Raw genomic sequence first — 72089 nt, 5'->3', positions numbered from 1 at the left:
GCTATTAAGTCTTTTTTCCTCTTTTGCTTCTTGTGAGTGTTGGAGAGAAGTGGTATAACTGGGTCAAAGCGTACACACAATTTAGTAATTTTTCAGAATGGCTGGAGCATTTTGTAGCTCCACCAACAGTGCACTAATATGCCCATTTTCCCACAGCCCTTCTACTATTTGTCCTCTTTGGTCACCTTTGCCAGTTTGATGGATGTGAGTGAGGTAGAACCTCAAAAGTACTTCAATTTATATTTCTCTCATTATCAGTGAGTATTTTTTTCATATGATGGTTGATTACTTGTATTTCCTCCTTTGAAAACTGTTTAGTTATATCCTTTGACCGTTTGCCTATTGAGGAAATTACTTAGACTTATAAGGTTGGATCAGTTTCTTACCTATCTTGGATATAAGACCTTTATAAATAAAACTTTCTATTAAGATTTTTTTTTGTTACCTGTTTCTCTTCTCATTTTAACCACATCTGAATGTCAAATCCACCAGTTGATGCCTCTTTTAAAGGAATCTTGGAATCAGTTCATCCATAAAGCAAAGGAACTTTCATTTCCTTATTTCTCTTCCTTTCCTCCTTCTTCTTTTATATGGAAAGCTGACTCCATGATGAAATTACTTTGGTCCTCCTATTAGAGGTAGACCAAAGCTTTAAGAAAATTCATTTCTCCAAAATCTAGTTTGCAAAAACAGAGAACTGTCTGTGTAAAAACCTTGTTACTTTATATAATCTAAATTGTCCTTCTATCTTGTGTGATTCTCTCTATTTTTTGTTTAGTCATAAATTATCCTATCGATGATCTTTGTTCTTCTAATTTATTTATTCTATGAGGAAAGAAGAGGAAGGAAAGAGAATAAGCATCTATATAGCACCTACTATGTGTCAAGCATTGTGCTAACTACTTTTTTTACAAATATGTTCTCATTTAGGAAGCATTGCTAAAAATAAGGCTAGTGGAAGTGACGGAATTCTAGCTGCATTATTTAAAATTGGTGCTGTTAAAGTGCTGCACCCAATATTAATTGAGGCTGTTCTCTGGAAGGTCAAATACTGAAGTTGAAGCTTAAATACCTTGGCCACATAGTGAAAAAAAATAGGACTCATTGGAAAAGACCCGAATGTTGGGAAAGCTTAAAGGCAAAAGGGGTCAGCAGAAGATGAGAGGGACAGATAGTGTCATGGAAACACCTGGAGTGCTAGGGTTCATGGGGTCACAAAGTATAAGACACATCTGAACCACAACAATAAAATCTCATTTGATCCTCACAACAATCCTAGGAGGTAGAGGCTATTGCTATCCCCATTTTACAGTTGAAGAAACTGAGGCAATCAGATTACGTGACTTGCCCAGAGTCACATAGATTAGTGTCTGAGGTCACATTTGTACTCAAGTCGTTCTGCTTCTAGGCCTAGTGCTTTATCCACTGTGCCACTATCTGTCTCTGTCTCATGACATGACCTTTTATATTTAGGCCATGTGTCCTTTTGGAGTTTATCTTAGTGTATGGTAGGATATATTGGTCCAAACTTCATTTTTATCATACTGCTGACCCAGTTGCTACAAGTTTTTGCCAAAGAATGACTAAAATGTCAAAGAGTCCTTCTACACGTGCATTCTGGAATCCATTTTTCTCCTATATCCTCCAGGTTCTCTCCCAATTCATTTGTTCTCTTTCTCTTTTATCTTTATCTCTACCCTTCCTCTGATTCTTCCCTTCAAATACGTGCCTATGAAGCTTATCCTTTCTACACTATCACCATCTCACTTGTCTTCCCTTTTACTTGTGAAATGAGGCATCTGCATCTATTGCTCCCATTTAGATCATAGATCATCATCTTAGAGTGGAAAGGGATATTAAAGGGCATCTAGTACACTCCATGGAATGATAAATTTGGAAGTCCTGGGACTGGAGTTTGAATTCTAGCTCTGCAACTGAGTACCTCTGTGACCCCAGGCAAGTCACTAACCTCAATCAGTCTCTATGTGATAAACTTCATCATACAAAATGAGAGGATTGGATTAGCTGCCTTCTGAGGTCCCTTCTAGCTCTAGAGTAGAGGTTCATGCTCTTTGTTTTGTCAGTCTAGTGAAACCTGTGCACCTCTTCTCAGGAAAAAAATGTTTCTAAATGATTAAGATAAAATATAGAAGATTATCAGAAAAAAACAGTTATGTTGAAATACAGTTACAAGAATGTTTTTAGAAACAAGTTTATAAAATGCTATCCACACCCAGAGAAAGGGCTATGAAGTCTGCCTGCAGATGGAAGTGTACTATTTTCATGTTTTTGCTTGTTTTTTGTTTCTTCTTTCTCATGGTTTTTGCCTTTTGTTCTGATTCTTCTTTCACAACATGACTGGAAATATGTTTAACATGACTGCACATGTATAACCGATATCAGATAGCTTGGTGTCTTAGGGAAGTGGGAGCGGAAAACTTCGGAACTCAAAATCTTATAAAAAGGAATGTTGAAAACTATCTACATGTAATTGGAAAAAATAAAGCACTTTTAAATGGAAAAAAATTTAAAAATAAAAAAAAGTTCATAGATCCTGGTTAACGACCTCTGTGCTATGATCTCATGACCCTATGGCTCCTACCTATAATTCCACCCTTTGTAATCTGCCTTCAGTCTTCACTAATCCACTGAAATGTCTTTCTCGAAGGTCACCATTGTCCTCTTAGTTGTCAAATCAAAAATCCTTTGCTCCGTTCTCATTGTCCTTCCCTTCCTACTTGCATTTGATGTAAATAACCATTCTCTCTCCTGCAGATATTTTGTGCTTCCTTAGCTCCATGACACTGAAACTCTTGGTCCTCCTCCTCCTTGACTCTGCCCTTGAATTTCTTTTTCTTCTCTCTCGACACCTTTTCCCTCAATGATCTCATCCACTTCTGGGATTTCAGCCATCACCTCTACTGAAGACAATTCCCAAAGCCGACTGTCTAAATTCAATTCAACGAATATTTAAGTGCCTACTATAGCCTGAGCACTGGAGATACAAATACAAAAAATAATAAAGTCTCTGCCCTCCAAAAGGTTACGTCCTGTTGGGGGAATCAACATGTACACAGATAGGTACCTGCAAAACATGAACAAAATAAAGACTAAGTATTACTTAGGAATGGGGGGACACTAAAATTTGGGGGAATTGTAAAAGGTCTCTCCCAGGAGATGAACCTTGAGACCATCCTTGAACGAAGCTAGTTATTCTAAAGAGAAGATGCTAAGAAAATGCTCTTCTCATTTTCCATCATCTACTGGACATCTATAGTGGAGCTGGGTGCTCCACTAGTATCTCAAGTTCAACTTCTCCAAAGCCAGAGGCCCAAGCTCTCCCTAAAATCTAGTTGTTTCCCTGACTCCTTGGCTCTGTCAGCAATTCCATTCTCCTGGTCATCCATGCTTGGAACCTTGGAATTATTTTGGACTCCTCCCTGCTTCTAATTCTAGCTATCCAAGAGACAAATTCTGTTGATACAATCTCTAGATCATTTCTAAGAAGATAAGAAGGCAAATTCTTATCATTTCTACTGCCTCCCTCTCATTTTATCCCTCATTACCTCTCACATGTACTACTACCCTTTAACCAATATACAATACATAACCTATATACAGCCTTCTTGTAGTTATTTGGATCTTCATCACATAGAGACTCCAATTGTGAGGTCCTAAAGGGCAGGGACTATCTTTTACCTTTCTTTTTATCCCAAGTGTTTGACACAAATAATATTTGTAAAGTACTTAGCATTTTCTTGCATGTGCCTGGCACACAGTAGGCATTTCATAGATGTTTATTGACTGACTGACCAGCCTCTGCTCCTATTTCTCTCCTCTCCAATTAATCTACCCTCCACACAGATACTACATTCACCTTACTAATAAACAGTTTGGATCACATCATTTCAAGGTCCAAAAATCTTCAGTGGCATCCTACTGTCTGATGAAAATGATTTAAGCCTCAATTCTTGACATTAAAAGCCTTTCACAGTCTGATCCTAACCCATTTTTTTTTGGCTCAGATCACACTGCTTCTCATGTACTATACACTCTCCTAGTCTAATTTAATTCACCTACTGTCTCAAAATGTCCCTCAAATGTTTATTGCACTTGTCTAATCCATGACTTATTCAGTCTCTTTTCTATGCATGGAAGGAAGGAAAGAAACATAATTAAACATCATTAATTGCCAGGCACTATGCTAAGCACTTTACAAATATTATTTCATTTGATCCTGATAACAACCCTGGAAAGGAGGTGCTACTATTATCCCCATTTTATAGTTGAGGAAACCAAGGCAGGCAGAAGTTAAGTGACTTGCCCAGGGGCACACATCTGTAAGTGTCTAAGACCAGATCTGAACCCAAGTCTTCCTGACCCCAGACCCAGTGCTCTATCCACAGTGCTTTCCCCCACAACAAATTTTTTTTGAAGTATATTGACATCCAATGAGTCCTTAAAGTCCCAGGCCTTTCACAAAGCTTCCCATGGTCCTCTGAATAATTATCAATCAATCAATAAGCATTTATTTCTTAAGTGTTCATTTTATTCTAGGCACTGGGGATACAAAAACATCAAAGAACAGTTTCTGGCATCAAGGGCTCCAAATGGGGGAGGAAAGAAACAACTATGTATTTAGAAACTATATAAAGTATAAATGGAAGGAAATTTAGAATGGGGCTGGACTAACAGATCTGGAAATCATTTGTATAGAGATGATTGAATCCATGGAGCTGACAGATGACCAAGTGATGTAGTATTGAAGAGGAAAAGAGCCCAGTTAGGAGGGTATAAGGCAAGTTTGCTTAGAAAATTAGGAATTGGGTTGGTGGTTTGTTCCTGGAGGGGTTGATGCCTGAATTCTTGAAGAGAAAAATAGAGTTTGGTTGCCTGAATTGATGACTGTCTTAATTATGTACCATCAACTCTAATAAACCTACATAAAAGTAAATCAGTTTTATACATTCACCATACGTTAGTTAATAACAGTTAATTTACAATTAGTAGGCATGATCTGGAGGAAAGTCCAGCAAAGGAGACTGAGAAGGAACAGTCAGACAGAACAAGAAATATTCTCTCATCTGGTCTCAAAGTACTCCACGTTTCTTATATGTCATTCTAATCTATGCTGCTATTATCTGTGTATATATCTTATCATCACAACTCTTGTAAGCTCCTGAGTGGAGGGACCATGTCTTGTGGGCATAGTATGTACTTAATAAGTACTAGTTAAACCAATCACAGTGTTATTTTACCCCTTTTATACGTGAAAATGTTGTTGTTTAGTTGTGCCCAACTCTTCATGGCCCCATTTGGAGTTTCTTGGTAAAGATACTAGAGTAGTTTGCTATTTCCTTTTCCACCTCAATTTATAGATAAAGAAACTGAGGCAAACAGGGTTAAGTGACTTGCTTAGGGCACACAGTTAGTAGGTGTCTAGAGCCAAATTTGAACTCAGGAAGAAGATGAGCCTCCTGACTCCAGGCTTGGCACTCTATCCACTGTGGCATCCAGCTGTCCTTAATGTTTGTCTGCCTGTAAAATGGGGATAATACTAGAACTTACCTACCCAGGATTGTCATCATGATAACGAGATAATATTTGTAAAGCACTTGGCATAGTGTCTGGCAGATAGTAGGCTCTTAATAAATGCTTATTATAATATCACATATATGTATATGTGTGTGTATATGTATATATACATATACCTATACAGATGTACACATACACATACACATATACATACATATATACATGTATGTGTCTGTACATGTATGAAGGTTCCATAGTTCCACCCTGTGATAATAGGTCAGTTGAAAGATTCCCCAGTTTAGTTACCACCTCATCTGTCCAAATTCTTCTACCTGCACAGAATCCCAGATCTGCTATTTCTGTTGACAGTCAGATCGACTCAGCATTGTTGTAGGATTGCCACTTGACCCATCTCTCTTCCTAGCTCTCAGTTTTAAAAACAAATTTCCTTTGAAACATTTGCAGCTTCATATTTGACAAAGCATTCTTGTCTAGTACCATCGGAAAGACAAAATACTTGAACAGATCTAAGTCAGTCTGATAGGTACTTAGGTTGGCATTTAAGGTTCTTCACTTATCTTCTTTCCATTCTAACCAAGTTGGTTTACTCACCATACCCAGAAGACTTCTACTCATTTCAGACTCTAGATGTTTGTTTTTCCTCCTCCTCTCCTTCTGGGAATGCCCTTCATCATCCTCTTCTATCTAAATCTTATTTATCTATGAAGGTAGAGAGATCTTCTGTACCTAATGATCATGTTGGGGAAGAAAGAGACAATTTTTTTTGTTGTTTGTTTGGACTTGTGATTTCATTATAGCATGGAATATATTCAAGAAACTCTCTCTTCCAATATAGACCAGCACTTCTTTTGCAATTTATATTTTTTGACTTGCCTAAGGGTACTAAGAGTTGAGAGGTCAAAGGTCATGGGACTTGTGACAGATACTATGTGTCATAGGTAAGACAAAGTCATATCAATAAGTAACTCAGACTACTCTGGCCCCCATTGCCTGAAGGTCTAATATATTTACATTTTGTTCCTCACCCCTAGGGTTCTCTGCTCCCCCTGGGGTATAAGAGAATTGACTGGGGTATCTTGGCTCTCTGCTATTGGCTCAACCCTCATCAATGGTGTTCCCTTGATTATGGAGAGTGATCCCCCGAACCCCAGTTCCATTTAGCCAATAACAATCAGATTAGCTTTTCTGTAGGAAATAATTACTTTGAAAGGTACAATCATAAATATAGAAATTTAATCCCCCCAAATAAGTGGGAGGCAAAATCTGCCTCTTTTCCTGAACTACTTCAGTTTCTGAAAAGGAAGAGGGGATTCATAATTTAGTTCAGCTCCTCTAGATCATAATCCCAGTTCCAAGAGCCACAAGCTCAAGTCCCAAGCACCCTGGCTTTCTCAGGGCTTTCATGCTGGGCTGGGTTAGTTGTACCCCACTACTTGTAATCTTGATTCCAAGATCACCAAGGCTCTAGGAGTCTTGGGTAGACCACCTTGAGTACCTGAAACTTAAGAGGGCAAACAACACAGAACAGAAACAAACACTTCCAGGCCCATTTCTTGAGAACTAGGCAAAAGAGGTAGAGCAGGAGAAGGAAGTCCTCCCCTTTCCCCTTCAGCTCATGGCACCTGATGCTATGGGATCTTCACCTTCTGAACACAGCTGATAAGAAGAGTCAAAAAGGAGTAACAGAAAGAGAATGACAGTCTCAGTCTTGCCAGTTTTAAAGACATAGGCAGTCAAAGGACGCTACCCCCACCCACATGGTAGGGAATTCAGAGATCTGCATGTTAGACAAACTGGGCATGCTCAAAAAATCCCTCCAAACCACCTCCAGGTTAGCTCATCTGGGCATGCCTGTACAAGACCAAGCTACACATATATCTTTAGTAATATATTTATGTAAACACAATATTTGCTGTATGTTATGGATGTTACAGATGCATATATCGTATCTATGATATATATCATATATGTGTGTATATGTGGCAGTCCCACATAGTTCTTCTTCAGCAACTAGTCATTAAATTCTAAAACTATTTTTTAAGTGCTTTCTATATGTAAAAGTACCATGCTGGACATAGGTCAAAGACACAAAGAAAATTAAGACCAGTACTTGCCTTCATGGGCAGCTAGGTGATACAATGGTTAGAGTGCTGGGCCTGGAGTCAGGAAGACTCATTTTCCTGACTTCAATTCTGACCTATGATACTTACTAGCTAGTTTTCTCATCTATAAAATGAACTGGAGAAGGAAATGGCAAACCGCTCTAGTACCTTTGGCAAGAAAACCCCAAATGGGGTCACAAAAAATCACCATGACTGAAAGGACCTGGTACAAGGTACCTCTCCTTTCATATAAAGACATTTTGTTTGCTGAAAAGGGTTAAAAATAAAGATATAAGAAAAGCGGCTTGACAGCTCTAAGGATCAGAGAGAAAACAATCAGATAAATGTAATGAGCGACCCTTTTTAAAAGCAACTGAGAGGCAAGACTACTGAGTTTAAGGTGGCTATAGTGCATTGTGGTCCATCAACTCATTTACATATGTCTATTTTCAGAGTTTTGAAGCATATAATTGACAAACTATAAATCCAAAAATTACAGTCTGTGGAAAATTTGTATATTGTCTTTTAGTGCCATAACTGATACAGAACTATGGATTTGGGTTTTCAATCTGAGTTAGAGAAGGGTCACTACCCATCAACAGAGCCTGATTTAAAAGACTGAAGAAATTAGGAACAAAACACACAGAAGTCAGAAAGATGCTTACAGAAGTCATGACATCAAAGCTAAAAGTCAGCTGCTTTCAGTTAAGAGAGCTGCAGGGAGAGACAGACAAGCTTTTTGGCTGCTTTGCTGGGACCCTATGCTTATTTGAAGAGATCATTCTTTTACTGAAAGCTAAGCTTTCAACTGGAGAAAACAGTACTGGCCTGTCTGCTTAAGACAAGGGAAACCACTCAGATTACCTGTGTTGCCATTTACTATCTTTTACAGTTTAATGGAAGGGGCAAGAGAAGGAGTAAGAAAGGTCTTGTAGATGTTTTGCTATTAATTATGATGTTTAGGGGAGAATTATAACTGGAAGTTAATTGAACAAAACAGAATCCTGCTATGTTAAGAGCTGGCTAGACTAGTCCATATTGCTCTCAACTATATTAGCTTTCAGCTAAGGCAGCAGACCTGAAAAATTGAAGATTGTAGGCTTAGAACTGAGGTTCCCATGAAAGAGTCTAATGTTGATATGCAGGGTGTCCCAAATGTCAGTTTTAATTTTAAAACTACTTTAAGACTTTTGGAACACCTTGCATTTTCACCATAAGAGCACAACACTTCCTTAGCACCTTGCCAAGACTGTCTGTGTATTATAAAAGCTTGATGTTGCTTCAGAATTCGAGTAGAAGAGAACCTGCTTTTCCCAGGAGAGCTATGACAACCAGAAGAGCAGACAACAGAGAAGTACTTTTGCCCCTGACGTAACACGTGGCATAACTGTTGTTGAGTTATTTTTCAGTCATATCTGATTCTGTGACCCCTTGGGATTTTCTTGGCGAAGATACTGGAGTATTTGCCATTTTCTTCTCCAGCTCATTTTACAGAGGAAACTGAGGTGATCAAGGTGAAGTGACTTGTCCAGGGTGATACAGCTAGTAAGTGTCTGAGGCCAGATTTGAACTCAGGAAGAGGAGTCTCTTTGACTCCAGGCCTGGTGCTCTATTGACTGTATCACTTATCTGTCACTTGACAGACTACTCCCTAAAAAGGCCACCAAAGTCTGAAGTCCAGGGTCTTGAGTTGCCCTGAGCATTCTAGTTTCCCTACTCATATACCTCCCTGCTAAGTCTACCACATGAACACTGCTTTTATTAGTGGAAGGGTCTATGTAGCATAGGAGAGTTCAGGTGAAGAATGGTAGGGCCACAGAGAAACAGCAGGTAACAAAACTTTATCACTACTCACAAGGCGAGAAAGAGAATAGATTCCAATAGGGAAGAGTGTTGGTGTGTAGCCTCCCTTGTTCTTGGCTAAGGGCAGTGCACAGTAGGTAAGTTCCACTTCCAGAAGTGGAACCATCGGCTGGTTTTCCCATCCCAGTCAAAGGCCTAAAACCATTCAAGGCTCAAACTTCTATAGAGTTTTAGACAAAGAGCAGTCCTGGCACAAATAGGAAACTGCCCTATTATTCATAAGGGAATATAGTAGTACAGTCAAGATGGGTAAAATGAAGGCATTTTCTAAGTTACCTAACAAGGTGTGAGGAAAGAAGGACAGGGACATAAGGGACTTAACTTTGACTGTGCTATCCTGCAAAGGTAGAGTGGTGGTAATTTCCAGTCTCTGGGTTTTTTGGAATTAACATACATGCATCCTGAGGAGGTAGGGCCATACTAGTCAAACTAGGTTTTTAGTAATCTATAGTACAACCCAGGATCATGGGTAAACTGTGATATTTTAATTATTCCTGCTTTTTCCTTTTGCTGAATAAATGTTACATTACAAATATGCTTGCTCTCCCCAATCCCACAATTTAGGAAATGTTTTATGTTTAAGAGTTAGTGGTGCCCAGAGGGAAACCAAACTGTGCATACCCTTTGAACCAGCAACACCACTACTAGGTGTGTAACCCAAAGAGATCATAAAAAAGGGGAAAGGAGCCATATGTACAAAAATATTTATAGCAACTCGTTTTGTGCTGGTAAAGAATTGGAAATCAAAGGGATGCCCATCAATTGTGGAATGGCTGAACAAGTTGTGGTATATGGTTGTAATGGAATTCTATTGTGCTGTAAGAAACGATGAGCAGGAAGACTTCAGAGAGGCCTGGCAGGACTTACACGAACTGATGCTGAGTGAAATGAGCAGAACCAGGAGAACACTGTATGCAGTAACAGCCACAGTGTGCGAGGACTGTTTCTGATAGACTTAGCCCGTCACAGCAATGCAAGGACCTAAAAGATTCCCAAAGGACTCTTGAGGCAAAATGCCATCCACATGCAGAGAAAGAACTATGGAACTGGAACACAGAATGAAGCAGACTATTTTCACTGTTTTGGTTGTCTTTTGTTTTTTTCTTTCTCATGGTTTTGTTTTGATTCTTCTTTCACAACATCACTGTGGAAATATGTTTAACATGACTGTACATTATAATCTGTATCAGATTGCTTGCTGTCTTGGGAAGCGAAGGAAAAGGGGAGGGAGGGACAAAAATTTGGAACTCAAAGTTTTACAAAAATGAATGTTGAAAGCCATCTTTACATGTAAATTGGGGAGAAATAAAATCTATTAGGGGAGAAGAAGAGTTAATGATATCTTACTGATTTGTGTAATTGGGAAGCATCTCTGCGGGTAAGGATAAAAGGGGGAGCAAGCATTTATTGAGCATTATATTACTATGGGCCAGGCACTATGATGAGTGCTTTGTAAGTATTAGACCATTTGGTTCTTATAACAACCCTGGAAGGTTGGTACTATATAATTATAATTACTGTTGAAGATACTGAGGCAGACAACTTGCTCAGACTCACCCAGCTAGCAAGTGTCTGAGGCCAGATTTGGCCTTAGGTCTTCCTGACTCTAGGCCTAATGCTTTTTTCGTTATACCACCTAGCCATCTGAGATTTAGTTCAGGAGTTATATTGGTGAGTATTAAAAATGCATCCCACCCTACCAGAATGACTACCTAGGATCCTGTGAGTAAAGAGTAGCCAAGAAGTGTTGGCTGTGATTGTCTATCCTTCTGGGGACATCCCTCTGATCTATTGACGTGTGTATGGGGGGGGGGGGGGGGCAAGCCAGTTCCAATTTGGGAAAAGAGAACCAGTGGAGAGTTAAAGTTGGAACCAAGCTGATGGGCTGTCCTAGAAATCCTGACCTGACAAAGTGGCAGCAAAATGAGGCCACTCTGGCAATCTTGTTATAATGATGAATTAGGATAAGTGCTGAAATGTGATTAAGGGCTCTCTGGGTGTTCTAGGACATGTAAAATAAGGAGACTTAGTTTGTTTTTCTTGCTCATTCCTGGACTTAGGGAAAGGACAAAGAGAAAATCCATTCATGAGATTTATTCAAAGATGTTCTATATAGATGTTCCTGTCCAAGGACTTGAGAGACCTGGTTGCTAGAGAAGGATACTGTTTCTCCCTAAATCTGCATCCAGATGTACCAGCTCCCAAAATGGTTTTCCACGCTTTCTTCATTTGCATAAGTCCCATCTCTGACATGAGTTAGGGTTACTCTCTCACTCTGTGGGGATTCCAGGATGGTAACCATGGTGAACACAGGGTATTCTGTTATGTCCACTTCCAGTCCTATACTTTGGGATTTTTGAGCACTGGGATTAGTGATGCCTCTAAGAGGTATAGGTTTGGAATGTCCTCCTCTATATTCCAGGTCTGTTGACATGGGAATTTTAGAGGATCTTAGGTAAGATCACAACACACATACCTCTCATCTGAACTTCTCTATTACCTCCTTACCATTACCCACCCCACGTATCCAATCCATTGGCAAATCATGTCGTTTCTACATTCATGTCTTTTCTTTATCTCCTGTTCTCTCCACTCACACAACAACCACCCTCCTTCAAGTCCTCACACTTCTCACCTGGACTATTGCAATAGCCTTCTGGTTGGTCTCCCCAACTCAAGTCTCTCCCCACTCTAATCCATCCTTCACTCAGATGCCAACGTGATTCCTCTAAAACGTAAGTCTGATTTTCACACCCCTGTGTGCCAATGTCTCCCCATTACCCCTAGGATCAACTATAAACTCCTACATTTGGTATTTAAAACTCTTCATAATCTGATGCCTTCCTGCTTTTCCAGTCTTTTTATACATTATTCCCCTCCACAAGTTCAATGATCCAGCTACACTGTACTTCTTGTCATTTCTTGCAGTCCCAGGACCTGGTTGTCCCCTATACCTGGAATGTTTTGCTCCCCAGCCCACACCTCTTAGTTTCTCTGACTTCTAAGATTCAGCTTATATCCTACCTTCTTCAAGAGGTCTTCCTTAGTCCCCCTAGGTACTAGTGCTTTCCCCTCTGAGATTACTTTCCATCTATTCTGCATATATTTTATATGGAATTATTCTTTACTGGATATTCTGTACCTCAGATTCTATACTGGAGAGGGAATATGCTTTCAATACATAAGAATTTCAACATGAAGAAAATAGATACAACTATATGTGTATATAAATAAGGTAGTGTAGTGAATAGAGCACTGGGTTTGGAATCAGGAAGAATCATCTTCCTGAGTTCAAATCTGGCCTCAGACACTGTGTGACCTTGGGCAAGTCACTTAACCCTGTTTGCCTTGGTTCCTCATTTGTAAAATTAGCTAGAGAAGGAAATTGCAAACCACTGCAGTATCTCTGCCAAGAAAACCCCAAATGGGATTGTAAAGAGTCATTCATGACTAAAGCAGCTGAACAACAATAAATATATGTGCATGTGTAAATTTTCTTTCTAGCAAGGAATATAAATTCCTTCCCATTCCCCATAGAAAAGATGGGCCTTGCAGTTATAAAATGCTGGGTAGCAAACATATAGACATCGTAAGAAGGTCAAGAGCAATCATAAACAAGTCCCCCCTACACACATCCCGAGATGAGTTGAGGCATTCAATCCTACAACTGCCCCTCACTTGGGTCTTAAACCACACAGATATGACTTATGGATCCCTTGGCCTTCAGTTTGGAACGCAGACACTCTAGCTGTGCTGAGCATCACCACTCTGCGTCCTTCTCTGCTAAATACACATGGCCAAGTTTCAGCTCTGAGACACTGGGCATGGTTTGCTTTTGTAATATCTGTGCAACAGAGTCTGGCCTAGTTCCATTTCACCCATCTGGCACAGGGTATGGAAAGGGGAAGAATAAGCTGGTTTCAAAAGGTGAGGGAAGCAGCTACATTAACCAGGGTGTGGGTGTTAATGTTGGCTTTGTATCCAAAGACAACTTGGATGCTCTGAAAGTAGGAAAATCATCAGCCATGCCAAGGTTGACTGAAATGAGAGACAAGGGTGAAGGGAATTTTTGTTTATCCTACAAAAGCATGATAGAATTGTTAGCCTGGAAATAAACTGGGGCATGCAAATGTAATGAAATATTGTTGCCCTGTGAAAAATGAGGACCATGAAGAATTCAGAGAAGCATGAGAAAACTTACATGAATGGAAGTGGGACTAGGGAAACAATGTATGCTGTGATTGCAACAGTGTAAATGGGAAAAAAGAAAGACATGGCATTGGATGCTCTGCAATTATAATGCCCAAACTTGATCCTTGATGTGGAGAAAATGAACCTCCCTCTCTTCATTTTAGAAGTGAGTGTGTAATATAATGTTAAACATATATTATCAGACATATTTGATGTTGACTGGTTTTGCAAAATTTCTTTTGTAATCTCTGCTACAAGAGATGCCTTGCTAGGCAGGAAAAGGAAATATTTGGAAATAAAGGTGATGTTAAAAGAAAAGATAACAGTAACAATAAAAATAAAAGTATTCTTAGTCTGGGTTTACAGAGGGCCAAACTGAGACATTAAGAATCAAATATATTTTCTTAAAGAAACAGGATAATCTTTTGATGAAATGGAAACTCTGGAGAGAGGATATTGTCAAGTCTCATCTATCACTTCTACTGAGTACTGGTAAAGAATAAAGAGAAGGGATACTAGGTGGTGGAGTGGATACAGCACCAGTACTGGAATTAGGAGGATCTGAGTTCAAAATCCAGCCTTAGACACTATACTAGCTGTGTGACCCTGGACCCTGATTGCCTCATCCCCTTTCCTCCTCCCAAAAAATAAAGGGAAGCTGAAAATGTTTTTCAAGCTTTCCTCCTTGTCCTTTCTGGCTTTGTTCAGGTCCTGCCTATAATCTCTCTTTCTACAAGAAGCCTTTCCTGATTTCCCCATACTGCTTGTGTCTTCCCTTTGTTGATTACTTCTTATGTATCCTGTCTATATCTTGTTTGTATATGGTTGTTAGCAGGTTGTCTGTCCCACTAGACTGTTAACTCCTTGAGAGCAGGAACTAGGTTGGGGGGGGGGGGTTGGGGGGATGGTGTCTTTTTTTTATGGGGAGGTTGCCTTCTTTACATGATCAGCACTTAGCACATAGTAGGTACTTAATAGCTGCTTGTTGACTAACTGAATGAGGCTGAAAAATTCCAACATTCATTCATAAATGCAAAATTTTTCAGTAAATACTTTTGGCAAGTAGAATACAATAACACATTTTTTTAAAGTTGTTCATAATGACCAAGCAGGATGATCCAGACGTTCTGACATCCTGGACAACTCTGGACCATACCATCCTATCAGTCCTCACAGGGGTCCATCAAAAAGGTTAATGGGCTCTTCCTCTAAAGTTCTTAACATTGTACCATATTCTAACAAAGTGCGTCAGTGGTATATTGCATTTGTAGACTGTTGCTAGGTGGCAGCTAGGTGACACAGTGGATAAAAGTGCTGATCCTGAAGTCAAGGAGATGTGAGTTCAGATCCAATCTCAGACACTGACCAGTTCTGTGACCTTGAGCAAATCTAGATTTAGGAGAAAAGACTGTCTGCCTCAATCTCTTCAACCGTAGAATGGTGATAATAACAGCAGCTATCTCACAGGGTCACTGTGAGGATTAAATGAGATATTTATAAAGTGACTAGCACATAGTAGGTGCTCTATGAATTGTTATTCCCTTCCCCCTTGTTCCTTTACCTTGCTACATGACCAGTCCATGTTCTTTTCTGGTCATACATCTCTCTAATAATATCCTTTATGCTGCTTTTCCTATGGAATATTTCATTAGTAATATGCTACAATCTATTTACACCCACCATGGGCCTCTCCATTACCCTTCCAATCTTTGATAACTTGGGTATCCCATGACTCCCAGGCATTTTTACAGTAATGGATTTTTTTTCTTGGTGGATTAGACCTGTGATTTTACTGGTAGAGGAAATTCTCAGAAAAAATATTCCCCACAGTCACCAATCAAGGTGGCCTTATGGGCAGGACTTGAACTGAGGTCTTCCTAACTCTAAGACCAGCTCTCTATCTACTATACTAGATGGAGGTGTCAAGCTGGAACCAGATTAAAATGTAATTGGGAGATATTTAGCAAAATAAATAAAAATACAACAGACTATAATGTTTATGTTTCACTTTCTAAGTCAATCCTTGTAGTGTTAGATATGGTTTAGTGCCCCTTGCCCCTTTTATTTGAGATTGATATCACTGTACTACAACATGGTGCCACTGGAAGAATATTCATATTGAAAAAGATGGGCTTTTGTCTTAGGGTAAAGCTTGGAGTTATTAAAAACTTAGCATACTCTTCCTAAAGCAATTCATCTCATTTTCCTGATTCTGTTCAAGTCTGGACCCATCTTTTTCTTCTTCCACGGTGTTTACTGAAAATCTATGTATTGATGAACCAGATCCATGGGTTGACTTTCCAATTCAAAGTCGTCATCCACTTGGTTTACCTTTTATAGATGTTTGGATGAAATTCTTTGGAAATTTACAGGCTATGTGTCCCTGAACAAGCTGCTTAACCTCTCTTAACCTCAGCTTTCTAATCTTTAAAATGGGAATAATAATAGCATCCCCCCCCCCCAGCATTGCTATGAGGTTCACAGTGGACTATACTACATAGATGCTAGCTCCTATTATTTTTAACTACTTCTTATTACCCACTTGTAGAAAGAATTAGGCAGGTAGTCACACTTACTTGTAGGTCACCTGTTAGCTTTCCACTTCACTCATTCCCATATTTAATCTTAGCATCCTAAACTAGAATAACCCAAGGTTATGTTTGTATGTTTTATTATTAATAAAATTATTCTTATAATTCTTATTCATTAATCAATTGTCTCAAACCCCAGCCCCTAGCCTTATGCCTTCAGGTGTCTTTATGGATGGGGATTTCTGCTTAGTTCTCACACTCAGCCCCCTGAGACTGGGGAATGAGAGGAATGAGGGGCGGAGAGGAAAAGATTAGGCCCTCTAAAGCAGCCAGAGGAGAGACCACAGAAATGTTACCCAAGGATACTGCTGCTACTTACCAAGTCTTTTCCCTTCTGAAAATTACTGGCTCACTCTATTTAGGACTCATGGCTGAATTTTGTGTCAGAAGACCTAAGTTCATATCTCAGCTCTGCTCCCTACTACCATTGTAATTCTTTAGGCAAGTAACTTAACCACTCTGGCCTCAGTTTCCTCATCTGTCAAATGAAGTGGTTGGAGTACCAGGGGTGGGGAACTTGGGCCTCAAAGTCACATGGGGTCCTCTAGGTCCTCAAGTATGGCTCTTTGAATGAATCCAAACTTCACAGAACAAATCCCCTAAATTAAAGGATTTATTCTGTAAAACATGGACTCTATCAAAAGGCTGCACCCAAGGATCTAGAAGGCCACATGTAGCCTTACAAAAGGCTTGACTGCAAAACTGAAATAGTTTTTCAAAGTAAAAATGATATTCACTCTCTTTTTTGTCCACTTGTCTTTGTCTTTTAGAATTTGGAGAGAATTAATGTTTAATTAACAAATCAAGACAGCTGTATTTCTCTAACAAACATAAACATTACATATCTATATCTATATATGTATGTATGTGTATATAATAGCTTTTATAGTGTTAATATATATTTTAAACAAATCACTGAAGTCCTAAAGTGATTTCATTTAAGGCTATGATATAAAAGCCTTGATCAAAGTGTCTTAAAAGACAAAAAAACCAAACACACAAACCTATTTTTGCAGTTTTAAACACGTTTCCCTGTTTTCAGATATATTGGGGGGAGGGGTGCAAAGACAGTTCTCTAGATTTAATTTAAACATAATTAGCACAAACGACATTTATGTTACAAACAGAGAGACGCAGACAGAATGACAAGATAGGGGTGCACAAGGCTAATTTTCTCATTGACTTTTTAGGCTTAGTTTGGTTTTCAGGGAGACCAATTTAGAATTAGAATTTTAGACCAGTCGTAACGTGGGGACATCTTTAGTCAGATCCTTTGGAAAACTTAGAGGGGCTAGTTAGCAACATCCACTACCAAGAGGCTACAGCTGTCAGGGAGGACCTTGGTACCATCCCTTACTCTGCATAGCCTTGAGGCAAGTTCTACAGTCACATTTCCAATGCTCAGGCCTTTTGCAATAGTGACAAATGCCAGGTTTTTTAGACTATCACTCTGGGTGGTAAGACTGGAGGGTGACCCTGAACTGGTCAGTAAAGCTTATAAGGTCTGATGAAGGTCTGGAAAGTCCTTTTTGATAACCTCTAAGTCATCTCATTCCCATGGCCTAAAGTTATAAACAGTTTTAATTATAGACTTAACACAGCCCTCCTTATCCTCAACTAAAGTCGTCTGAGGGCCCTGCTTGTTGTCCACCTTAAAGGGGTAGGTTCCTATGGCATTGGTGGGGTTGAGTTTAGGGATCTGGTCCAAAAGCAGGGTGGAATTATCCCCAGGACCAGAGCCCTCAAGTGGAGGGTAGGGGGTGAGGGGAGCAACTAGTAGAAGCGGGGGACAGACAGAAGCTTCTAGACCAAAGGGGAGGGGAGGGTAAAAGGAGGTAGATGGTACCAAAAGGGATAGGGTTGGGTGCTGGTGGTGTTGAATTAGCTTTGTAAGCCTTAAGCGAAGAAGCCTCTGCTTTCCACTCTCAGCCATTTCAGCAAACCACTAATGGAAACACTCTCATTCAAATATAGATGTCTTATCAGCCTTCTGACTTAACTTGCTTTTGAGGTATATTAATCTGGACCTGTCAAAGGAACCCCAATGGACCCAACATAATTCAGGATTATCTTTGGTCAACTGACACCAACACTGGCAATATTTATGGTTTTCCAGTTGATAGTGACTTGATATATGAGGTGGCATTTTTGTTAGCCTGCTCCGCAGTCATGGATTCCAACTGACCCATAGCCAAAATATAGCCAAATTATAAATGAAATCCTTTCAGAGGAGACCTGTCTTGAGGTCTCTAGCCCCAGAGCCAGCTTGGAGAGAAAAGTAGACTGCAACCAAATAAAGGGAGTCTGAGAGATAGAAGCAGGGATTTGGGGGATAAGATTCACCTACCCTTCAGGACTGAAACTTCAGGACAAAGGAGTCCTGTGAGCTCCCAGGCTCAGAACTGTCAAGGGAACAGTCCATTCTCCAGGCCCAGTGCTATCCTGAGTCCAAAGTACCAAAAGTCAACTGCCAAGAGTTTGGTCTAAGACAAACATGACTAGGTTGTGTCCGTCTACGTATTTATTTCTCTTCAAGCAAGAAGGTGTACAGGGGGTGCTGCAGTGTTGGAACTGAGCCCATTTGGGGATTGGGGTATATAGTTTACATACCTTTTCCACAGAGGCTAATATCACCCCAACAATGCCAGACTACTCCCAGCTTTGGGCTATCTAGACAAAAGAATCTGTTTTCACCCAAGCCAGAGCAAAACACAGTGGAGCGTCCATACCTTTGACTAAACTACTTCCGATCTTGGGTTGGGGTTTGAACAAGATAAGGAGACTCAATGCAATTTCATTATAAGTAAGGTCCTTCTAAAAAAAAAACTGAACAAGATGATGATTACTAAGAAAAATCATTTTTCACAAGTGCAATCATCAGCCTTAGCTAATCTTTGTGGAGTTTAACAGAAATGTTTAATACCAGCATGGGTCAGTTCAAATATAATAAACTTGAATATGAAAACCATTCCACTATCTGTTAATGAAGGGTAGTACTATAAATTACTCAGGCAACCTACCGTCTAGGGGTGAGAATTGGCAAAGCTCTTAGCAACTAAAGCTAGATCTAAAGACCATAGGGAACCACAGAAAAAAATCTCTGAAATCCCAAAGTGAAGCTGAACAAAGAATTTCTTTGTATCGATCATAACTAAACCGCCCTTAAAAAAAGGAACTTCATTAAATGAGACAATTCAAATACTCTATTGTGTAACTAACGCATGAGCACGTAAACCATTCGTAGTAGAATTTGGGATTAGAGTTAGGCTCTCCTGAGTGACTGTAACCTTTTAGTCATTATTAGTCATTATCTTTATTAACCTATATTAGTTCACTAGATTTACTTCTATTAATAAACCTCAGGCTTTATTTTTCTCCCAGGAAAAAACATGTAAAATCAAGTTGTATTTTTTCTTTCAATATATTTTTTTCTTCAACTATTTAGAGTATTCTCTGAAAATTGTTAAGCAAAATAGCATACAAATTATTTAGATGTGTAATGCTTGCCAATGTATAATCTTCTTTTGTCTGATGTAGACAGTATTCTTGTGTACTAATCCATTAAGGTTGTCCCATAATTCCTTGGATTCTTCATGTTTATTGTTCCTTGCAGTACAACAATATCTCAGAATATTCACATGCCACAATTTATTCATCAACTTCCCAATCTTGATCATTTCTACCCTTTTAGTAGTATTTTACAAATATGAACATTTTTGTAGAAATAGGTCTTGTCTGGTTAAATGGAAGGGATTATTTTGCAACTTTTCTTGCATAATGCCAAATTGTTCTCCTAAACAATTGAGCCAACATGTAGCTCTGCTGACAGTTAATTAGAATGAACAGGTCTCAGTCCTGCTGTGTCTCTGACACATTTTGGATCCCAGCAGTCAGTCACAGATCAAAATGTCCCCGAATTAAACTTGTTCTGAGTCTGATAAGAAAACAACTCCAGAACACAACAGTTCAGGATTCTGATGCCTTCCACTCTGGTGTCTTGTAGGAAAGTGTTAACCCTCTGTTCATCTCTAATGTTCGTAGGGGAGGATGAAACGGTTGTGACCAACCTGTGAATGACTTTGGTCACATGCCAAAAGCTGAGAATCTCAGGCACATGGACTGCCAGAGCTTCCTGGTTTAGTCATACCTACTCATTGTCCTACACATTGACCTACCTATTGTCTTCTGCTCTCCTATGGGCCCTGCTAGTCACAAACAAAGACATGGTAAAGGGAAAAGGGAATTATTTAGAGCTTAGCTTTACAGAGAGGCCATTCTGCATGGATCAAGAGTCCCCAGAATTGTGCATGGTAGACTCCACAGTGACAATATCGGTCGTCATAGTCTTACTCTTATAGAGATATTAGAGACAAAGGAAAAGGAGAAATGTTCACCCAAAACTTCAGTGAGAAAGCAATTGCTTGCTATCACTTACTACCTGTGTAACCTTGGGCAAGTTGTTTAACTTCAGTGGGCCTCAGCTTCCTCATCTGTAGAATGGGGGTTGGGCCAAATGACCCTCTCAGATTCCTTCTAGGTCTAAGTATAAAATCTTATCTTTCTCAAGTCTATTTCTGGGTGTCAGAAAGCAGCTTCAGGCTGGTGCTTAGTCTCTGGAACTTAAGAGACAACTAACATGAGAGTGAGAAGAAAGATGTATGTATGGAGAGCTAAGAGTTGTACAGCGAAAATGTTTTGGTTGGATAAAGGAGCTTGGAAAGAGTGAGAGATTTAGACAGCGTGGTCTGAACAAGGAGGAACACATTTCACCACTATGACTCAGTTGTCTTCTCACCCTGAAACTGCCCTTGCCACCTGGTATCTTCCTACCATCTACCACATCAGTCACCTTCTATTGGTGAGTTCCTTCTGTGTTCTTTATTTGAGACATAGGCCCAAACCAGTTTGACTTCATTCCCTTCCAGCTGTATTATGATCACACTGATTTTGCCACCATGACTCAGTCACCTTTTCTCATTCTGAAATTCCCCTCCAGATCTAGAGCTTCTCACCCTGGAACACTTGAAACATCATTTTTCCACGCAGGGTTTCTTCCACAACTGGTGAATACCTTCTGGGGCCTCCATTCTGGGCACAGACAGCCATGTTTCATTCTCCTCCCAATAGAGCTTCTGAGTCTATGAACTTCATCATCATGCTCCCCTGCTGCAGCTACTTTCCCCTCTCCCCACTCCCATTTTTCAGCTCCTTTTTATGTTGTCTTCTTGCATTCGTATGTAAGCTCCTTGCAGAGAGGGACTGCCTTTTTTTCCCCTTCTATTTCTATTACTTAGAGCTTGGAACAACATTTAACAAATGTCGCTTGTGCTTGTGAGGACAATGTGAAGAGGATTAGGGCATAAATCTTAGGACAGCGAGGGAACAAGACAGGAAGTTAGTGAGTGACAGGCACTGATGTGCATTGAGTGGAGTTTGAGTCGTGCTAAGGACTCTCCCACCTTGACCCCAGCATAACTATTTAATCAGGTTTTGTCTCCTATAGAATATCTTAACTGTTGATTTCTATGTTCTCTCTTTTGGGGGAAGGAATCCTAGAAGTCTCAGGGGCACAGGGTGACCTAGGAGCTTGGGGCAAGCCCAGTGAGTTATAATAATGACAATCCCTCTTTCCCCCTGCCCTCTGCAAGGACAGCCACTGAATGACTATGCGCTTCCGCACATAGGCCTTTGCAGGTCTGGATACTCAGTGTCTTCAGATTGTTTGAGTGCATAATATATAGTTTTCAATTTATTTTTAGTTTTCAACATTCACTTCCATAATTTTTAAATATTCTCTCCCATCCTCCCCAAGAAGGCATGCAATCTGATATGGGTTCTACACTTTTACATTTCTATTAAACATTTTCATTTAAAATTTTCATTAAACATTTTCACATTAGTCATGTTGCATAGAAGAATTATAACGAATGGGGGAAACCATGAGAAAGAAAAAAAAAAACAAAATAAAAAATAAAAGTCTCCTTTGCTCTGCATTCTGATTGAGTACATATATGAACCAAACCAAAGGACCTCATCTGCATTGATAAACAAATAGAAAGGAGCAGACTAGTCTAGTGAAAATAAAAATGTGGGACAAGAAATTAACCATAGAATTTCAAAGTAGGAAGGAACCTTAGCAATTATGAAATAAAAAATTTTTCTCACATAATCAGGAAGCCAAGGCCCAGAGATCTGATGTCTCATTCAAGGTCATATATTCAGTTAGTGACCAAGCTGGAACTTGAATTCAGATCCCTTCACTCGTAGTACTATGTTCATTCCACTATTCTAGGCTACCAGATTTTAAATAGACCTCAATTCTCCAGTGTATATGAAAGATCCAGTGACTCATAAATCACAACCATCTGAAGCTCAGAGAACTTGGATTTTCAGGCACCAGGACCATCTCAGGAACCAAATCCAGACATGAGTAACAGGAATTTCTCCTCTTCTTCCTGAGATGGGAATAATTAGAATTTTCACTTCCCTAACACTTGTCATATTTCATGTTGTCTGAGATTTACCCATTGGAGAATCATTCCTTTGGGTCTTTGGGGCTTTACCATGTTGGGGAGACCCCTATAAAAATGAAAATATCCCTGAGAAGAATCACATCCTAGTTCTTTAGCAACCAAGATCTGTCTTAAAGGGACTATTGCAGGTAACCTGTGGTAAAGAACGTTCAGAATTATAACCTGAGCCAGGAAAGCTTAAAAGAGGAAGTGAGGTAACACCAAAGGCAATCTGGCCAACTTCACAAATTTGCCTGGAGTCATTTAGCTCACCCTAGAAATGGAAAGAAACAAAGCTCGGACAAAGGTTTAGGACCGGAATGCAGAGACATACTTGAGGGTGGGAAAGGATCTACTTATATGGATTTGGTCCTTTCCCTAAGGTCAGACCTTCCTCCATCAAACATCTAGCCCACACTTTGGTCATAGTACTGCCCTCTTTTGTTCCCCCTTTTATGGTGGGAAATAATTACTCTTAGAGACTCTTAGTTTAGATAACAAAGAGGAGATGTGTTATTTTGAGAAGTTCATTATCTCAGAATGTCACAATACAATGAAGGACCCCTAACCCTTGCTCATTAGAACATCAGTTCTAATAATAAAATCAGCAAATATCAGCAAAATATCAGTAAAGCACATATTAACCACTCCTATGTTCAAGGCACCACGAGACAGAAAACAAAACAAAAAAGAATTCCAGTCCTCTCTGCCCCAGCTGAAAGAGACAGCACAGATCACAATTCTCACATACAGAATCACAGGTTTAGAGCTACCATGGGCTTCAGGTACCATCTGGTTCAACCTCTCATTTTACAGATGGGAGACTCTGAGATCCAGAGAGGACAAGCAACTTTCCCAAGGCCATACAGGTTGTAAGTGACAAAGGAAGGAGTAGAACAAGTCTGCTGATTCTAAAGCCACAACTCTTTCCACATTAGCACAATGCTGATTTTTTTAAACAGGCAAGTATATACATATCTTAGAGAAGGTAAGAGCGCTAACAACTAGGAAAATCAGGAGAATGTTGCCATAGCAGATGGTACATGGGCTGAAGCTTGAGAGGAGCTGGGGAATCTAAGAAAAATCAGTGAGGAAACAGTAGAGTCTAGGTGAGCCCTTTGGTCCCCTGGAAGGCAACAAGATGCCATAGAGTCTAAGCAACTTTCAGCAGTGTGGGAGAAAGGACAATATGAAGTCACAGATGGCACTGGGGCAAGTTTCATGAGGCTTCTTATGTAGGAATGGTATGTCCTGGGACCTGGGTGATGTCATATTCAAAATCCAATGTAAGGCAAACAGTAGAAGTTGACAGTTTTGCCTGAGCTCAGCCTAGTTCCTATTAATGTAGGGTAGGAACCTACAGAGACCTCAGTTTACTAAGCTAGAATTACACACAACTATGGTCTTGAGGCCTACTGACCTGGAAGAGTTTCTCGTTTGAGACTTTCCTATATTCCTTTAAATGATTCTTAAATTATTTGGATTTCCCAATATCTGAGGCCTTTGAGTCATTGATGTAGGGGTGGAGCTAAAGATTGTTTTCCAGATATACTTCCACCCCAAATCAACAATTTCCATTTCGAAGGCAAATCCAACAAAGGAAAAGAGTGAACAAAATTAATTCATTTAAAGTAACAAAATCAGATGTTCAATTTTAATCAAGTGAAACCTGCTAGATCCTACGGAAATTATTTATCCTAATTCATTACCCCCAAAGAAATTATGCTAAACTGAGAGGCTAGAGTTTAAATTGCTGTGTTTGTCAGGCAGTGACAGGTCTTCTTTGTCAGATTTTAGATTAGAACAAGACTTCTTTGTCCTAGGTAAACTCACTGCTATAATCCTTTGGGGATTGGTCAGAGCTAGAAATGAGGAAGAGATACACCATTATAAGGGCCAGCCCCAAGCAAAACTGTGAGGATACTCACAAAGTTTGCCTTTGTTACTTTCTCAACTTCCTTTTCAGTACCCCCCAAGACAGTACAAGACAGCATGAGATAATAGAAAGAGTGTTGCATTTTTAGTCCGATAGATCTGGGTTTGAATCTTAGATATGACACAAAAACAAACCAAAACAGAGTTCACACCCTCAAGGAATCTATATTTCATTAGGAGAAACAGCATACATACAGGCAAGTAAATATAAATCTATTATTTATTTGTTTGTTTTGCTAACCCAACTGTATCAGTCCTTTGAGAGGGTGTGTTCCAAGGCATGATTCAATACCTCTAGGGACAGACACACACACATACACACACACACATGTATATACATATAACATACATATAGATTTTTTAAATATGCAATAATGGATTTTCAGTAAAATAGAAATTATTCCCCAGATGAAGAGAATATTTTTCCAAAAATACTAACTATAATTAGAACTCCAGAAAAGACAATACAATAGCCTAACAAAGTAGTTGAAGGAAGAGATGAGGACTGAAATAAGAACTTTAATTTTTAAAAATACTTGAACGGAAAATAGATGACTGAGAACAAAACCTGGAAAACCTTAACAAAGCAATAGATGGTGTGAATAAAGAATGGAAGAAATAAAATTAAGTTCTAGCATTCTTTCCATCTCTAAACTTACAATTCTAGAATTTTTTAAAATCCTCAAATACAGACTAGAGCAAAATAAAATAACATAAAATGAAAAGAACATATTTGATATCTCCTTTCAAAACTACAAGCTTGAAGAGGTGATATAAACTCCATTAGCTTCCCAGAAGAACACAACAAAAGAAAAACGCTGAATACCATATTTCAAGAATTCACAAAAAATAATCTCCCGGAATATTGAAGCCAAAACATCTTGATAGAATTCACAGTTTGCCAGCAAAATTCCAATCCAAATTATCGAGAATTTCACAACAGCAAAATAGAAAAGGATTAAAATATGACATACTGAAGAATAAGGGGAAATGAATTGCACCCAAGAATAACATATCCCACAAAGCTGAGCATAATCCTTCATGGGAACAAAGATTTACCCATGAATTCTATCTTAATTTAAAGATTGAAACTCCTACATTGTCTGAAAATATAAAGAAAGAAGGCAATTTAACAAACTGTCTTTGAAATAAACATTTAATGCAAAGCAGAAAGAGAGAAAACAAAGAAAACTATTGACAGCATTAATAGGTATTGATGCAAAAAAATTAAATAAATTAAATTAAATGGTAATAAAGCAATATATTTTTAAAATTCACTATAGTCAAGCTACATTTCTAATATAAGGATATTTCAACTTTAGGGAAACTATAAATATAAAAAATTACATTAATAAAAATAAAGTCATATAACTGTATCAATAGATGGGAGGGAGGGGAGGAAACCTTCAATAAAATAAAGAACCCATTTCCTAACCAATAAGACTCTGTCCCAATCCCTCTTCCCTTTTCTCTCTCTATATAGTCTGCTTCCTTGGTGGTTTCATTGGCTTACATGGATTCAATTGCCATTTTTATTCAGATAATTTATCATTCTCTTTATCTACCTGAATCTCTCTCCAGAATTATAGACCCAAATATTATTATCTGCTTGCTTAACATCTTCATCTGTATATCATGTACTCATTTCAAACTCAACCAAAACTCATTGTATTCCCCTCCCCCAATATATTTTCGCTAAAAATTTTCCCTTTCTGTTGAGGGTCTTTCTGTCACCCATGTTCATAAACATGAACACAGATTTTTTTCTTCTCTCTCTACTTCACTCCCTGCCTATCTAATCAATTACCAATACTTTCCAAAACATCTATCATACGCATCTTCATCAAGACACTGTCCCGGTTCAGGCTCTCTTCAGCTCTCACTACAGTCACTGCAATAACTTCCTTAATTGATCTCTCTACTTCCATTCTCTTTTCTTACCAATCCATTCTCTACATAGCTCAAAAATAGCTATTCCTAAAACACAGAGATGACCATATTTTCACTGTCCCCATTGCCTCTAAGATAAAATATAAAATTCTCAGCCCAGCTCTTACAGTGTTCCAAAATCTGCTTCCCACCTATATTTTTATTTTCATATTCTTTGCCCTCATGCACTCTCTGATCCAAGTAAACTGACCTACTAGCTATTATTTGTAATAAATTACTTTCCATTTCCCACCCCATGCACCTGCTTAGGTGGTATACCATGTCTGGAAAGCACTGTCTTCTAACCTTTACCTTGTATAATTCCAAGCTTCTGTCAAAGAAAGCCCAGCTCAGCTGCAACCTCTACATGCATTTTGTATTTACTCACCTGTGTTCTTCAGACTACATAATTCCTGACTTTCTTCAAAGCCAAGCTCAGGCAGCATCTCCTACACAAACTTTGTATTTACCTGTCTGTGTATATACTATATTTCTCTATCCTCTGCCCCTATGTAATACAACCTTCTAAATGGCAGAGTTTGTTCCATTTCTGAAATGAACTTTGCACCCTCAGAGCCTAGAACAGTACCTTACACGTAAGAAGTGGTTTATAATTTTTAAAAATTGAATTAAACATTAACTGATGTTAAAAAGCATAGGAATAGGACTTCCAATGCCAAGATGCTAGAATGAGTAAGGAACCCTCTGAAGCCCTCCCAAATTCCCATCCAAACAACTAGAGAGCCATCTCAAAATTGATCCCAGGAGCAGGGAAACAGCTTACCAGCTCAGGAGGAAAGGTCTGTCTCACTGGAGTGGGAGGGGAGAGAGGTCCTAGAACTGCAACAGCAGCGTGCCTCACAGCAGGGGGCCTGCAGCAAGGTTCCAAGCCTGGAGTAATCCACCAGTGAGACCTTTCCCTCCTGCATCCCCATAGGGAAGTAAACAGCACAGCAAGGTCTCCTCCCAGTGATCCTACCCTCAGCACAAGCCACCAGCAAGACCTTGACCCCATTGATGACCAGCAGTGAAGCCTTTCCCTAAGGCTGGCCAACAGTGAGACCCCATCCCTCTGGCCTACCAGCAGAGAGACCCTGTTTTCACAGCAACCCAGCAGCAGGGCCCCCCACCCTGGAGCAAGCTAGCACCTAAACCCTACACCCAGGGGAGACCACCAGGGAGGCCCCATCGCCTAGCACAAGTCAGAAGGGAAACCTACCCTCCAGAGAAAGCAAGCAGCTAAGCCCTGAAGGCCAATGAAAGCCAGCTAACCTAGAGCCACAGAGCAAAAAGCCTGGGACATTTCAGGACCAAAGCCCAACTCTCACGTAAACACATAAAGTCACAAAAAAAAGGCAGAAAAAAATGAGAAAAAAGCAAAAAAAGAGTTTGACTACAGAAAGTTACTGTGGAGATAGGGAGAATCAAGGCATAAATGCAGAAGAGGATAACAGCAACAAAATGGCTACATATGAAGCCTCAAAGAAAAATGTAATTTGATCTGAGGCCCAAAAAGAATTCCTGGAAGAGCTTTAAAAGAATTTTAAAAAGAAAACTAGAGAAGTAGAAGAAAAACTGCAAAAAATAAATAAGAATAATCGAAGAGAATCATGAAAAAAAACAGTTAGTAGCATGAGAAAAGATATAAAAAAAAATTACCAAGGAAAATAACTCCCTAAAAAATAGAATTGGCCAAACAAGAAAAGAAGTACAAAAGCTCACACAAGAAAAGAATTCCTTAAAAATAAGAGCTGGAGAAGTGGAAAGTAATAATTCTATGAGACATTAAGATATGACGTATTTGTCCTTCTTTGCCAAAGAAGACCATCCCATCAGAGAAATGATGACACGACTTGCACTTGACTTTGTTTTGAGTGAGGGAGGTCTGTGCAGGTCACCAGCCTCACTTCTCCTCCAGAGCCATCTGAATCCAGTGACCAGATATTCATTAGGATGACTGGAGATGACCCAGGATGAGGCAATTGGGGTTAAGTGACTTGCCCAAGGTTACACAGCTAGTGAGTGTCAAGTGTCTGAGGTGAGATTTGAACTCAGGTCCTCCTGCCTCCTGCACTGGTACTCTATCCACTGCACCACCTAGCTGCCCCTCAATATATGATAAAACAAAATACAAAAAGTAAAAAAACAAAAGAAGAAAATGCGAAATTTCTCACTGACTTAGAAAATAGATCCAGGAGAGATGATATTGAATTCTTGGACTACCTGAAAGCCATGATAAGAAAAAAATTTTTTTAAAGCCTAGATAACATCTTTCAAGAAATTATCAGAGAAAACTATCCTGATACATTAGAACAACAGGGCAAAAGAGAAATTGAAAGAATCCACTGATTACCACCTGACAAAGATCTCAAAATGAAAACTCCAAGAAACATCATAGCCAAATTCTAGCGCTCACAGATCAAGGAGAAAGTATTGCAGCCAAAAAGAAAAAATTCAAATAGTATGGCTCTTACAGACAGGATCACACAGAATTTGGAAGCTACTGCATTAAAAATACACCAGAAGGCAAAGGAGTTAGGATTATAACCAAGAATCAAAATTGAATATAATCTTTTGGTGGAGGTAAATGGACATTTATTGAAATACACAACTCCCAAGCATTTCTAATTAAAAAGCCAGAGCTGAATAAAACTTTTGACCTCTAAATATAAGACTCAAGACAAATATAAAAAGGTAAAAAAGAAACAAAAAAGAGAAAACAGAAGAAATTCAATAAGGTTAAACTGTTTCTATGTCTATTATGGCAAGCTAATATTTGTAGCTCTTAACTTTATTACTACAAGAACAATTAGAAAGAGTATATGTAGACAGAGGGTGTGGATATAAGGTGACTTTGATGGGATAATATCCCAAAAAAACAAAAAAGGGGTGAGAAAGAAAATTGTACCGGAAGAAGGAGGGGGGAGATTGAATGAAGTAAATTATCTCACATTAAAGAGGCATGAAAGAGCTATTATAATGGAGGGGAACATAGGGTGGGGGTGGTAGGCAAAGCTTAAACCTTACTCTCATCAAAACTGGGAAATTTCCATCAAAGAGGGAATAACATACATACTCAGTTGGATATAGAAATCTACTATACTCTACAAGGAAATAAAAAGGCATAGGGATAACAGAAGGGAGAGGGGGCGATAAAAGTAAGGATATATTGTGGAAAGCGGTGATCTGAAGTAAAACACTTGTGAGGAGGGAAAGGGTGATGGGTAAGGGGATGGGGATAAACAAGGGAAAACTAGCATGGAGGAAAATACACAGTTATCATAACTATAAATGTTAATGGATGAACTCATGCATAAAATGGAAGCAGATAGCAGAATGGATTAAAAAACAGAATCCTACAGTATATTGTTTACAAGAAACACATTTGAAGCAGAGAGATATGTTTATCCTTCATTGCCGAAGAAGACCAAGCCATCAGAGAAATAATGACATGACTTGCACTTGACTTTGTTTTGAGTGAGGGAGGGCTGTGCAGGTCACCAGCCTCACTTCTGCTCCAGAGCCATCTGAATCCAGTGACCAGATATTCATCAGGATGACTGGAGATGACCTAGGGTGCACTGGGAGACCTTGGACTCTTGAGGCCAAGGTCTACTTAGGTACTCACTTAGGGTAAGGTAACGACCATTCATTGAATAGGCCTGTTTAAGAGGTAGCTAGAGGATGTCTCCTTTAATGAGGCAAAGAAAAAGAAAGACATCAGACTGAGAGATAAACACAGGGTAAAGGGAAGGGGCTGGAACAAAATCCATTATGCTTCAGCTGAAGCAAAGAAAGCAGGGTATCTATCATGATCTCAAACAAAGCAAAAGAAAAAATAGATCTAATTCAACGAGATAAAGAAGGAAACTTGCTGAAAAGCATCATAGACAATGAGAAGTCATCATCGGAGTGAGGGTTTCAGAAGATTGGCAACAGTCTGCAGAATATATTTGGTCTATCTGGAGAGTCTGGAACTGGAGCTAATGAGGTCGTTATTTACATTGTTTTAATCTTCCATGTCTGTGGACTCAAGATTTTATTCCTTAACTTTCACCTTCCAACAAGCAAAGCCTGGATGACCACTTGTCAGGTACATTTGAGAAAGATCTTTAGGTATGGTTTGGCTTAGATGACCATGGAAGTCTTTTCTCTTGCTCCAATTCTGTGGTTTACTAGAGACTCTATTAGGCCAGTAACAGAGCTAGGCACAAGGCCTTCTATGCAGAGTTGCTAATGGGGCTCTTGACCTAGCCCCTCCAAGTACCCTCTCCAGTGTCAAAGTCCATTCTAGCTGTTCCCTTACTAACTATGATTCTGAAGTACTCATATCAAGAAGAACTTTTTGGATTTGAGGAGGGAGAAGGAAAGGTGATGAGCTGGAGATATAAAATCCTGTGTTCTTACGCACTTTTTTTTTTTGGTGGGGGTAGTTTAAACAATTGATTCCTGAAGTGTACTCCACTTACTCCACTGTTACCACTACAAATACACACTAAATTCTCCCTTGAGAGAAAGGAAAGAAGGAAGGAAGGAAGGAAGGAAGGAAGGAAGGAAGGAAGGAAGGAAGGAAGGAAGGAAGGAAGGAAGGAAGGAAGAATAAAGGGAAAATGCGTAGGGAAAGCAAAAAGGAAAGGCAAAAGGAAAGGAGAAGGGGAAGGGGAAAGGGAGGGGAAGGGAAGGGAAGGGAAGAGAAGGGAAGGGAAGGGAAGGGAAGGGAAGGGAAGGGAAGGGAAGAGCCTGGCCCTATGGGATAATGGAATGGAATGGAATGCAGTGTGGCTTAGACAAAGATCCTGACCCCTAATCCCCAGAAGCCAGTTCATGCAATTTAGCCAGGGACTGGACTTGTAGGACCAGTCAAAGTCACCCCCACATGCCAGGAGTTCTATGCAGGAGGCTGTCAATCCACTGACCCTCCTGTTCACTCACTGGTTTTTCTAGTCACTCTTGCCTCATGTTTCTGAATCCAGCATTGCAACACCCTCGAATAGTTTGAGTAGGGGAGCCTATTTACTAGTTTACTAGCATGCTTCCACAAATGTTAAATTTTCCATTTACATTCTATTGGCCACCTTCTCAACAACTTAAAAAAGTCTAACTCAAAATAACTAATATAAATTCAACAGCAAATTAACCAACATTCAGGCAATCCACCTTTCCTAATAGTACCTGGAGTCCGAAAGACTCATCTTTCTGAGTCCAAATCTAGCATCAGACATTTACTAACTCTGTGATCCTGAGCAAGTCACATAATCTTGTTTACCTCCATTTCCTCATCCATAAAATGAGCTGGAGAACGAAAAGGCCAGTTATCTTTGCTACAAAAGGGATCACAAACCTTAAGGGGGGGTCACAAAGAGTTGGACATGACTGAACAACAAATGACATGGTTTTTAAAAAATCTGTAAGATTATCATCATCTCAATGGGGCAAGTAATAGAACACAAGTCCTATTTCAAAAAGACCCCCAGGACGACAATGAGAAGAAACACTTCATCAGTCATGAAATGGATCAAAATTTTATTTCATTAAATCATGGGACTCATCTCTAGACTAGTTGATTTGATTTCATATCTTTATGGGAAAATACTAGAATTTGGGATCTGGTCAACAAGGAGAACCATAACTAGTTTGGGACTTAGTTAAGGATGCTGACATCTGGGCTATGCACTTCCTTCCCAGGGGTCTGTGCTTCCTCCCCCAGCTAACTGCCTTCCCCCTTATTACTTGGTACTGGTCCAAATCCTGTCACTTGGGGTGGGGGTGGGGGTGGGCCTCTCTCCTGGGGCCCACCTTCTTCCTCCAGGCTGGGAGTCAGATATCTCCTTCTCTAGGCACAACTCCACCTAGGTTCTCACCAGACCCTCTGCTTTTACCATGCTCCACAACTCCAACCACCCCAGCTGTTTTTGTCCAGTTATGACTGTCCTGAGATTTCAGGTAAAATGGCCATTGCCCAGTAGGAGAAGATCTTCATGTGAGATTTGTCATCTCCCAGTTTCGTTGCCTCAATGTCCTTCCCTAGGATGGTTTCCCTATACCCTTCCTGATGACTGCTTCACTTCACAGAAAACTCTTCAGTCTTTCAGTCACATCAGAAACTACTCATTCCTTTCATTTGGTCCTTACTTGTTTTTCTTAAGAAACTGTATAGACTTGTTCCACCCTCCTTTGTAAAACCTTAATTAGCCAGAGTGTCCAAGGAACAAGGTACATGGGTTAATTAAAATAGTCAGATTGACTCATGGTTAGAGCAAAAAAACCATTTTATTTCAAACCTTTTTGAACATTGAGGTAAAAATTACCATTGTCTAACAGACTTAGACGTTGTCAAATGAAGGTGACTTACAGCTAACAAAGCAATGAAGTTGTGTAGTTAGTAAAAAGGATGTTAGCCCAGTGTTTCAGAGGAGGAAAACTGAGGCTCAGAGAGGCGAAGAGGTTTGCTTGGGATCACACAACCAGAAGAGTCAAGCCTTTTGAATGCCAAGTTTAGCACTTGTTCCTCTACACTTAGTTATTTTTCATAAAAAAGTGAAGCAATAGGTGGAGTGTTGAAAAGTAGGACACAATGCTGGACGGATAAGAAGCAGGAGAATGGGGAGATGAGAAAGATAGCATTAATTAGGAGGAAGGAGATGTTCAATACAGATTATTGGGATGGGATGACCTTTAAGATTCTTTCTTACTCTAAAATGCTATCACCCATAGATGTCAGAAATGACAGCAATGGATTCTAATGAGGTATGGGAGTATTCTGGATAAGAAGGGAAAATAATTACTTGGATTTATTCAGTTAATGCTCTATTAACTTTAGCATCTAGCTGCCCCTCAGTAAACTCTTTTAAAACTTAGCTAACATTTATATTCCTCTTGACTCATACCCTATCTCAGCCCTCACGACCTTGTCTAGACTATCCTTCAAGATTCAGTTCAAAACCTTCCTTCTACAAGAGACCCTTCTCAGTCCCTTCAGCTACTGGTGTCCCCCTAAATAACTTCCCATCTATTCTCTATATGGGGGCAGATAGGTGGTACTGTGGATACAGCACCATCATCCCTAGAGTCAGGAGGACCTGAGTTCAAATCTGGCCTCAGACACTTACTAGCTGGGTGACTTTGGACGAGTCACTTAACACTGTTTGCCTCAGTTTCCTCATCTACAAAATGAGTTGGAGAAGGAAATAGCAAACCACTCCAGTATCTCTGCCAAGAAAACCCCAAATGGGACCATGAAGAGTTGGACAAGACTACAACAATTTAACAATTTATGTATGGATCACATACATACCTAGCTATTTACATGTGTTCTTCTCTATTCAGCAGGAACAGTTTTTACTTTTCTTTGTAGCCCACTGATTAGCACAGTCCCTTGCATACATTAAGAGCTTAATAAGTGTTCTTTTACAGACCAAAAAACTAAAGCTCAGGCTGAATGATGTGCTTAAAGTCCTACATCAATCAGTTGTGATTTGCATGACTCAGATGAGGCCATGTAGAACAAAAACAGTACACCTCCTTACATTTGCATAGTATTTTAGTTTTAACATCCTTAATAAATATTCATTTGAAAACTTTCAGTAAAATTCTTTCTTTTTTCTGCTTGCAGTCTCTGTATTTTTTATTTTAAATAGTATTTTATATTTTCCAATTACATATAAAGAGTTTTTAACATTATTTTTTTAATAAAATTTTGACTTCTGAATTTTCTCCCTCCCTCCCAAGACAGTAAACAGTTTGATATAGGCTATACACTGCACAGCATTTTATTGTTTTAATATCATTAATAAATATTTATCCAAAAAATCTTCAGTATAATTCTTTCTTTTTTTGTGCTTTTAGACTTTGTATTTTTTAAATTTAAAACAGTATTTTATTTTTTCCAATTACATGCAGACAATTTTTAACATTCTTTTTTTATAAAATGTTTAAATTTTATTAATTCTTTAAAATGTTTATAAAGTTTTAATATTCTTTTTAAAATCAAATTTGGAGTTCTGAGAGTTTTTTCCCTCTCCACCTCCACAACCTTCTAAGACAGTAAGCTATTGGACATAGGTTATATATTGCATAACATTTTAAAGCTTATAGCACTCTCATAAACAGTATCGAATCTGATCCCCATAACAACCCTATGAGAAAGGCAGAACAACTCTTCATATATGCCTTTTGCAAGTAAGAAAACCAAGGCTTGAGTATGGCTGAGTTATTCACCCAAAGTCACATAGCTACTTAATAATATATGGAAGCAGAAGCAGAAAATTAGGTTGAAGATATCTACTGATAGCCAGAATTGACTTTACTAAATCCCTTTGATCAGCTTTTTATGAGAAGCAGCATGGGGATATTTATAGAGCAAACCTTAGTGTTGAATGAGTTTGGTTCAAATTCTCTCTCTGATAGGCAGTAATTCAGAGGTGGGAAACCTGAAGCCTCCAGGCCACATGTGGCCCTCTAGGTCCTCAAGTGCAGCCTTTAATAAAAGAATTTGTTCTGTGAAGTTTGGATTCAGACAAAGGGCTGCACTTGAGGAACTAGAGGGCCACATGCAGCCTGGAGGCTGCAAGTTCCCCATCCCTGTAATAGTCATTTAACAATGAGCAACAAACTTGCTCTCACACAACTTTCCAAGATTATAAATTACAGATATATTGCTCATCTATGACTCACCCATGAAGGGAGTTCCCTCATAGGAAGTTCTTCATTCTGTTGAAAGTCACAGGTCCAGACCACACTCCATTGTCCATGTCCACATACAAAAGAGCTTCATCTAATTTTTCATTTGTCTCTTTCTCCAAAAATAGCAGGGGGGCAGGGATTTCAGTTAATTAATAAGCTAAATTCTAGTTAATTCAGGTTTCTTTAGTTCAGTCACCTCTTCTCAGATTTTCTGGACATTAACACATTCTGTACATTAATATCATGTCTGTTTCTGCCTCATTGTAGGTCCTAAGCTTGTCTCTTTTTTTTTTTACCCTCCAATTCTCTCATTATTTTTGCTTACAGTTCATTTCACATTCTTCTTGTACTGTTCTGATTTCTACTCACATATCCTTCTATTTTTATTTTTTTTTATTTAATTAATTAATTTATTTAACTTTTAACATTCATTTTCACAAAATTTTGGGTTCCAAATTTTCTCCCCTTTTGTCCCCTACCCCTACCCCAAAACACCGAGCATTCTAATTGCTGCTGTCTGCCAATCTGCCCTCCCTCCCTCCCCACCCCTTCCCTTTGGAAGGCAAGCAATTCAATATAGGACAAATCTGTGTAGTTTTGCAAATGACTTCCATAATAGTAGTGTTGTGTAAGAACTAATTATATTTCCCTCCATCCTATCCTGTCCCCCATTACTTCTGTTCTCTCTTTTGATCCTGTCCCTCCCCATGAGTGTCGACCTCAAATTGCTCCCTCCTCCCCATGCCCTCCCTTCCATCATTCCCCCCACCCTGCTTATCCCCTTCTCCCCCACTTTCCTGTATTGTAAGATAGGTGTGTGTGAATGAGCAAGAATAGATTGCTTAAAACATGCTTACCTCATGGAAGGGGGTAGGCTATGTCTACTACCTAGCAGGAGCATGAGTGCAGAGAAAAGATACACAGTGCAAGGCCCACATTTAGTCAAAGCTTTCTTCATCTCACTAAGTCATGAGTTCGAAGTCTGAGGAGGCATTGTGGGGACAGGGGTGAGGATCATAAATCAGCCCACAATCTGAGAGGCTTAACTGGGTAAGGACAGGGAGTGGAGGACTCCAATACTAACCATGCACAGGGCAGCCACCCGAAAATGCCCAAGGTTTGGGAGAGACAGATCAACCTAAACAAATGCTCACCTTCCCAGCACTTCCTGCACTTTGCTCTCTGATCTGGTATCATTTCCCAACCTAAATCTCTGTGGTCTCAACTAGTTTTCCTATTCAATGATGGTCATACCCTTGATCTTGCCATCACCCCCAAATATACCACCTCAATGTTCAAGAACTTCAAAATTTCCTTACCAACTGTAATCTATTGAATTTTGCCCCTCTTTCTGACTTCACTTAAAATACATGCCTCCAGGCTCTCTTCTCTTGCTCCCTTCTTAACCCCTTAGAATCTAGTTTCCAACCTTTTCCTTCCATTGAAACTGCTCTTTCTGAAGTTACCATTGATCTCTTAGTAGCCAAACCCAATGGACAAAGGCTTTTCTTAATCCTCATTCTTGACCGCCCTGCAGTTTTTGATCACCTTCTCCTCCTTGATACTCTCTCTTCTCTCTAGGTTTTCAGGACACCACTCTGCTGACTTTCCTTCTACCTATCTGCCCACCTCCTGTCTCCTTTGCTGGATAATCATCAAGATTATGCCCTCTAATCATGTGTTCCACAAAGTTCTATTCTGATCTCTCTTTTCTTCTCCCTCTATCTTATTTCACTTAGAAATCGCTTCAGCTCCTATGGATTTAATAACAATCTATCTCTATGCTGATGTTCTGAAATCTGATTATCCTGAGCATACCTCTCTGCTGACCTCCAATCTCACATCTCCAATTACCTTTCAGATACCTCAAAGTGGATGTTCAGTAGACATATTAAACTTAATAAGTTCAAAACAGAATTTACTATCTTTCTCCCTAAATCCTCATCTCCTACATTCCCTGTTACTGTAGGGGACAACACCATCCTTCCAGTCCCACAGGCTCACAGCCTAAGAGTTATCCTCAACACCTCACCATCTCTCACGCCTCATATTCAATCGATTGCCAAGACCTGCTAAATTCACCTCTGCAACAACTCCTCTCTTCTCTGATACTGCTACCATTCTAGTGCAGATCTTTATCACCTCACACCTGGACTACTGTAATAGTTTGCTGATGGGTCTGCCTGCCTCAAGTCTCCCTCTACTTCCAATACATTGTCCATTTGGTCACCAAAGTGATTTCCCAAAACTCAGATCTCACTTTCATACTTAATAAACTCCAGTGGCTCCTTTTCATCTTCATGATGCTCTGTTTGGCATTCAAAGTCCTTCATGACCTATTTGCCCTCCTACCTTTCCAGTCTTCTTATACCCTGCTCCCCATCACATGCTATTCAGTTCAGTGACATTGGCTTCCTGGATGTACAGTAGGTACATAAGTATTTATTGATTGTCACTCCAAAGACACCCTAGTACCAACATGATTTGATTTTTGGTTCGAGCTTGCTCTCCTCTCAACTTATACCCTTGTTTCTCTGTTCCATTGAGGATTGTCTTTCTGCAACCTCAGGTTTTGCATAAACACTTGCATGATTGACCATACCCCTACCTATGATGAGTGTGATGGATCTTATAAGTCTTAGAATCTAGCAAGCGCCCACCCAACTAATGTTGGTCAACTGCCCCATCAGTACATTTTTTAAAATCTCAGAAGACCTGTTTGTGATGTCTTCCCTCATAAATTTTAATCTAAGTCCTAATGCTTTTATATTAGGGGTTCTTGACGCTTTTTTTGTCATAGACCCCATTGCCAGTCTGGTGAAGCCTATGGGCCCCTTCTCAGAATAATGTTTTTAAAGGCATGAAATAAAATACATAGAATTTATAAAGGAATTAAGTTACACTGAGATACAGTTATCAAAAAAAAGTTTAACTTCATAGATCCCTGGTTAAGAAGCACTTCACCTGACTATATAATACAATATGAAAATGACATTGACCTGATCCCTGACCAATAGTAGTTGAGAATCTGAGATTACATATTGACATAGACACACAATCATAGAAATTATATGCAATAGAACTAAAAAATTAAAACAGGACATATATGGGCAATGAGGTAGTTTTTTTTGTATCACATATAGATCAGTCAATCAATCACTTAACATTTATTAAGCACTTAATATATACCAAGCACTGTGCCAAACTCTGGAGCTATAAAGGCAAAATTAAGCCTCCACTCACAATCATGGGTAAATACATATTAGAGTTGCAAGGTAAAGCTAATTTGGATTGACACCAGAAATCTGGTCATGTACATGACAAAGCCAGATTGGACAGTGTGAGACCGTAGGCTCTGATATTTATCTTGTCACTCCCAAATACGTCTAACATAGGGCCAGGTACAGAGTAGACACATGGGAGTTATTTGCTGCATGGAATTACTCTCACTCACATGATTAACACATAAACATCATTGCACAGGAAACTATAATCTTTTATGTAATATATATTATATGACACCATAATTTTCTCTATAATCTTCTACAAAGGCAGTTTATGGTTATTGTAAAATAATTTCTTTTTATGATTTCAGATAATTTCCTTCCTTCCAATAAGTTAGTTTTGGATTAAGGAAGACACATTAACTTGTTAATCTCCATACAGATAAATTGCACTTTTGTTCATACTTACCATTACAAACACCATGCTTTCACACGTCATCATATTTTCATAACATGATGGTTTCTAAGCCACTGACATTTAGCACAGTGACCACATACTAATCTCTTAAAAATACTTGTTGACTGATTCCAGATTATTTGTTCTTGCTTCCATTTGGGGATTTCTGATTTTTGATAGCATACAGGCAGTCTGACCTTCAAAGTAGCTGCAAGCCATTAACAAGTCTTGAATATAAGTGTGATCGAAGGAAAGATGCTCTCTTGCCTGAAAAAAAGATATTTTGTAAGGGGTAACATGAAGGAGGAGAAAGGAAGGAAAGAAACACTGATAAAGTGCTTACTGTGTTCCAGGCTCTGTGTGAGAAAAATACATATAAGCAAAAAGAAAGACAGTCACTTCCCTCAAGGAGCCTTCTAAGGACGATAGACACACATAAAAGGTACAGGAGCTTAAAGATTACATGGAGAATGGTTGGAAATGTCATCAACCAAAGGGAATAAAGGTCATGAATCTCTAAAGTATCTCCTGGTTCCAATATTTTGTGACTCTATAAGACAAGTTTTATTGGGCAATGAACAATCTATGTTCAAATATGTGTGCCTTGTAATTTAAGACTAAATATAATGAGACTAGGAGCCAGATATGAGCTAAACCTTTTCATATGCTCTAGTACCCAGAACCCACCACAGTGCTTGGCACAAAGTAGATGCTTAATAAATGTTTGTCAAATTGAGTTTCCTGTCCAACTACCTGTGTGTGACTTCAGTTTACTTATTAAATGGGGACTAGATCATCTCAAAAATCTTCTCCTACAGTTCATTCTCTAATAATCTAAACTATAACTTATCTCTTCCTGGTGCAGAGCAATGGTGATTTGGCCTGGAGAAACATACAGCACTCTGCCTTCCTATAATACTTCAGGAAGTAACCTCTAATAACTTGATGACTCAGACACTGTTGTGTTGTTTGTTTATTCTAGAAGAGGACCACTGACGTCAGAAGGGTAGTGTCTTCCCTTGCAAGTGAATTGGGTTGAAGTGAGGCTGACCTGTGCAAATTCATCAATCTCACCCTTTCCTCCAGAGTTGTCAGTGGCAAGACATGGGTCAAGACAACTGGTGATGACCCAGATGCAGGGGAAGACCTTGGCCTTTTTAAGTTAAGGTCTTTCAGGTCTTGGTTTATCTGAGTTAGCACCCATTCAGTAATTAAAGATTTGGTAAGAATTGAGGCAAAAGATGGCCTAGTTTATCTTCAAAAAAGAATCAAATTCTTCTGACTCAGACCTTATTAGAGGTGTGTCTGTGTGTGGGTGCATCACCAGTCATATTGATCTATATCTTATCACTGGACCCAGATGGCTCCAGAGGAGACAGTGAGGCTGCTGACTTTGCACAACCTCCTTCACTTAAATCCAATTCATTTTCAAGTCTTGGCATCACCTTCCTGATGTCATGGTCCTCTTCAAGAATGAAGGATAAGCAATATTAGAGGTGTAAAGGGCAAGTGTGCTCATGATAGCTGGGTATGCATCAGGACAATATACAATACTTCGAGAGAAGGCTTCAGACATAGTGGTTCTTATGGCCTGGAGCTACTGTTTGAACTGTGACTCGTTCTGCCACAACAGGGACTCAAGAACAGTGTTGTCAAACTCAAGTAGAAATGGGTCCTCTAAATTGTACATAAGGATCCCTGTTAGGACATATTGACTTAGAAAACCACATAATAACATTATCTGTGTTCTATTGCATATTTATAGAATTACATATTTCCCAATTGCATTTTAATCTGGTTCCCAAGGCACACGAGTGCTTTTAAATCAAGCTTTGCACTTTTGCTCTAAAATACTCTTTTCTCCTCCAGGGCTGTGATGTTGAGTTGGGTTCCTGGAAAAGGAAATGTTCAGAGCCATCTCTTTAGAACTAAATAGGATTTTAAGGGGAGTGATATGTGATAAGACAAAGCTCCTGTAGACATATGTAGCTTAACTTAGTGCTACTGGGCTTCATGAAGAATCAAATTCTACATGGGACTGTGAAGAAGCATGACATCAATAACTTCTAGAAACTGGGGGGAAATGAGGAAGACGAGCTGCAGGTAAAGCAAAATGCAATGCAGAAAGACCAATTAATCAGTCAATAGACTGCATTTACTATGTTCCAAGTCTTGTGCTAAGGGCTGAGGATACAATAAAAGAAAGAAATTGATCCCTGGACCTCAAGGATGACCATGACAGAGAACAAATGGTAACATCATCAGTGGAAGCTGAAAACTTCAAGAAGTGTGGGTTATAGTCGGAAAATATCACACCCGTGGTTCTGAGCTATACAAGGAAGTGTCATTATGAGGGATGCTGCTTAAGGAAACACTCTAAATGACTCGAGATACATAAGTAGCTGTGCTTGATCCTTGTGGGAAATTGTTACTTGATATGAACCAGACATGTGTCTTTGGATGTTTCATTTAATTTGTTCATTCTTCAGACCTTACAAAGTCCTTACTCTCTGCCTTGCTGCCCCTCCTAAAGAATATGTCCTGAAGGTTTTAACACTTTCATTTCTAGAACTTCTTCTCTGTGGCCCACTGTCTTAATTGACGGCCTCTCCTAAACCTTCCCCCCCTTCCCCCCACCAGAAAGCCCATCCCTCTCCTCTACAACTTTACTAACCACCTTTTGACCTTTAACTGCTTCTCTACCCCACTTCTAGTTCTGGAGTCACTGTTCTTGGATGGGATGTTTCAATCTACCAACCCTTGCTATAACTTTCTGGACCAAAATGCCCCTCCCTGACTGCCACTGTCCTATATATATTACTTCTCTCATTTGAATCGAAATTCCTTGAGAACAGGATCTCTGTTTTGTCTCTTTTGGATTTGTATTCCTAGCATTTAGCACCATGCTTGGCTCATTTACAAATAATTTTGTTCATTCTTTAAATTCTCTGAACTGTGAGCTTTCAAAGGGAGATGGTAATGACGCACTATATAACATCATACGGGAAATTCTCTGCTTTTTCTGGGAGAAATGAGACTTGCCCTGGGCTATGTGTGTCAAAGGGGAGACCTTGGCACAAAGGTTTCAAATCTGTAAATCCTTAAAGTGCCTTAATCTCATTATAATCTCTAAACCACATGTTTAAAGGGTTTATTTTGAAGAAAACTTCCTATAGACTACTACTATACCTTAACAATATCTAGATTCTTATTTAATTTAGATACATGATCCTGTTCAGTTACAGCCTCTTTTATAAAGCCTTTATCTCCTAAGCTTAAGGGGATATATCTTAATTTGGGGGAACTTCAATTTACGATTTATAGCAGCGAACAAGAAATGTTCCTTATTCAGATTTTGGCAAATATCCCTTTTGTCATGTGGGAAAAACAGTATTTAGATCCCAAAAGGAGAGGCTGGTTTTATGCAGTAGCATTATGGTAGAGGTTAAAGAATCAAAACCTAGGAGTCAAAAAACGTGGATTCTTATCCTACTTCATTCTACCACTTATAAGCTGTTCATCTTTGAGAAAAATTACTTAGCATTACTGAGCCTTCTGCCCCCACTCACCCATAAATGAAAGGATTGGCCTAGATGATTTCTAAAGTGCCCTATTACTCTGAAACTCCAGGATTCTACTACCAGATCAACAGAAAATAAGAAAGTGCCATGCATATTATGTAGTATAACTAAATGGCTCACTGGATAGAGCACTGGGTCTGGAGTGAGGAAGACCTAAGTTCAAATCTAGCCTTAGACACTCACTAACTTTGAAACCTGAGTAAGTCACTTAATCCTGTTTGCCTCAGCTTCCTCATCTATAAAATGAGCTGGAAAAGAAAATGGCAAACTATAATGGTAATTTAAATGGGAAGATCTTTCTCATTTGTTAATAGGCCCATGTGACCTGCTTAAATCACATGGAAGCCTAAGTCACATGTGAGGGGAGGAGCTTGCTGAACAATGGAAAAGGAAGGGTGGATCAAAACTGGGAGGAAGTTAGTGACAGCATTTAGGGATGAGGGAGGAGAGGACACCGGCAAGCAGCAGAGCTAGGCTCATGAGTTTGTTTGTGGGAAGGCCCCAGCAAGGGGGAGAAGGGTACAGGGAGGAGGCTTGGGAATGGCATTGTCCCCTGTAGTGCTAATGTGTACTGACTTCTCGGTTACTATGATGGATTGGACTTTCTGGTGATGGGATTCGGCTTTCTGGAGTCTGCGATAAAATATTTTTCTTCTGCCTTCTATGTGGAGCGTCTGTTATGCTTTTTGATTCAGAACCACCCTGGTATATTCATAGTCGCCCTCAGTGCTATGAATATTTCCTGGACAATACACAACTACTCCAGTATCTTTGCTAAGAAAACTCCAAATGGAGTCAGTGAAGAGTTGGATATGACTGAAAAACAACTAAACAACAACAAAAATACAGATCTAGGAAATATGTCCTTCAAAACCATTTGTTCCTAGACTCTTCAACAAACTCTTTTCTTAAACAGACCTACTCATTCATCAATTGCTTGTGGAGCATATATGCTCAAGGCACCCATGCCAGGGACTCCAAACCTGGGCAACTTTATACAAAGAAGTTTAAGGGCTGTTTTCTGCTTGGAGGGGCTTACAGTGAAGTAGAAGAGGTTAAAATCAGACAGTTACATGTCAGTGGGGGAGAGACCTGAAGAAGATTATGGGAAGCATAGCAGTGACAGACCTTTAAGTGAATTAAGGGTTGGGGAAAGGGAGTAGCATCCTAGTGGATCCTGGGAAACCAAAGTTGAAGTCAAATAGCCAGGCCTTGACATAAGGACGCTCAGTATTTTGTATAAAAAGGAAGAATGCCCCAAGTATACAGGTATCTGAAGGAGCTTTAGAACTCAGAAAGGCTTAAAAATACTGTTCAAGTAGTTTTGAATGACCTAAGTGTCATTTGGGCCCTGACCACTGACACTCCAGACCTGAGCACTATCTTCTCAGGAAGGCGATGGGATGGTTTGGGAGAAGAAGAATCTTTCATAAGTCTCTTGAGATTATGCCTCACCCAGACTTTTCTCTGGGAATATCAAAATTTAGCTCCTGTCTCTCCTTCAAAAGGTTCTCAGCTCCCCTGTAAACATTCAAGCTAACAGGTCATAAAACCTCTCCTCTATTTGATTCTACAAAACCAAAAACTGCAGAAAGAACTCATTAGTCAAGCTCCTTGACATAGACAGGTTATCTCTCTTGCCTTTTTTACAAAGGGCATCAAACAAATCTCCTGTTTCGTGGGTCCTCTCCTCTGGCGACCTGTCCAGTCCATGTGACTCACAGATCTGGAGAGAGGTATTATACCTCTATCTCATTTTTTACTCTGTCAATCCTTCTATTCCTCTTGGGCCATACAGATGGTAGGCTTATAAGCCTCTCTCTAGATCTCCACTTTTCTCCTGCCTTCTCTCATAAAAGTCTTTATTTTTTAAATATTTTAATTAAAATACATTTTGTTTATTGGGATTAAAAAGGCAAACTACGTACATTTTATGTTTCTAATAGATTGCATGAATAAGTAATGAGACAAAGCTGGGAGAACAGAATGAATGAAACTTCTTTAAAGAAGGACTTTTTCATGACCAATTTTATTAGTTTCTGACTTGAGACTTCTTTCCTCTCTCCTTTTGCCTCCTCATATTGACATTGGCTCCACTCTTTAATAGTCATTAAATGAGTTACGATCTCAACATATCAACTATTTTAGTTTCCTTAAATAAAGAAATCAGAAATCTAGATGATGATTTTATCTTTGATCCATGACATGCCTTATAAACATATATTAGAATTCCTTTGGCTCATCAAACGAAGAATATAGTTTCATTAAAAAATAGAGTGGTTGAATCAAGCAAATAAGAGAAAAACTGCCCTAAAAGAAATGTTTGATAAATACCATAAGTCTTGAATTCTTTCCTAACAACAAAAATAGCTAGCATTTATATAGTATCTTCTATGTGCCAGGCACTATATTAAATACATTACAAATATTATCACATTTTATCCTTACAACAACCCTGGTATTATAATTATCCCCATTTTACAAATGAGGAAACTCTTAAAAGTACACCTCTACACATGGGGAAACTCTGTCAAAGGCACTCTTCACATGTACCAGTTCCCATTCTAGCTATACATCCATCACCAAATATAACACATTTCACAGAGGTACTTGAAAAATATTTATTGAATTAAGTTGAAATTTTACGGGTTAGCCTTGGAACTTAATGAGCATTCATAAAATTTCAGTGAGAAAATGTCTTTAAAGTTCTGAATAACCAACTTATAAAAGACCTTCTGGACTCATTTTGCCTCTAAATTTAGAACTACTTGTATTCAAGTCCTCTAGCATGTCCTTAAGGGAATAGAATGGGGTTCCAGATCAATGACTTTTACGGAATACAGCCTAGCCTGCATGCAGATCATTCTTTGACTTAGAGTTAGAAATGACTTTAGAAGTCACCTCATCCAACTCCCTCATTTTATCCGTAATGATTTGGGTATTATTAGAGATTCACTCTGGCCATCTTCTTGACATTCTGTTGTGATCTATTTTCTTCCTCTCCCTTGATACCCCAGTTCCTCTCCTAAGGACAATCACTCCAGTTGGGGAGAATTCACCCTATCTAGGCCCTCCAAGATCCACCATTTTCTGTCCATACCTCCATGTACAACTCCTCTCTTGCTCTGGGAAAACAGTATTCAAAGTCACAATACAATTCCTGGAAGAGACAGATGTGTCACTCAATTGCCTAGTGACTCCATTTGCCATTCCTGCCCCAAATTCTCAACCCAAAACACCCGTCCCTAGCCAACATTTGATATTGTCTTCCTCTGTTAGAATGCAAACTCTAAAACAAACTATCCAGTTTTCTGTATTTGTATTTCTGGTACTTAGCATAGTATAATCACACAATTGGTGTTAAATTCATTCTTGTTCATTCATTTTTTCAATCATTTGTGGCCCAAAGTTTTAAGTATCTTTATCCCAACTCACACTCTCACAGATAAGGTGGGTCCCTAAGCAAGGCTACATTTCCCTCCTTAGGGTTCTAGAAGAACCCCCTCAGGCCCCCATTCCAATGTGTTCTCCCCAACTACCAGTAATTAGTGCCCATTTCACTTAACTAATTAGCACAAATTAACTTTAAGAGAAAATAGAATAAGTACAAATGTTTCCTTCCTGTACTCAGGGGTGCACTCTGCCCTATGCTACTCAATTCCTGAGAAGAGTGGACTGAAACTTTAAGTGGCTTCTAGGAAGAATTTACCTACCAAGTTCACTTCGTAATGTGGGAGTCCTTGCTTCTCCTTCTTGGCTGCCTTTGATCCCTTACTAGGTCAAGCAGGTCAGTCAAGACTTAGCTTCTGTTGACCTGAAAGTTTGGTTAAAACAAGGCAAACAGGCTGAATGCATATTGTTTATTCCCTTTAAGCTGGCAGTACATGATCATGGGGCCAGAAAAACTTCTGACCAACTAATATAAGAATGACCAGGCTTAAATCCATTTAGGACAATCCAAGGTTGTCTGTGTCCTTCAGATTTATGGTCTCCATGAGTGATAAACTATACCACAAGAAAGGAATTTCTTAATTGCATAGGTTGTAAATACAATAAGAAAAGAGAGTTGAGAAGGTATTGACTGAAGTTACAACTCAGAACATCTGTTTTTTTAATCTATCATTAACATGTCATAACATAGTACATGTCCACAAGACAATACAAAAAAAAATTCCACTCTTCATGATAGTGTCTCAGGCTCAGGGACTCCAAAGTATGCTAAGTCAGCCCCATCTGGTTTTGTTGACATAGGAGGAGGTATCTTCTGAGTTTATTTCAGAGAACAAAGAGACTGTTAGGTCTAGGCTCTTCTTAATTCAAGCTCTGACCCTTATTAAAGTCTAAAATTTATATTAAATGATTATCACTTCCCAGGAAGCTAAATCTGGCATGGACTTTGGCTCGAAGCCTTCTGGTGAACAGGTCCCTGTACCTTTCATAGGTCACAAGGTTGAACCCCACTCCAAAGTAGGTACTTTTCCAAAGTACTCCACCTAAGATCAGGAAAGAATGGACACAACCGTGACAGAAGCAATGGCAGATTCAAATCTCCTCTCCGGACTTCTCTACCTCTAGCCAAGAGACTTCCCTGGAAGATACCTCTGCCCCTCCTCTGATTGGTGAATTACTTCCCAGATCCTTTATTTGAGGAAGTACCTAAGTCAGCAGTAATAAATCTCTCTCTTTTCAGTTCTCTTTTATGTGTTATCTTTGCCCATTAAAATGTAAATCCTTTGAGGGCAGGAACTGTCTTTATTTTTCCTTGTATTTATATTTCCAGTACTTATCACAACACCTAGCACATAGTAAACACTCAATAAACTGTCCTTCTCTCTGTGTTGTCTCTCTGTCATTCTCTCTGTCTCTGTCTTTCTCTTTCCCTCTTTGTCTCTGTCTCTCTGTCTCTGTCTCTCTCTGTCTCTCTGTCTCTATCTCTGTCTGTCTGTCTCTGCTGGATAGGCCTTTGAATGAAGGCTTATGGCACTCCTAGCTTGATCATAACCAGACAAGAAAGAAGACAAGGATCATTTAGGTCTTCTTGGATGTATCCTCCTGCCTTTTTGTAAGAAATCTCAATTCCATCTCAGCAGAGACTTTAAAGGCTCCTCTTCTTCACATGGTAGGCAGACCAGAAACAACACCTGCACATGCTTTGTGGTCCATGTGGGTACTACACTGGGGTCAGAGAATGTTCAATATGCTCATAAGGACTGGATACTCACTGGCTGATACTAGCCTCCATTATACATTCATGTACCCTTCTAGTGACTACACACTTTGCTCTGGAATGGATACCAAGAACAGGTACAGTAAAGGAGATGATTGGGTAGAGAAAGAATGGGAGAGTGAAAAGACCACACCCCAATCTTCTTCCAGTTGCCTTCCCAGGGAGATAACACATTAATAGAGCACATACAGTAGGCACATGGGGTCTCTTAAAAGAAGTGACCCTAGAGCTAAACCTTGACGAGAGGTAGGGATTTGCCTGGCATGCCTACGCAGGACATGTTCCATGTCTCACTCTGATAAGACAAGCCTTACTTTGCTCGGTTATTTTTCTCCCTACTACTTTTCACTTGAAAAAGGACCTTCAGAAGCTGACTCCAAGACTTACTTTATTCCTGGGAAAATTAAACTCCCTGAGAATATAATCCACTCACCTTTAGAACTCCAGTCCTGGAGCTAAGCCATTTTGATTAGTGACTAAATATGCACTAATTTACCTAGTCCACAATATATCAGGATGGCCACAGACCCAAGGATCATGCCTTATTGTTCAGTTGTTTCAGTCATGTCCTATTCCTCATGGCTCCATTTGGGGTTTTCTTGGCAGAGACACTAGAGTGATTTACCATTTTCTTCTCCAGCTCACTTTAAAGATGAGGAAACTGAGGCAAAGAGGGTTAAGTGACTTGCCCAGGGTCACTCAGCTAGTAAGTGTCTGAGGCTAGATTTGAACTCAGGAAGATGAGTCTACTTGACTTCAGGCCCAATACTCTATCTACTGTACATCCTAGCTGCCCCATATCCCATTCAACCATCTACAAAGGCCATGCCCTCTGCCCTGTTGACTCCTATGATACCTCCCCACCTCCCTCAAAAAACCAAACAAAAGCCAAACTACATATTCACTTTCTTCCTCTTTCTTCAGGTACAGACAGTTAACAAATACTACCATTGCTGACTGCCAGTTGAATCAATTGGACTTCTTATGATTCCATCGACCAAAACTCCTTTTCTTAGCCACCTCTCCCCTAGATGTGTTGTCTCTTCCATTAGAATATACTGAGGGATAGACAGTCTCACATTGGTATTTATATCCCTTGCACCTTAGTAGGCACATAGTAAGTACTAAAACAGCAAGATTTCATTCAGCTTTGCATCTACTGGATAAAGTAGAACAATCACTCTTTCACTTGCTCTCTGTAGCTGTTTTTTTCTGATCATAATGACAACAGTGTACAAGAATTACCATGAGGTGAAAGGGCACTGTCACTGAGTGGTCCAGGCTATCTGCCACTATGACTTCAGAGAAGGAACAGATCTCTTCAGGGAAGAACTGTAAAGGAAAGTACAGAATTCCTACCCCTATTTTATAGGTACCTGTGATTAAGTAAATATAATAGGACAAAAGATTAAGGACAAAATATCCGGAGATGAAAGAAGGGTGTGAGCCAAGTTGTAATGCCAAAGTATAATCAGAATGCCACTCTTGAGATCCAGCCAGGGTTAACTGGGTGCAAAGAAATCTAGAAGGTTCAGCAGGAGTTATGAAGTAGAAGTCAAAGTTGGGGTTTTTTTGGGGGGAGAGGGGAAGAGTTCTTACCCAAAGTCTGATAGAGAGGACCACACAGAGCAGGTCAGGTTATACCATGCAGGAAACAGTAGACAACAGTTTGTCTCACACAAAATCTCTGGGAAAAGTATCATGCTGATCAGTACAGGGTGATGGACTCGGGAAACAAACTGAAACATGTATTTTTTGGATATGGCCAATTTGGGAGTTTGTTTTGTTTGACTATGAATATGGATGATAAGGGTCTCTTTTTGCTTTTTCTTTCTACAGAGAGTACAGTTAGGGGAAGCAGAAAGGGGAGAAACTAAATCCTTGTGAGCTGAAAGAAATAAAACTTAATTACAATTTTAAAAAGGAAAATAGCATCCTATTTTAAGGGCAACATGCCTAGTCATGCTTCCCTACCTCATTCCCCAACTCACATGTTACTGTGGAACCTGGGTATCATCCCTCAATTTAATTCAATAAGCGCCTACTATGAGCCAGGTACTGTTCTAAGCCCTGGAAACACAAAGAAATGCAAAGACCCAAGTATCAAGAAGTACCTACTATGTACCAGTCTTTCAAGAAGTTTAGATTCTATTGGGTAGAGAAGGGCAATATATACAGAGATAAGGAAATAGAAGGGATTTGGGAGGATCAAAGGAGGCAGCCTTTTAGCTAACCTAGAAGAAAATGGAATTTTAAGAAGAGTGGGAGTCACCTAGAAGGCTGAGCAAGAGTCAACCAGAGGAAGTCTGAGCAGCAACCCAAAGCCAGAAAAAGCATTGAGTAAGTGATATAATGCTATAGAGCCTTCTTGAAACTTGGGATCATAGCTTGGCATAGGGAATATCATTGGCTTCAACCAAGTGTGCAGCATGCATACTATGTCCACTGGTTCCCATGTTCTCTCCTAGCCCCTTATCTGTACCACTGTACTAGGTATTGGAGGTAGCCTTATCACTTCTGTATATATTAGACCTTAAGCCTTGTATTATTCTCATCCAACTGTGATTCGGAGGAGTGGCTGAGGATTTTTTGACTCTAGGTAGAACTATTGCGGAAAAAAAAAAGCCTTGGCCCAGGCACATACCTGGGTATGTGGATATCCTGGCAGACTGAGCTGTATAAACCTAGGAGAGGCTTCTAATGAAACACTAAATACACAGATCTACATGCTGAATTACTTATGAGGGTCTGGGTGTATTAATAAAGGAGATGAAGTAAATCATTTCTTGAGCTTACTGAATACAACTTCTCCTGCTATTGCTCCACTGCTACTGCCTTGAGATATTGCAATAGGTTACCAGTAAAAAAAAAAAAAAAGTAGGAATGAAGTGATAATAGTATCCTTTGGGCAGGTAGGTGGTACAGTGGCTAGAGTGATGGCCCTGGAGTCAGGAAGAATCATCTTTCTGAGTTCAAATCTAAGCTCAGATACTTCCTAGCTGTGTGATAGTGGGCAAGTCAATTAACCCTGTTTATCTCAGTTTCCCCATCTGTAAAATGAGCTGGAGAAAGAAATGGCAAACACCTCCACTATCTCTGTCAAGAAAACCTCAAATGGGTTCACAAATCGTTGGACATAACCAAAAAACAACAACAGTATCGTTTAAGCTCAAGAAATCATTTTAGTCCTTTCACTAATATAGGGATCTCCCACACACATTCCCTGTTGATCTATTATTACATGTTCCAGAAATTCTATTTCCTCTTCCTTAAATTGACATTTCTTCAATATAGCAAACAGCCATGGTTGATTCAGAAAGTTAGTGAAGAATTAATTTAATGTGCTATCCAGGGTCCCAGGAATAGAAGACAACGTCATGATAAATCACCACCCTCAGTCTAGCAGGTCTTGAAATATAAAGTTAGCTAACTTCCAAACACCCACAGGGGCATTGCACAAATTCACTGGTATAACTGAATAGTCATAGAAGTCAAGTTGAGTCTAGAAGCTTCACCTCTACTTTTTACCTTTCATTTTTGGGAACAGATTGTGTGCTACCTGGAAGTTCAATTCAATGAATAAAGCTTACCCTGCCAGACATCAGCTCAGGTATCAAGAAAAGTACCTCCTAGATGGTGATCTTAATGGCAGCATGTATAATAGATATCGGTTCAGGGTATGGTTCCTGCATTGTGTCTCTCAGATTCAGACATGGCAATATGCCATGACAGGTGAATCATTACCTGGAAATCCATGAATAGTTTAGTATAGAATGTGAGATAAACTAGTAAATTAGAGCTGACATGGGAAAAAAGACCACAGAGCCAGAAAATTTTCTTCAAATTAAGAAGACTGACTCAGCAGCTTCCCAGGAAAAGGGAGTGTCACTGTGTCTACTACCAACTGGGTGGCATTGTATTTTTCTAGAACAAGGGAAAGTCTGTATTAGAATTCAGTGTCACCACCATCTAGGGACAGAGGGAATCAGCAGAGGTTTTAATAAGCCTATCAGTTGTCCTATAGGGCCCTTGACCCAAGCATACAGACCAAAAGATGAGACATAATAGAATGTCATTTCATAGCTATGGCCACCATAATGATCATGTGTATAGTATGTCATTTTTTAAAAAGTATATTTCAAAATTAACATGTTAGTTCCAACACCTCTCTGCTAATGTGTTCCCTTCTGAACTTCCTCTTGTTCTCTTCTGTGTATTTTATCAATGCCCTTTTCTTTCTTTATGTCCTTTTGGGAGAAGATCAATATTACAGCCATCCCTAAAATCTCCATCTTCTTGAGTTGACATTTTTCCAGTTTGGCAATAAGCTGGTGCTGGCAAAGATATGGAAGGGTAGCTTGTGCTAGTTGCGTACACGCTCTGCTGGGATATAATCTCAGAGGTTTCTCAGTCAACAAGTATTCATTGCTAGGGGCAGCTAGGTGGTGCAGTGGATAGAGTACTTGCCTCATCATCATGAGTTCAAATCTGGCCCCAGACACTTACTAGTTGTATGACTCTGGGCAAATCACTTAACCCTATTTGCCTTGGTTCCTCATCTGTAAAATGAGCTGGAGAAGGAAATGGCAAACAGTACAGTGACTTTGCCAAGAAAAATTTAGGGTGACAAAAAGTTGGATGTGACTGAAACAACTAAACAACCAAAGTATTCATTAAGCAGCTACCAGGTTCCAGGCACTATTCTCAAAGGAACTTCTGAGGTCAGTTACTCCATCCCTCTCAGTGAGAGACAAAACAGCTGAAACCTAGAGAAATGAAGCAAATTGCTCAAGGCCACTTGGAAGCTAAATGCATCTGAAGTCAACCTTCTGACTCAAAATCCAGCAGTCTTTTTAATTGTGCTACAGTTCCCAGGATTAGATGAGGATATCATCCAAGTAGACCACCACCTGGTCCAAGTAGATCTCAAAATAACAAATTTCTAAACCCATGAAAGATAATAAGCAAACAAACAAATAAGCAAAGAAATGAAAAATAAACAAACTGAAAGGCATATTTTGTTATTTATAAGGCTATACTGTCTAGAGGGCCATCTTCCATTTCTTTTCCCTTTTCCCTTTTCTATCCAGGATAGACTGACTCTATATTCCCTAGCAATCTATTTTAGTGAATATTGTCCCTATCATAATTCTGTGGCTAGTGCAATGCTCACAGTCTGGGGGCTCAAACAATCTAAAAATAGAAATAAAAATAATAATAAAAATTAATAAAAATAAAAATATACTCAAATATACCCAGGTAAAGACAGCTCAGGAAGACAAGAGCTATAAGTAAGAATATTTCAAAAATATTCAGCAAGTATGTTCTCTACTTTCAAGTCCCCCCATCAAAGTCCTAAAATTTACCTTTATATTGTTCTTATCCAAAAGAGTATCTATAGTTGGGGCCCAGATGAGTTCACTTAAGGGTAAATCCCAAATGCTCTACATCTTCACCAATGCTTTTTAGTTCACAATAGTCTTGGCTGATGATATGGAAATGCAGGAGTTTTAAGTATCAGTTCACTAGCATCTTCAATTATAAAACCAGCTAACTGGTTTGTCAGGTACGATCAGGTAGCAGAGACAAAAGGCACTAGTCTACTAGTCTCTGGTAGTCAGGTCTCTCTCTAGTCATAGTTTAGCTCTGCCATTCTTTATTTTTACAAATAGCACTAGGCTGGAAAGATGTACAACCAGATAAGCTCTTTTTTCAATTCTCTCCCAGACTTGTCCATGTTTTGCTTGAGCATTGAATGTAGTCATTTGTGACCAGAACTGTGACAAATCCTGTACAACCTGCTATAATGCTTATGGGATACTGCTAATAGCATAATTAGATAGGTGATACAAAGATAACTTCTCTGCCTTGACTATCCAAACAAGTACTAACAAGTCCAAACATCCAAGCCAGAGGGGGCTCTCTAACTCAAGTATGGCCAACCCTTTGAAAAACTCATCAGCCAAAGTAGGAAGTCATGAGTGATTGAGCTTGACTCAATCTTTGTGGTTGTCCTGGACCTTGTTCCCTAGAGATTTGCTACAGTTATAGCCACTACCAAAGATAAGACACATGATCATCAACAGCATGGTAGCCGCATCTTCACGAACCAATTCACTTTTGACCGTTTGATCCAACCCTTGCAAAGACTAAGCCACCAAGATGGGAGCCTTCTATGCCAAGTCCCAATTTGAAGTCTGGAAAGAACTGATATATTCTACTATCATCCACTGCTCTTTGCTAAGTTTAACAAAATAATAATAATAATAATAATATAATAGCTAAAATTTTTGGAGCAAAAGTAGTATATCAAACATCTCCTAGGTCTACTGGAGCAAACAATTTTTCACTATTCAATAGGGTGCTATTTTCTGTGGGAAAAGGGTGGCCGGACAGTCCTGCCTAGTGGGATCTTGCAAAGGCTACTTAAGCATAGAATGCAGGGAGCCAAGTAGAGGTCCATAAAAGGTCTGCATTAGGAAAAATGATCTATTTGTACAAAAATATTTATAGCAACTCTTTTTGTAGTGGCAAAGAACTAGAAATTGAGGACATTCCCATCTATTAGGGAATGGCTGAACAGGTTGTAGTGACAGAATACTACTATGCTACAAGAAATGATGAGTAGGCTCATTTTGAAAAAGCCTGAAAAGACTTCCGCAAAGAGATGCAAAAGGAAGTGAGCAGAATCAGGAAAACAGTGTACACAGTAATAGCAATATTGTACAATGATTAACTGTGAATGACTTGGCTATTTCCAGCAACAAAATGATCCAAGACAATTCCAAAATTCTCTTGAAGAAAAATGCTATCCACTTCTAGAGAAAGAATTGATGGAATCAGGATGCAGATTGAAATATACTATTTTTCACTTTATTTTTTCATGTCACCACCACCCCCCATATCTTTTTTCACAACATGACTACTATGGAAATTTTTTTAAATGAAAGAAAGGAAAAGAGGTAGAAAGAAAGAAGGAAAGAAAGAAAAAAAAGAAAGCATGGAAAGAAGAAAGAAAGGAAGAAAAGAAGGAAGAAAGAAAGGAAAGAAGCAAGGAAGGAAAGAAGGAAGGAAGGCACCAAGGTCCCCCCATATTTCATTCAACTGAATGTCTTGTCAAAACTGTCATCATTTATAATGCTCACCCTACTTTTCCTGGCATATCTTGTGGCACTTGTTCCAGGCACCAGAATTGCTAGTTATGGCTTTACTTTGATTCACAAAGTATAAGAGAACTCAGAAAGCTTACATTACAACCTGACTCACAAGACTTTCTTCAGCAACACATATCACACAGGGGAACTCAAGAAGCAGGCACCTGGAAAAGCCCCTCAGGCAGCTGGCTCCTAGGGCTAGCACATTGTGCCATGGAAAGGTCTCTTGCTCACCACGCAATCAACTCTAAAGCCACAATTTAAAACCTAGTTTAGGTACATCCAACCAAATTTCTGGGTCTTCCTGGTTTTATCTAATGACTGTAGGCAGTCACATAATGTGAATTAGGCAAATGTCCTCCTTACAGCTCAAGGAAGCGATTGCTGCCTTCCTGCCCTGGACTCACAACTGCTCTGACTCTCCGATCATGATAATGGGTGTTTGTTCTGATCTTCAAATGAGAAATAAAAATGTCAATTCCCTAGGTTGACATAGGCTGTGATTAAGAGCAGTTAAGAGTCTTGGAGGAAGTAAATATGCTTTGGGGAAGGGAGGGGTCATAGATCAAATTCTAGTAAATTGTTGTCCTTCAGTCACGTTGGATTCTACGTGACCCTAACATTTGAGGTTTTCTTGGCATGGATACTAGAGTTGTTTGCCATTCCATTCTCTAATCCATTTGACAGAATGAGGAAACTGAGGCAAACAGAGTCAAGACATAACTAGTAAGTATGTGAGGCAGGATTTGAACTCAAGTCAAGTCTTCCTGACTCCAGACCAAGACATTCTATTGTCTGCACCACTGAGCTAGTAACAGAATACTGTATTAGTGTCAACAAATCCAGAGGGCAACAGAAGAGTCATGAAATGGAGATTGGATCCAAAGTTAGAAGTATACACAACATAGGGAGCACTAAAGAAGGCGATTAGTGAATGACAGTTTTCTCAAAATAAGTCTCCAATAGAAGAGTGTCCTTTTCTCACTCCCCTGAACGTTCACTTTGGGCCTGGCAAGAAAACTTGTTGGAGAAGGGAGGGCTTTACCTGTGCCTTGAGGGATAAGTCAATTTAGAGAAAGGGGGGAGGGGAATTTTCTTCTTTTAAAGACAAGGGTTTCAGGTTTCTGTTTTCTTTTTCAGTGGTGATTGGGGAAAAGCCCAAGGGGGAAAAAATAAATGTTTTTCATTGAAAATAAAGTAAATATTTTGAAAGGATTAATATCATTCATTTTCTTTATTTTTTACATGCCCTTACATGGCGAATTCTGGAATTTATTTCCTTTCCTATTGAACACAGGCTATACGTTTATGAATGTGAAGGGTCATGTGGACACCAAAGTCTGGGAACTCCTGTCAGAGAGCATAAAAAATGAGGAAGAAAGAGAAGGTAAGGAAGAGTATTGTTAGCCAACTAAACAAGGACAGTTGTACAAAAGGAGCTGAGAACTGGTCTATCTTATCACAGAATCCTGTTTCTCCAGAGTTCCAAGATGGGCACAGCCTTTGGACTAAATGGGGAAGGGATCTGCAGAGCAGGAAATTGGACCTCCGGGAGCCTTGAAAGTTTTCATTCCCTCATCCCTGCACTCTTATCATTTCCTGCCAGTCATGCTAGCCTAGCATCTAACATATTCCAAAATTTCAGGAGCTGAGCAGGAAAAATAACAATGAAAAAGAAACAAACAATGTGGTGGAACTTTCTATAGGTTATAATTTGAAGCTCAAGGAAAATTACTTGGAGGAATGACTGCCACTTGAGAAGCAGCAAAGCACTGGAGGCACTGTAGTATGATAGAAATAGCACAGGCCTTAGAATCAGAGGATTTGAGTTCAAATCCTGCCTCAAATGTTATGTGTGACCTTAGGCAAGTCACTTAACTTCTGTGGGCCTCAGGTTTCCCCATCTATAAAATGGGGATAATATAATAGCACCTACCTACCTTCTGGGGTTGTTGTGGGGATCAAATGAGATAATAACTGTAAAGCATTTAGTAATCAGCTGAGTCTGGAGCTAAGAAGATCTGAGTTCAAATCCCACCTCAGATGTTACTGGCTTCATGACCCTGGGCAAGTCACTTAACTCTGTTTGCCTCAGTTTCCTCATCTGTAAAATGAGCTGGAGAAGGAAATGGCAAGCCACTCCAGTATCTTTGCCCAGAAAACTCCAAATGGGGTCATGAAGAATCAGACAACAGAAAAGCACTTAGCACAGTGTCTGTACGTGGTGTGTATTAGCTATTGTTATCAAGCATCTCATAGTATAATTGGGGAGACTGCATAAATACAAAAGATGTATGCAGGAGCAGTGCTGGACCATCTCAGATGAAGACTTTGATGCCCAATCCCTCTTCATTTTACTGTGTTTACCCAAGATCACATCGATGCTAAACATAGCTGGGCCTCAGGTCCTCTGATCCCTAATCCAACACTTAACAAACTGCATATCCCCTTAGCTTCTCTGTGACTCAGTTTACTAATTGGTTAAATTAGGGACAATATTTCAAATGCCTACCTCCTAGAACTACTATGTTGTTGTTGGTGTTGTGTTCATCCTTCATTGCCGAAGAAGAACATGCCATTGGAGAAGTAATGACATGACTTGCACTTGACTTTGTTTTGAGTGAGGGAGGGTTGTGCAGGTCACCAGCCTCACTTCTCCTCCTGAGCCATCTGGGTTCAATGACCAGCTATTCCTCAGGATGACTGGAGATGACCCAGGATGCAAGGAAGACTTTAGCCCCTTTAGGCCAAGGTCTATGCAGGAACTCACTTAGGGTGAGGTAATGCCCATTCAGTGAATAGACCTCTTTAAGACGTAACCAGGGGATGGCCCCTTTAGTGAGGCATAGAAAAAAAAAAAAGAAAGCTATGGAAATGCTAGTTGAATACAGTAGATACAATGTTTATGGAATATTTACTTTGTATTGTGAACTTACTTGTGTACACGTCATTTTTGTCTCCAGTAGAATTTAGGATTTTTAAGGGTAGGTTTTGTTTTTGATTTTCTTTTAAATGTATACGATTAGCAGTCTTGCACCATGAGGTACTGAATTAACGAATGGAATGAGATGACCTGCCCTTTGGTACGCCCTAAAACACTAATTAAAGATTGTCATTATTATTTTTGGAGGAAGAACACCTGAGTTATCTTGATTTGCATTAAGGAAAAAGTACAGTAAACAGAGGAGAAAATGGAGAGTATTCATGTTGCCTCTTCCACCCTAGTGAGAAGGAACGGTAACATTTTTTGCCTCCAACCTAAAGAGGGCTGAGTAGGGATTGAGCAAGGGAAAGCCGATCTCTTGCCAATTGTTTCCTAAAGAGCCTTTTAAAATCTGTCTGAGGGTTTTTATTTTACTTTTATTATTTGTTTGGTTTTTTATTGGAACTTATGGTAGAGAGTTCAAGCCTAGACACCTAAGCACTTTTTCTGAACTCGGAGTGTTCTTCTTCCTCAAGCCCAGACTCCGATCATTTTCCACCAGAGAGAGCTCGTCTCCAAGACCTCCCGGAGTCCAGTTCCCCCTCCCTACCAAGAACAGTCAAGGACATTGTAATACTTCTACCTTGCCAGGGGCCACGTGGATAGGCTTTGGAGATAATTTCTTAAACTATCTGCAACTCCTAGGAACTTTGACCTTCTAAGAATAGGAAGTAAAAAGTGATATGGGTAAAGTCTTCATGTCAAACCCTGGGTAAGAAGACCTCTCAGCCAAAGAGAGAGAATTCATTGATAACTGGTTTGCTTTCCTTGACTTTTAATTTTTCTTACTCTTGGACATGGTGTTTTGAAAGTGGTTAGAATATCATTTTTAAAATATGTAATCTAAAAATCTAAAGACTAAAAAATCATAGTTACAATCATTGTTGTATTACAGTCTCACCAAGGAAATTATGTAACAAAGGAGATGCCCAGAGAAAAGTAAAGGATGAAATGGTGAGAATGTTTGTTTAATGGTCCCATGAAGTAACAAGCTGCTCACTTCCTGGCAAAGAGATCACTGATTCAAGGTGCAAAAGGAGACATACATTTTGGGGCATGGCCAATGTGTGGATTTATTTTGCTTAATTATGCTTTGGTTTTTTTGCTATAAGAATGAAGGAGAGATATGGGGTGGGGGGGCAGCAGATGGAGATAGTACTGCACCCCAAAAGAAGAGTAGTTGAAGCATTTTTCAAAATTCACAGAATAGAGGGAAGTTAAGAGAAAACAGATAAACAGTTAAGAGAAAAAAGATAAACGGATAAACAAAAGCCTTAAAAATAACATGTTGAAATTATTATGTACTTAAAAAAACTATGTATTAGAGATTCACAGTTTCAAATAATCCTTTTTTTCCTGGTCTTTGAATGTGAAAATGTTTCTCTTTTTTCAGAACTTAAAGTTTAGAACCAAAAAATTAAAATTAAAATTCAACTGTGGTTGACCTCCAGAGAGTTTTTTCAGGTGCTTTAGGTAATTAGACATCATTTTGACAAACAACCGAAATGCCCACTATTTTTTTGGAAATCTATATAACCGGCTCAAAAGAACCTCTTAGCTCCTCCCAATTGCTGTGAGTATGAGTGACTGAGAAAAGCTAAGATACCCAGGGTGATTTGCATAAACTTTCCCAGTGACTGGGTTGGAGGAGGGAGCCAGGTAGGAAGCAAACTGGGATCAACAGAGAGTCCTGAGGAACTTTTTACTCTAGAGATGGATGGTTCGAGGACATCTGGGTAAGAAACAAAAAGAAAAAAAAAAGGAGGCAGGGGTTTCCCATGGATAAAGTTAGGCCCTTGGGAGGGTGAATTTATTCTGCCAGGCATGCTTAAGAGCTCAGATTTTGAGAAAGCCCTGGAGGCAACCTAGGAGTTTGTGGGGGCTGAGAAGAAGGGGAATCATTAGCTTTTCTGTGGGGGAGTTTGCTGGGTTTGGGCACTTTCTGATAACTCTAGACAACAGTGCCTAAGGTTTGGATATGTCTCCCTTGAATCTAAATTCTCTTTACCAAAATGAATTGTAAAGAAAGAGGGGGTTTTGTGTATTTAGGAGAAGGACCAGAAAGAAAGCAGAAGGATGTTTAGTTTAACATTTCATTGTTACTATTCTAACAAAATTTTGTGACTTCACAAATTTTGTGACTTCTAAATAAAATACTATTCTAACAAAATTTTGTGACTTCAAACACCTATCTGTATGTAAAAGGTATGTTAAATCTTAGCAAGGAAAAAATAGCTCACCAGCACACACACCCATTTTTCCAAATCTTGGTAGGGTGAGAGGGAAGAGATATGAGGAGTGGATCCAGACAAGTGTGACAATCCTAAAAATGGACCTGGGTCCTTGAGGCTGAGGGCATCTCTCATCCAAATGTTATAATTATATTCCTGAGTTTATGACTATAAATCACATTACTCAAATGATTAAAAAAAACAAAAACCTGGAGGCAACAAAGTTTACCAGAAAAAAATGTATTTCGTTCCAGTGTTTTAAGAATTAAACATTTAAAAGATATTTTAAAACAGCATTCTGATTTCTAAAACTGGATATAGAAACAAAGGGATAAATTTCCTTGGACTTTACCCAACTGATTTACCAGAAATTCGAGACTATAGATAAGACAGAACTATGTAATGGAAGAGGGAGGTGGAGAGAAGAGTGAAGAATGAAGGGTGGGGACTTCCTCCTGCTAATTACATTTATACTCCTCTAGGTCACACAGGTCTGGTATTTCTTCACCTTCTGTCTCCTGAAATAGATGGAGGAATGATTCCAATCTCTTACTCTAGACAGCATAGTTAGTGACAGCTGGAGCACCCAGCCTATACCAAAATCTCCCTTAGATCAACAACATAAGGGGTGTTTGAGGCTGAGTATGAGAATATCTGCCAACAACAAGAAGAAAAATATCCCTGTTGGTGGTTTGGAATGAGATTTGGTGCACTGAAAGCCTGATCATCATTTGTGTTTGAAGAATATTTCTGCCTCCTAAAGATTCAAGTTTTCTGCCCATTGACTTCATTTTTCCATAATGGCTCTAATGAAAAAATGCTTGCGCCAAAAACAGTATGTGTGGGCTTTTGGATGTCTCGTACTCTTGGCCACAGGTATTCTTAAACTGTCTGACACCTGGGAATGTGACTTCAGTGACTTGGGTGTGGAGTCCCTGGACATCTGGAAGGAATCCTGCAAGGATAATCTCTATCAGTTCCTGAAACTGCCACCCAAGAATTCCATCAATTGCTCTCTGATCACCAGAGGGAATCCTGAGGCTGTGGCCCAGGCAGCCTTGACCAAGTTGGAGAGTAAGTTGAAAAGAGAGCCTCTGACTGAGACTCAATATCTCAACATGACTCAGGACTGTGCTTACTTCAGGGCCAGTCAGAAGTTCATTGAGTTCCCACTGAGCAAGGAGGAGGAGGACTTCCCCATTGCATATTCAATGGTGATTCATGAGAAGATTGAAAACTTTGAGAGACTTCTGAGGGCTGTGTATGCCCCACAAAACATCTACTGCATCCATGTGGATAAGAAGTCTCCAGAAGCCTTCAAGGAGGCGGTCAGAGCCATTAGTTCATGCTTCCCAAATGTCTTTGTGGCCAAAAATCTGGTCCAAGTGGTGTATGCTTCCTGGTCCAGAGTACAAGCTGACCTGAACTGCATGGAGGAGTTGCTCCAGAGTTCTGTGCCCTGGAAATATCTTTTGAATACCTGTGGTACTGACTTTCCCATAAAGACCAATGCTGAGATAGTGAGGTCTCTCAAAGTCTTGAATGGAAAGAATAGTATGGAATCAGAAATACCCACCAATTATAAAAAAGGGCGCTGGAAATATCATTATGAGGTCAAGAATGGCATATTCCAGACTGATAAGATAAAGAAGCCCCCACCCCATGGTTTGCCCATGTTCACAGGGAATGCCTATATCGTGGCTTCCCGAAACTTTATCCAACACCTCTTTACGAACCCAAATGCTCAAAAGTTGATAGAGTGGGTGAAGGACACCTATAGCCCTGATGAACATCTCTGGGCCACTCTCCATAGGATGCCCTGGATGCCTGGCTCTGTACCCTACCATGAAAAGTACCATATATCTGACCTGAATGCCATTGCCCGGTTTGTGAAATGGCAAGGATATGATGGTGATGTCGGAAAGGGGGCCCCTTATCCCCTCTGCACTGGAACCTACCAGCGGGGCATTTGTGTGTATGGGGCCGGAGACCTGCACTTTATGCTCCAAAGTCACCATCTGCTGGCCAATAAGTTTGACCCAAAGGTAGATGACAATGCACTCCAGTGCCTGGAAGAATATCTTCGGTACAAAGCCATTTATGGGAGGGAACTCTGAGAGAGAAACTGTGGCCACCTATTGGGTATGAGATGCCTGAGAAACTTTTCAAGGAAACCAGTTAGTACAGTATGACATGGCATTGGAGAAATGTAACCCTAAACTTTTGTGGTACCCCCAAAGATGAGAGATTTCTTCTTTCAGATCAACATTTAGACTTCATGGTAAGCAGAACTGGCACCAAGAGGTGATTTTTGCCCCATATGATTGTTCATTATGCTATTTCCTTCTTTATCACCAGTGGGGGGGTTAGGGGGAATTTGGTAAAGAAGAGTGGGGGGTAGGAGCAGAATGCAAGGGAAGAAGACCTCCACATAAGTTACTTCCTTGTAACTGTCCTCACCCAACTTGTCCCCAGGGGGATGATAGTCACATAGAAGAGACATTTCTTGGGTTATCTGAATATTCACTTTAGGACAGGGTTGGGTCAGAGAATTTGGATGGAGGTCAGAATTACTGGTTTTGCCAACTTGGTGTTTTGAAAAGAGCACTAGATTGTTGGAATGCAACAGTCCAGGTTTGAGTCTTAATAATCCTGTAACTGTGTATAAATGACACCCTCTCTGAGCTCCACATTCTTGAGCTGTCAAATGGGAATCATAACCAGCACTACCTGCCACAGTTGTGACGTTGTAAGCCAAGCGTTTTGGAAAGTGTCCAACACAATGTAAATGTCAGTTATTTAGAAAGGTGCAATTTAGAATCTTTGCAAGGACAGCCATAAGAAATCATTCCTTCCCAAACTCCAGGTTAGGAAGTCCTCCAAGAAGGGAAAGGAAAATTAGATCCAAGAACTGGTAGACGGAAAGAACTTTCCCCTGTCTTGTTTTATTGTCATTTTCTCCCAGAGAAAGCATTCTGGAATCAACTACTCTGAAACTATAAATCTGAGAAAAGATAAAAGAAACAAAGATAAGACTGGGTTGGAGGAATTCCCCTCAAGTTAGACTGGGGTTTTATGGTGCTGTTTGGAAACCCTTGAATTTTGTCAGGCTCTTTCCAGCCAGTCCAGCTATGCAGGTACCTTGAGAGAGGTAAAAAGAAAAAGAAATCTCAGCTCTTTGGGAATTAAGGTGTAGCTTGGTACTTTTCTATGTGTTTACATGACCAGATGTGTACATTTACTTCCACATAAAGGGGAAGAAAGAGAGAGTGTTATAACGTGTCTCCTTGGAGCAGCTCTGTGTTGGATTTCTTAACGAGAACATGAAAGTCTGAGATCCCGATTGTCTGGTCAGGTCTTTTAAGTTGTAAACTTTATTTTGGTGGGCAGCTGGCATGCTGCTCAATGCCTATTGAATTGTCTTTCTCCTATGGAGACTGTAGTGTTCATATATTTATTTTTTGAAGTCACCTAGAGAAGTAATTTTTTTTTCTGAAGCTTCAGATGACTTTAAAGATATATTGAGTTCAAATCCTTACTTACAAACTTATTAGTTTTCTTATTGGGCAAATCACTTAACATTGTCTCAGTTTCCTCTACTGAAATAGAAGAAAACAACAGCTCCTACCTCACAGGGTTGTTGTGGGGATCAAATGGGACAGTAAATGTAAATCACTTTATTAATTTTAAAGTACAATATGCTTACTAGCTATTATTGTTGTTACTGGCAATAGCCAGTCCTTCAGAGGATACTATTAATGTTGCAACATGTAAAATTTATGCTGTCTTTTGTGTATGGATATATGACTTTTCCTATAGTGTCGATTTTTATATTTTTAAAATTTTTTATATTGAACCACACATTTGCCTTTATTAATGCCATAATTATGGAGATATTTTTATTTTCACTTTGAAATGATTTTCCATTGCTAGTCATTCCTAACCCCTTAGCTTTCAGTTTCTCTACTTTCTCATTCACGTATCCCTAACCCTGCCCCCCAATTCCTTTTCCCCCACCAACTTCTGCCAAGTGATTAGTTATACAATGAATATTCCCTATTGATAATAACCATGAAGTGACTCCTTTTGTAATATGTATCATTGCATTAAACTCCCCTCTTCTCTCCTTCCCCCAACCCAATTTATCTGTTTTGTAATATAAGGGAAAAGGGGAGATCTGGCTTTGGAGTCAGGAAGGCCTGATTTGAAGTTCTGTTTTTGACACATACTGACTGTGTGACCTGGTCAAGTCATATAAGTTCTCTGAGTCCCAAGTAGTTCTTTAGATTATAAGTTGCAGAGTCCAAATTAGGGGGAGAGAGTTTCCCTGCTGAAACCTCCCTATACCAGTGAAATTAAAGGTCCAATAAAATAAATGAATGAATGAGTGAATAAGAATTTGTAATGGATATTTTAAGCTGGGGCCCACCAGGACAAAAATGATACCTCTCCTAGCAGAGTGATCATGGACTTCAACAAGAACATGGACTCCAACATGGCATACAACCAGACCTAAAGTCAAGAAGACCTGAGTGGAATACCATCTCCAACGTTCACTAGTCCTTTGACCCTGAACAAGAAATTTAACCTCGCTCAGTCTTAGTTTCATCACCTGTAAAATGGGAATGAAAATAATAATACCTACCTCACAAGGTGATTGGGAGGATCAAATGAGATTGTGGATGCAAAGCGCTTTGCCCCCTGTAAAGCACTGTATAAATGTGAGTTCTTATTATTTTTGTGCAATAATGAGTGTGTGGGCTATGCAGTACATGCTACCAACTGGAAATGGAGTCCATACAGCCCTGGAAGGAATGTGTCAGTGATGAAATACTCCCAGGCCCTGAAGCCCTGAGCCATCCACACCTCTCCTTTCGACCAAAGTCCAGGTGTGATGCTGCCTGAGCACAGAGTGTACACAGCTGTGAACATTTTGATGTGCAATAAGTTAAACTTGCTCAAGTCATTTGCATTTTGGCATTTTTCCATTTAAAAAATAGGAGAAAACATCCAAATGTTAATTGGGGTCACTTTTGTCATGGTTCTCTTGACAAATTTTCAAATGAACCCAAACCAAGAAAAGGTAAAATAAAAATTCCCTTTTTTATACAGATGGCTTCCATATCTGTATATGTAGCCCTTATTTCTCTCCTGAATTCCAGTCACTGATTAACTGCTTACTTGGACATCTCTATTTAGATCTATAATCTGTATCTCAAATTGAATTGGTCCAAAACCAGAATTCATTATTGTTACTCCCAATCCCTAAGCTAACCCTTTCTCCTCCAAACTTCCCTATTTCTGTGGAGGGTAGTACCATTCACCCCATCACCCAGGTTTGCAAGGTCAATCATGCTTGATTCTTGGCCCTCCCTGACTCTCCATATCCAATCCATTGACAAATAGATTGTCCAGTCTACTTCCACACCCTCCCTTCTGTCTAGTCACATAGCCCCCATCCTCATTCAGACCATCATCACCTCTTACTGGACTCTGTAATAGTCTCCTAATCAGTCTGCCTGCTTCTCTCCCCTCTCCAATTTATTCTCCATATAATTGTCAAAATGACTTTCTGGCTATTTCACTCTTCCCAAAAGAACATCAGTGGCTCCCTATTGCTTCCAAGATAAAATGCAAATTCCTGAGCCTAGCCTTTAAAACCCTCCACAATTTGTCCCAACCTACTTTTCCATACTCATTTCTTATTACTCCTTACATACTCAGCATTCCGGCTAAACTGAACTAAAAGGTCTATATTTCACCTTTGTGTATTTGCCACTCCCACATTCAAGGGGCCATCTCCAGTCATCCTGATCTATATCTTGCCATCTGGAGAAGAAAGTAAGGCTGGTGACTTCGTATAGCCCTCCCTCACTTAAATCCAATTCACTTACAAGTTATGGCATCACCTCCCTGATGTCATGGTCCTCTTCCAGAGCAAAGGCCAAACAACAATGATCCTGATTCCTGAAAAGGACTTCCTTCTCACATCTCAAGAAACCCTATTTTCAACTCTGGAGCCCGATGACTCACCTCCCCTTCTCTTTACACACACTCACTCACACCCACATCTCCCACTTGCTAGTGCCTGCCTCCTTCTCAAATATATATACATATGGTATTTACAATATGTATATGTTTGTGTGTGTCTTATTTCCTCCAAAATTAGAATGTAAGTGCCTTGAAGACAAAGATTGTTTTATTTTTTATCATTGTATCCCCAGTAGGTAGCACAGTATATTACAAGTATGTTATCAACCAATAAATATTTATTAAGTACCTACTATGTGCCAAGCAATATAAATGTTGGAGTGCTGGCTTTGGTGTCAAGGAATGTGGATGTGAATCTTAATTCTTCTCCTTACTCTCTCCTTAAACTTGGGCAAATTACAACCTTTCTATACTTCATTTTCATCTTTAAAGTAAGGAGGTTGGAAGATCCTTCTCAACTCTTAAGTTTTATCAGATCTAGAGTTTATATGCTGGCATAATTTAACTTAGCATTTATTCACACAATAAGTATTGTTTGGGATTGTGAGAGTCCTGGTAGTTTACCTAAGTAGTACCTCCTTTGAAAGTAGCATCCTTGGCTCTCAATTCTTCTCCCAAGCTCAATGCCAGGATCTGCTGCTTTAGCAGCATTCCAGAAACAAGATTGTGAAGGTCAGAGTCAACAGATTTGGCCATATTGGGCACCTGGTGACCTGGGCTGCACTCAACTTAGGCAGAGTAGACATTGTGGCCTTCAACGACCCCTTCATTGACCTCAACAACATGGTTTATATGTCTCAATATGATCCCACCCATATCAAGTTCAAGGGCTTCTAGCACTGTCAATGCTGAGAGTGAAAAGTTGGTGATCAATGGGAAAGCCATTGCCATCTTATAGGAGTAGGATCCCACCAATGTTAAATGGGGAGATGGGGGAGTTCATCACGTTGTAGAGTCTACTGGTGTCTTTACCACTATGGAAAAGGCTGGGGCTCACTTGCAGAATGGAACCAAGTGGGTTATTACCTCTGCCCCTTCTGCCAATGTCCCAATGTTCTTGATGGGAATGAACCATAAGAAACATGATCCTTCCCTTAGGATTGTCAGCTATGGAGTGATGGGAGTGCTGCTACCCAAAACATTATCCTTGATTCTATTGGTGCTCCCAAGACTGTAGGCAAGGTCATACCTGAGATGAATGCAAAGTTCATAGGCATAGCCTTCCATGCTTCTACTCTCAATGTATCTGTTGTGGATCTGAACCACTGCCAGGAGAAACCTGCCAAATATGATGATGTTGAGAACGTGGTGAAGCAAGCATAAAAAGGACTCTTCAAGGGCATCTTAGGCTTCACAGAGGACCAGGTTGTATCATATGACTTTAACAGCAACGCTTACTCTTCTGTCTTTGATGCTGGTGCTGGTATTGCTTTCAATAATCATCTTGTCAAGCTCATTTACTGGTATGACAATGAGTATTAGACCAAAAGCATAGTAGACCTCATGGTCTACTTGGCCTCCAAGGAATAAAGTGGAAAGCGATGGATCTTCATCTCCAGCCAAAAAAAGGAGTTCCACCATGGTGACCCCATATCTCTATCCTATATTCCTATTCTGGGAATCCCATGCCCTATTCATATCCTTGTCCCAAAGCACCCCTTTAATAGTGGGGAGAAGCCTACAGTCCCATGTGGTGTACCATCAAAAAAGTCACTGAATACTGCAAAAAAATTAAGTAACATCCTTTCTCTCTCTGTCTTTCTCTCTTTTCTCTCTCTCTCTCTCTCTCTCTCTCTCTCTCTCTCTCTCTCTCTCTCTCTCACACACACACACACACACACACACACACACACACACACATGCACGCATACACACACACAATTTTACTTGCATTCAGTAATACCACAAAGCTACACACTCCCTAACTGGACAGTCCAGATTAAGGTGAGACATAGTCATCTCTGGATGCCCTTGTGTGTGTTTTTTGTGTTCCCCTGGGTGGGAATGGGAGACATCTCCTGGATACATGGTCTCCCATATGGACACAAAACATTGTGTCCATGGAGAGAATTAGCTTAAGCATAATAATCCATCTTTATACTCCAGTTTGGAATGTATATCTATTCTCAATCTCTTTGCTTTTTTTTTTTTTGCTTTTAAGATGGTTACTATCTTATTAAGAGGAATATATACATATATGTGTGTATACAAACACTTTTATACATATACTATATATATACATGTGCACACACTATACATTTTACTATACATACACATATACATATGTAAAGATGCAGATACACATATATTATATGTATATGTATGTATAGCTTTATATAGAAACATACACATATACATTCAATATATAACCTGTGTCTTCATGACCTTGGCAAAGCACCCAGTCTCCTATAGAATGGGGCCCTTTCAAGAATATCTGGAATAAAGCCAAACACATCAAGGCATCCCAGGCTTATACATATATCACGTTTATTGGAGGTGGAGGTGGGTAGTAGAGGATCTACCAAATGAGTATTGCCTTGGCAGTTACAGCACAATAAAAATATGCACTTATTAAGCACCTATTATATGCCAGGCACTGTACAAAATCAAAAGAGAAACAGTACAAAACCTCAAGGAATTTACATTCTGTGTGGGGAGACAACATGAACATGAGATAACATCCGCAAAGTCTTAGTGCAAGATTAACTTCTGCCTAGCACTACACAACCTGCATAGAGGTATTTAGAAAACATATACCAAAGAACCTGAAGACCACCTTAGGTGTTAGCAGGTGAGGGGATCTGGAAAGGCTTAATATAAAGTTAGAACTTGAAACAGGGGTCTCAAGAGGGTATGGAGAATTCCGTTCCAGGTATGGAGAACAGCAAAGGCACAGAGATGGGAGGCAGAAGTGTGTAAGAAAGAGCAAGATGTCCAGTTTGGCTGGCCTGTGTGCAAGGACGGAAGTAGTAGCTGATTAGACAGGAAAAGAAGAATCCGGTGAGGTTGTAAAGACCTTTAAATGCCAAATCAAGGAAGTTTCTATTTGATCCTATAGGTAATAGGGCATTACTGGGATTTATGGAGTGACATAAAGATCACCATTCTGATGACTATTTGGAGTACTGCTTGGAGTAGAGAATGATTTGGGGCAGGGAGAGCAATTAAGAGACTATTTTAATGGTGTAGGTGAGAGGTGATGTTTTAACAAGCTGGCAGCTGTATGAGCACAGAAAAGGGATCAATGCATGATATGTGGAAGTAGAAACAAGATAGACAATTGATTGGATACGTCAGGGATGGAGAGTAAGGAGTTGGAGATGACTACATTCTCAAGAATCTGGGTGACATGGATGGATGGGGGTGTCTAACAGAAGGAAAGAAATGTAGGGAAGCAGTAGGTTTGGGGGAAAGATGAGTTCTGTTTTGGACATAATAAGGCTGGGTAGACTGCAAGCCATCCCGTTCAAAATGTCCAATAAGCAGTTTAAGATGTAGAACTGGAGCTCAGAGGAAAGACTAGCTCTGGATATATACATCTGGGAGTCATCTGCACAAAGAGGTATGGATGAGATTTCCAAGTGGAGAGGGAGTAGAAAGAATAAAAGAGATCAGAGCCTTGGAGAATAGACTTATGGTTGTGAATATGACACAAAACCTAAGGAGTGGTCAGACACATAGGAAGACAACCAAGAGAGATGGCATCATGATAACCTAGAAAGGAGAGGTAGCCAGGAAGAGAAAGTGAACTGTGTCAGATGCTGCCTAGAGGTCAAGAAGAATAAAGACTGAGAAAAAGCCTTTGGGTTTGCCAATTAAGAGATTACTGATAATTTTGGAGAGAGCAGTCCCAGCTGAGTAATGAGGGTAGAAATCAGATTGTAGATGGCTTAGGAGAGAAGACCTGGAGGCATGTAGGTGGCATAGTGGATAGAGCACTAGCCCTGGAGTCAGGAGGACCTGAGTTCAAATTTGGCTTCTGACATTTGATGCTTACTAGCTGTGTGACCCCAAGCAAGTCACTTAACCACCATTTCCTCACCAAAAAAAGAGAAGAGAGGAAAAGAGAGAAGACCCTGCCAAATTGTCTTAAATGGCAACATTGATATTTTAAATTGAAGTGTTAGTACATGCAACTGTGCCCAGGGCCACACAACTAGCTATTCCAGAGAAGAGATTTGAACTCAAGGCAGCTAGGTAACACAGTAGATAGAATAGTAGGTTTAAAGTCAGCAAGAACTGGCTTTGACCCTTGACCTCTCTTAGCCTCAGTTTCCTCACTTATAAAATGAGAATGACAAATAGCATGTAACTTGAAGAATCATTGTTGTGAAGGCCGAATAAAATAACCTGTGAAGTGTTTTGCAAACCTTAAAAAAATCTTAAACCTTAAAATATAAAGGTTAGCTATTATTATTTTGGGGCTGAATCTTCCATCCTAATATAGATAATAAATAAATGCTTATTGAATAGCATTATGCAACATTTCCACATCAGAATTACCAAATACCTAACAGCTCATTTTCTTCATGTGTTTAAGAGATCTTAGTATTTATTTAGTCAATGAACCCCTGGCCTTTTCTTCCTGTACACCCTATCATTTCTTTACTCTTAGAGTACTCTGGTAAATGAATCAAAGAGGTGACCGTATGTATTTTCTCCACATTATCTGCATTTTCTCCATTATGGACCATTTCACATTATGTCCACAGTTTCATTAACAATTCCTCTGAATATAATCTTGGGCTATGTATTTTTTCTGATAGCAAAAGCAATCAAAGAAGAAAAGGAAAAAATATCTCATACTGGATAGAAGTAGGTCAATGTAAAGGTAGGGCTGGAACACAAAGAGCTAGGTCTTAAAAACAAAAATTCTCCAAGTTTGTCCACACAGTCTCTACACTTCACATCAGATCTCGATGATCCTTTCAAAGGCATTTTTCATTTCCTGGTGCTTCCACCTAGATTTTATTCTCCTGGCATTTGAGAAGAGATTAGGAGTTGTTGTAGGAAAAGAGTAAACAATTGAGATTAGCTAATTAGGATTATTTGATTGAGCTCTCACCTCTTTACTTTTATGTAACTTGACAATATCACAGAATTACTCAGCACATGAATAAGTCCACTGAAATGTTTACAGACACCCCACCCCTTATAAACTCCTGAGGAGGGCTACCTGGAGAGTGTTGCACAGTCATTTTTCAGTACTTTCAGACTCTTTATGACCCTATGGAATTTTCTTGGCAAAGATACTGGAGTGGTTCACCATTTTCTTCTCCTGCTCATTTTACAGATGAGAAAACTGAGGCAAACAGGGTTAAGTGACTTGCTCAGGGTCACACAGCTAGTAAGTGTCTGAGGCTAGATTTGAATTCATGAAGATGACTTCCTGATTCCAAACCCAGTGCTCTATCCACTGCTCCAGACTGGAATGCCTCAAGAGGTAGGGGGTCCCCCTCTTTAGAGGTTTTCTAGAGGAGGCTGAATGACCCCTCTTGTTGGTCATGTTGTTACAGTGCAGATTCCTCAAGTGTATAGGTGGAACCAGATGGCTGCTAGAGTCTTCTCAGCTTCTCAAATTCTGGGATTCTTTGTGTTGTGGGAAAAGTTGAACTCTGTACTCATAATCTCCTGATGTATGTTCTTTCCTTCCATTTCTTGGGATATTACATGTTAAACTTAGGTTGGATTCTCTTGGAAACTTTAGAAAACACATACCTCTTAGATGGAGTTAGTTTTCTCAGATGCAGGCAAATTGCTATGTATAAACACTATATTATTTTGCTGCCAGGCTTTGGAAAACTTTCCATTAAGTAGAGTAAACAAGCAAGCAGGTGAGAACCTTCCCGGGCTAGCCCTATGCTAGCTTGGGAATGCAAG

General features: G+C 39.6%; 1 protein-coding gene across 1 annotated transcript; it reads left to right on the top strand.

Moving 5' to 3' along the window:
- Nucleotides 1–59625: 59625 nt before the first annotated feature.
- Nucleotides 59626–66502, top strand: GCNT3 (glucosaminyl (N-acetyl) transferase 3, mucin type). The gene is made up of 2 exons (XM_072616530.1): nt 59626–59723; nt 60701–66502. The coding sequence occupies exon 2, from the start codon at nt 61019–61021 to the stop codon at nt 62333–62335; it is 1317 nt and encodes a 438-aa protein (XP_072472631.1). The 5' UTR covers nt 59626–59723; nt 60701–61018; the 3' UTR covers nt 62336–66502.
- The last annotated feature ends 5587 nt before the right edge of the window (nt 66503–72089 follow it).

Source organism: Notamacropus eugenii, chromosome 1, assembly GCF_028372415.1.
Source record: "Notamacropus eugenii isolate mMacEug1 chromosome 1, mMacEug1.pri_v2, whole genome shotgun sequence".
NCBI lineage: Eukaryota > Metazoa > Chordata > Mammalia > Diprotodontia > Macropodidae > Notamacropus > Notamacropus eugenii.
The sequence above is the reverse complement of the archived record's forward strand: the minus strand, read 5'-3'. Positions and strand labels throughout refer to the sequence as shown.

Coding starts and splice junctions, on each gene's coding strand:
- GCNT3 (XM_072616530.1), top strand. CDS start 61,019: ATGGCTCTAATGAAAAAATGCTTGCGCCAAAAACAGTATGTGTGGGCT.